This window comes from Gorilla gorilla, chromosome 20 (genome assembly GCF_029281585.2).
Source record: "Gorilla gorilla gorilla isolate KB3781 chromosome 20, NHGRI_mGorGor1-v2.1_pri, whole genome shotgun sequence".
Taxonomy (NCBI): domain Eukaryota; kingdom Metazoa; phylum Chordata; class Mammalia; order Primates; family Hominidae; genus Gorilla; species Gorilla gorilla.
Window position 1 is genome coordinate 59,368,391 of NC_073244.2, and position 70,336 is coordinate 59,438,726.

The 70,336-nt window shown below is 47.7% G+C and overlaps 3 protein-coding genes across 5 annotated transcripts; 2 read left to right on the forward strand and 1 right to left on the reverse strand.

Moving 5' to 3' along the window:
* The first annotated feature begins 6,735 nt into the window (after window positions 1-6,735).
* On the forward strand, window positions 6,736-12,048 carry CRX (cone-rod homeobox). The gene is made up of 3 exons (XM_004061068.5): window positions 6,736-6,835; window positions 8,538-8,689; window positions 11,401-12,048. The coding sequence occupies exons 1-3, from the start codon at window positions 6,736-6,738 to the stop codon at window positions 12,046-12,048; spliced, it is 900 nt and encodes a 299-aa protein (XP_004061116.1).
* A 19,338-nt stretch (window positions 12,049-31,386) lies between these two features.
* TPRX2 (tetrapeptide repeat homeobox 2) lies at window positions 31,387-33,860 on the forward strand. Of its 3 annotated transcripts, none has more exons than XM_019014910.3 (3): window positions 31,387-31,423; window positions 32,265-32,434; window positions 32,941-33,860. In XM_019014910.3, the coding sequence occupies exons 1-3, from the start codon at window positions 31,399-31,401 to the stop codon at window positions 33,649-33,651; spliced, it is 906 nt and encodes a 301-aa protein (XP_018870455.1). In that variant the 5' UTR covers window positions 31,387-31,398; the 3' UTR covers window positions 33,652-33,860. The 3 variants fall into 3 exon arrangements, with proteins under 3 accessions (XP_018870455.1, XP_063558055.1, XP_063558054.1); XM_063701985.1 differs by having other exon boundaries at window positions 33,545-33,860; XM_063701984.1 differs by having other exon boundaries at window positions 32,360-32,434.
* Window positions 33,861-42,733: 8,873 nt separating this feature from the next.
* SULT2A1 (sulfotransferase family 2A member 1) lies at window positions 42,734-58,141 on the reverse strand. Its single transcript, XM_019014383.3, has 6 exons — window positions 57,863-58,141; window positions 55,319-55,527; window positions 53,824-53,950; window positions 50,802-50,896; window positions 46,769-46,946; window positions 42,734-43,680 (listed from the first exon to the last, which is right to left on the reverse strand). The coding sequence occupies exons 1-6, from the start codon at window positions 57,996-57,998 to the stop codon at window positions 43,568-43,570; spliced, it is 858 nt and encodes a 285-aa protein (XP_018869928.1). The 5' UTR covers window positions 57,999-58,141; the 3' UTR covers window positions 42,734-43,567.
* Window positions 58,142-70,336: the final 12,195 nt, after the last annotated feature.

A 70,336-nucleotide genomic window follows, 5' to 3' on the forward strand; every position in this document is an offset into this window, starting at 1 on the left:
GCACCCATTATCATGTCTGGCTAATTTTTGTATTTTAGTAGAGATGGGGTTTCACCACGTTGGCCAGGCTGATCTCAAACTCCTGACCTCAAGTGATCCTCATAACTCAGCCTCCCAAAGTGTTGGGATTACAGGCAAGAGCCCCTGCTCCCGGCCATGGCATCTTTATTAAAAAAAAAAAAAAAAAAGGCAGGGCGTGGTGGCTCACGCCTGTAATCCTAGCACTTTGGGAGGCCGAGGCGGGTGGATCACATGAGGTCAGGAGTTCGAGACCAGCCTGGCCAACATGGTGAAACCCATCTCTACTAAAAATACAAAAATTAGCCAGGTATGGTGGCAGGCCCCTGTAGTCTCAGCTACTTGGGAGGCTGAGGCAGGAGAATCACTTGAACTCGGGAGGCAGAGGCTGCAGTGAGCCGAGATCACGCCATTGCACTCCAGCCTGGGGGACAAGAGTGAGACTTCATCTCAAAAAAAAAAAAATTTTTTTTCCTTGTTCGTTATTGGTTTCTCTAGGAACGGAACCAAGAAGTTCAATTCTATGAGAACAGAGAAGCTGCGGTCTTATTTCTTCCTATATTCCTAGTTCCTAGAGCAGAGAAGGCATTCAAAAAATATTTACTGAATGAACAGTAGAATCTCAACTTAAAATAAACAGAATCTGTCCCCCTCCTCATGTGAGGGATGAGAAGGAAAGGACAGTGAGAGGAACGGAAGAGTGGGAGCTCACAATAAACACCATCCATTTTTAATTCTTTTTCTTATGTTTCAAATATTTATTGGGGGTGCTGGGGACATGGCAGGAACCAAGATATTCCCGGTCCCTGAACTCAGGTAACTGATAGAATTTGAGGGAGAGAGATAGATAAACAAACATATAAATATGTCGTTTAATACAAGCTGTGTCTTGAAGAAAAGGAGGTAGGGTGTGTGTGTGTGTGTGTGTAAAATCCAGTTTAGGGGCGTAGGTTGCTTTCTCTGGGGAAAGTAGCTGAGCTGAGACGTGGAGGAGAAGGGGTTAGCTGGTGAGAGGGGCTTTGGGGTGGGGGAGAGGCGTTCCTAGCCCAGGAAACGGCTTATGCAAATAGCTGTGGAGGCTGAGAGGTTTTCTGAGGCCATCCTAATGAGGGCAATGAGGAACCCTCAGAGGGTTTTCATGTTCTGTTTGCTTTTTTGAAGATTTCATTGTTGTTTTTGCTTTTGACAAGAACACACACACCCACACACACACACAATTAAAAAGTAATCCAAACTATAGAGACAAGATATGGCTTTAGCATTCCTTCCCAGAGGCAGTCACTGGTGCCAGCAGCTTGCTTCCTTCCTGGGAATTTTCTACGCATATACAAGCGTATATTCTACACATGAGTAAAATCAATGCCTCATTTAATTTTTAATTCATAATTATAATACTTATTATTTTTGAGATGGAGTCTCATTCTGCCTCCCAGGCTGGAGTGCACTGGCATAATCTCGGCTCACTGCAACCTCCACCTCCCAGGTTCCAGAGGGTCTCCTGCCTCCGCTTCCCAAGTAGCTGGGATTACAGGCATGCACCACCATGCCTGGCTAATTTTTGTATTTTTATTTTATTGTATTTTTATTTTTAAATTTACTTTATTATTATGACTCTTTTTTTGAGATGGAGTTTCGCTCTTGTTGCCCAGGCTGGAGTGCAATGGCGTGATCTCGGCTCACTGCAACCTCTGCCTCCCGGGTTCAAGTGATTCTCCTGCCTCAGCCTCTGGAGTAGCTGGGATTACAGGCGCCCACCACCATGCCTGCCTAATTTTGTATTTTTAGTAGAGACAGGGTTTTGCCATGTTGGCCAGGCTGGTCTTGAACTCTTGACCTCAGTTGATCCATCTGCCTCGGCCTCCCAAAGTGCTGGCATTACAGGTGTGAGCAACTGCACCTGGCCTATTTATTGTTATTACTGAGACAAGGTCTTCCTCTATTGCCTAGGCTGGTGTGCAGTGGCATGCTCATAGCTCACTGCAGTCTCCAAATCCTGGGCTCTAGTGATCCTCCCACCTCAGCCTCCTGAGTAGCTGAGACTACAGGTGCGGACCACCATGCCTGACCAATTTTTGTATTTTTTTTTTTTTGGAGACAGCGTTTTGCCATGTTACCCAGGCTGGTCTTGAACTCCTGGGCTCAAGCAATCTGCCCACCTTGACCTCCCAAAGTGCTGAGATTATAGGTGTGAGACACAGCACCTGGCCATCTGCATTGTTTTAAAAATCACAAATGGTTGCGAGGTATACATACTGCCCAGCACCATACTTGTTTCCTTTGAATATATAAATATTATAATTTTATAATATTTATAATATATAATAACACAAATAATAATAAATATATATGGTTTGGTCATATACAATATATAAAATAACATTCACAAACACTTATTGTCAAAGTGCAATTAAATGGAAAATAAAAAAACCATTTGGCCAGGTGTGGTGGCTCATGTCTGTAGTCCTAGCACTTTGGGAGGCCGAGGTGGGAAGATCACTTGAGCCCAGGAGTTGGAGGCTGCAGTGAGCTATGGCAACGCCGCTGCACTCCAGCCTGGATGACAGAGGGAGACCTTGTCTCTTAAAAAATCCCAAAAAACAAATCTGATTCTCTGACGCATATATAGTAAGCACAGGTCAAAGATTTATTTAAGTCATGAATGAAGGAACCAGCTGTTTCAAAGGAGAATTTGGGCCGGGTGCAGTGGCTCACGCCTGTAATCCCAGCACTTTGGGAGGCCAAGGGGGGTGGATCATGAGGTCAAGAGATTGAGACCATCCTGGCCAACATGGTGAAACCCCAACTCTACTAAAAATACAAAAATTAGCTGGGCGTGGTGGCGGGTGCCTGAGGTCAGGAGTTCGAGACCAGCTTGGCCAACAATGGTGAAACCTTGTCTTTACTAAGAATACAAAAAATTAGCTGGGTGTGGTGGCTCATGCCTGTAATCCCAGCTACTTGGGAAGCTGAGGCAGGAGAATAACTTGAACCCAGGAGGTGGAGTTTGCAGCAAGCCGAGATTGTGCCACTGCACTCCAGCCTGGGCGACAGAACAAGACTCCATTAAAAAAAAAAAAGGAGAATTTGATGAACAGAAGTTAATAGGTTTAGTCAGGAAAGACGGGCTGGAGAAAGTTTGCCAGGTTAGATACAAAACTGGTTAAAGACCTACAGGACAATACAACTGTAACCTTTGAGGTTACCTTTTCTACCAGAGAGAAATCATTTGCAACCAAACTTCCTGGGGTTACCATTTACCTTGTCGAAGTCTAGACTCTAATCAATAATGAAAAATAGACCGGGTGTAGTGGCTGACGCCTGTAATCCCAGCACTTTGGGAAGCCGAGGCGGGCGGATCACAAGGTCAGGAGTTCGAGACCAGCCTGGCCAACATGGTGAAACCCCGTCTCTACTAAAAATACAAAAACTAGCCGGGCATGGTGGCGCATGCCTGTAATCCCAGCTCCTCAGGAGGCTGAGGCAGGAGAATCGCTTGAACCCAGGAGGCAGAAGTTGCAGTGAGCCGAGATCGCGCCACTGCACTTCAGCCTGGACAACACAGCAAGACTCTGTCTCAAAAAAAAAAAAAAAAAAAGAATAGTAAATCAAATACAGGTACAGTGCCTTAGAATAGGATCCCCAACCCCCGGTTTGTAGTCTGTTAGGCATGGGGTTGCACAGCTGGTGAGCAAGCATTACTGCCTGAGCCCCGCCTCCTGTCAGATCAGCGGTGGCTCTAGACTCTTACAGGAACGTGAACCCTATTGTGAACTGCACGTGCGAGAGATCTAGGTTGCACACTCCTTATGAAAATCTAAGGCACTGCCCACCCCCATCCATGGAAAAATTATCTTCTACGAAACCAGTTTTTGGTGCCAAAAAGGTTGAGGATTGCTGCCTTAGAATATGAAGCAAACTTTGGGTGGGGCTGTTAGACAGGACTCCCAAATGACTTGGAAATGGCATGCTGTCAGCCTTTTTTGTCTTATTGCCAAGCCTAGAACTTTTTTTAATTTTTATTTTTTTTGAGATGAAGTCTCGCTCTTGTCTCCCAGGCTGGAGTGCAGTGGCACGATCTGGGCTCACTGCAACCTCTGCCTCCCGGGCTCAAGCGATTCTCCTGCCTCAGCCTCCCGAGTAGCTGGGATTACAGGCGCCTGCCACCACGCCCGGATAATTTTTGTATTTTAGTTGAGACGTTTCACCATGTTGGCCAGGATGGTCTCGAACTCCCGACCTCAGGTGATCCGCCTGCTTTGGCCTCCCAAAGTGCTGGGATTGCAGATGTGAGCCACCACACCTGGCCCCTAGAACAATTTTTTAAAACTATATAATAGAGATCTTTTAAAATCAGTTCAGAGAGCAGCCTTATGTTTTTTTTTTTTTTTTTTTTTGAGACGGAGTCTCGCTCTGTCGCCCAAGCTGGAGTGCAGTGGCTTGATCTTGGCTCACTGCAACTTCTGCCTCCCGGGTTCAAGTGATTCTCCTGCCTCAGCCTCCCGAGTAGCTGGGATTACAGGCACGCGCCACCATGCCCGGCTAATTTTTGTATTTTCTGCACAGACAGGGTTTCACCATGTTGGCCAGGCTGGTCTCGAACTTCTGACCTCTGGTGATCTGCCCGCCTTGGCCTCCCAAAGTGCTGAAATTACAGGCATGAGCCACTGTGCCTACGCTTACTTTAAAAAAAAAAATAATTTTTTGTAGAGACAGGAGAGTTTCGCTATGTTGCCACCTGAACATAAATGCTATTTTCTTTCTCTTTTCTTTTCTTTTTTTTGAGACGGAGTCCGTAGCCCAGGCTGGGGTGTGGTGGCACCATTTTGGCTCACTACAGCCTCCGCCTCCCAGGTTCAAGCGATTCTCCTGCCTCAGCCTCCCAAGTAGCTGGGACTACAGGCGTGCACCCCTGTGCCCAGCTAATTTTTGTATTTTTAGTAGAGACGGGGTTTCACCATGTTGACCAGGCTAATCTCAAACTCCTGACCTCAAGTGATCTGCCCGCCTTGGTCTCCCAAAGTGCTGGGATTACAGGTGTGAGCCACTGCGCCTGGCCCATAAATGCGATTTTCATTCCCATTTTCCAACAAGGCGACTGAGGTATACATTGAAGGTGAATTACTAGGACAAAAGAAAGATGGCATTTTACTTCAATAACAGTTTGTTACAACCTGTATTGCTACCTATCTGCCATGGGAGTGCGCCTTTCCCCACACTGACACCAGTGCTGGAAGTTATCAATCTCCTTCATCTTTGCCAACCTGATAGGTCAAAAGTGATCATGGAAGATCCACACTCGCTTTTTTTTTTTTTTTTTTTTGAGACAGGGGTCTCACTATTTCTTTTTCTTTTTTCAGAGATGGGGGGTCTCACTATTTCTTTTTCTTTTTTTCAGAGATGGGGGTCTCACTATGTTGCCTAGGCTGGTTTTGAACTTCTGGGCTCAAGTGATTCTCCTGCCTTGACCTCCCAAAGTGCTGGGATTACAGGTGTGAGCCGCCTTGCTTAGCCCTTACTGTCTTTTTTTTGTTTGTTTTTGTTTTTGTTTTTTTGTTTTGTTTTGTTTTGTTTTTGAGACAGAGTCTCGCTCTGTCGCCCAGGCTGGAGTGCGGTGGTGCGATCTTGGCTCACTGCAACCTCTGCCTCCCGGGTTCCAGTGATTCTCCTGCCTCAGCCTCCCAAGTAGCTGGGATTACAGGCACCCGGCACCACACCCGGCTAATTTTTGTATTTTTAATAGAGATGGGGTTTCACCATGTTGGCCAGGCTGGTCTTGAGCTTCTGACCTTAGGTGATCCGTCCATCTCAGCCTCCCAAAGTGCTGGGATTACAGGCGTCAGCCACCTTGCCTGGCCCTTACTCTCGGTTTAATGCCACTCTCCCTTAGGGTGACCAACCAATCCAGTTTGCCTGGGACCATTCTGGCTCTAGCACTGAAAGTCCTATGTTCCAAGAAACACCCACCTCTCCTCCATCCTGGGCAAAGAGGGACGGTTGGTCAACCTGCAGTCCTTGGTTATAAGTGAGGCTGAGCGTGTTTGCCCATGGTCACAGAAAGAAGGGACCTTGGATGAGGATGTGTTATGGGATCAGATTTGTTTTGTTTTTTTCTTAGAGTCTTGCTGTGTCACCCAGGCTGGAGTGCAATGGCCTGAACACAGCTCACTGCAGCCTCAAACTCCTGGGCTCAAGTGATCCTCCCACCTCAGCCTCCTGGGTAGCTGGGATTACAGGCATGCATCACCACACCCAGTTAACTTTTTAAAGAACACTTTTTTTTTTTTTTTAGAGATAGGGTCTTGCTATATTGCCCAGGCTGGTCTCAAACTCCTGGGCTCAAGTGATCCTCCCGCCTTGGCCTCCCAAAGTGCTGGGATGACAGATGTGAGCCATTGTGTCCAGCCAGGACGAGATTTTTAGAGGGTACAGTAGGAATAAGAGCTTGCACTTATGAGGCACATGATGGCTTCAGCTGTCTGCTTTGCAGAGTCTCAAGAAAGCTCTGAGAACCTTAAGCAGAGGCCATTTTACACGTGAGGACACAGAGGTACAGAGAGGTGAGGTAAATGGCCAAGGTCACATACCTAAGAGGAGAAGGAGGCAGGATTTGAATCTCAGCCTGCATGTCACCCCATGGTGAGTAACTGGTAAGTAAGTGAGCATCCCTCCTCTTCTCTTGCAGGCCCCCTGACTTGGGCCTCAGTGTCCCCGAAGATCATGATGGCGTATATGAACCCGGGGCCCCACTATTCTGTCAACGCCTTGGCCCTAAGTGGCCCCAGTGTGGATCTGATGCACCAGGCTGTGCCCTACCCAAGTGAGTACGGTCGTTTCTGTTGGCACCCCAGGCTGGCCTCATCTCTTGGAGGACCTCTGGGGTCCCTTTGCCCCCAGGAAGAAGGCAATCACAGGGGCGACTTCAGGGCCATACACCATTCCTCTGGGTTCATCTGAAATGTATGTCACTTAGAAAAACATGAGCAGTCCTAGAAATTCAGGACAGAGGTTCCTTTTGGGGTGAGGAAGAGGGGATGTAATCTGGAAGGGGAATCAAGAGGAATTTTCATCTGTTACCAAAACTTTATTATTTATTTATTTTTCAGAGACAAGGTCTCACACTCTGTCACCCAGGCTGGAGTGCAGTGGTGGTGGTCACGGCTCACTGCAGCCTTGAACTCCTGGGCTCAAGCAATCCTCCCACCTCAGCCTCCTGAGTAGCTGGGACTGCAGGTGTGAGCCATTGTGCCTAGGCTGGGTGCACTTTTTTTTTTAAATTTTATTTTTGAGACAGGGTCTCACTCTGTTGCCCACTCTGAAGTGCAATGGTGCAATCACAGCTCACTGCAGCCTTGAACTCCTGGGCTCAAGCGATCCTTTTGCCTTGGCCTCCCAAATAGCTAGGATTACAGGTGCATGCCACCATGCCTGGCTAACTTTTTAAAGTTTTTGTAGATTTTGCAGGATCTGGATTATACAAAACATAGAAAAAAATTATTATTATTATTATTTTTGTAGAGATTGGGTCTCCCTATGTTGCCCAGGCTGGTCTCAAACTCTTGGGTTCAAATAATCCACCTGACTCAGCCTCCCAAAGTGCTGGGATTACAGGCATGAGCCACTGCACCTGGCCTGCAAAGCCTTATTTCTTTTTCTTTGTTTTTCTTTTGAGACACAGTTTAGACGGAGTTTCGCTCCTGCCCAGGCTGGAGTGCAATGGCGCAATCTTGGCTCACTGCAACTTTTGCCTCCCAGGTTCAAGTGATTCTCCTGCCTCAGCCTCCCAAGTAGCTGGGATTACAGGCGCACACCACCATGCCCGGCCAATTTTTGTAAAGCCTTATTTTTAAGAGAAGTGAGTACTCAGTTATTTGTAGCATTATTCTTTAGCTCTTGTTTCTTTTCTTTTTTTTTTTTTTTGAGACCGAGCCTCGTTCTGTCACCAGGCTGGAGTGCAGTGGCATAATCTCGGCTCACTGCAACCTCTGCCTTCTGTGTTCAAGCGATTCTCCTCCCTCAGCCTCCCGAGTAGCTGGGACTACAGGCATGCACCACCACACCTGGCTAATTTTTTGTATTTTTAGTAGAGACAGGGGTTCCCCATGTTGGCCAGGATGGTCTCAATTTCTTGACCTTGTGATCTGCCTGCCTCGGCCTCCCAAAGTGCTGGGATTATAGGCGTGAGCCACCGCACCCGGCCCAGACTTGCTACTTTTATAGGCTAGAAATGGTTGAATGTCAGCAATGTCACGCTTCAACTGATTATGTCTTAGTGCATAAGAAAGTTTAGAAGAGGGAAAAACGACTCACACACCTCCTCGTCGAGCTAAAGCCTTGGGGTCAGGCATGAGCCACGGAGTGCCAGGCACAGAGTGAGGTGTAGAAGGGCAGGGAATGTGTATTCCATCCTTAGTTTAGGCAGATGGCAACCAGGATGGAATTCTTGGCATCCCACCCAGCCTCAGGGCCTCACACCAGCCCATGTGGATGACCTGAGGGTCCTGTTTCCCGTCCCACCCCAGGCGCCCCCAGGAAGCAGCGGCGGGAGCGCACCACCTTCACCAGGAGCCAACTGGAGGAGCTGGAGGCACTGTTTGCCAAGACCCAGTACCCAGACGTCTATGCCCGCGAGGAGGTGGCTCTGAAGATCAATCTGCCTGAGTCCAGGGTTCAGGTGGGGTGGTGGGTCCCTGGACCCCTCCCGACACTTCCTGTGATCTCAGGGGCCCTGCCCGGAACAAAGAGTGATGGGAGGAGGGAGAGATCACAGAGTGACAGCCAAAGTTATAAAGGGGACAATAATTCCTCTCCCCATCATCACACTGACCGCCTCATGGCTCTCATTGCCCCTCGCTCCTCTCCAGCTGCGCTGGCCCCGACCTGCCTGCCAAGCACCCTCCTGCCTTGGGCCTTTGCACTCAGTTTCCTCTATCTGGAATGCTTATTTCCAGATAACCACACAGCAGGCCCCATCGCCTTGTTCGAGTCTTTGCTTATCCATCAGTGAGACCCACACTGAACACAGCATTTAAAATTGCATGTGATTTACATATGGTATCTCAGAGTCTGTTTATTTAGACTCTGTCTCTCCCAACTAGAATGTCAATTCCACTGATGGACCCTCAGAGTAGTAGAAAATGGTTAATACATGTTTATTAACTGACTGAATAGACGGATGGATGGATGGGTGGGTGGATGCATAGATGAATGTATGTATGTGTGACTGTAGGTGTGCGTGTGCATGTATGACTGGAAGCATGGATGAGTGTATGTACATGTATATATCAGTGTCTGTGTGTATGATGGGATGGATGCATGTATATATGTGTGTTTGCATGAACACACATAGGTATGATTAGATAGATGATGAATGTATGCATGCATGATATATGTATACGTGGTGTATGTGCACATGTATGTATACATGCTTGCATGATTGGATGGATGGGTGTATTTATTTATTTGAAATGGAGTCTCGCTCTGTCGCCCAGGCTGGAGTGCAGTGGCATGATCTTGGCTCACTGCAACCTCCGCCTCCTGGGTTCAAGTGATTCTCCTGCCTCAGCCTCCTGTGTAGCTGGGATTACAGGCGTGTGCCACCACACCGGGCTAATTTTTGTATTTTTAGTAGAGATGGGGTTTCACCATGTTGGCCAGGCTGGTCTCAAACTCCTGACCTCAGGCAATCCTACTGCCTTGGCCTTCCAGAGTGCTGGGATTACAGGCGTGAGCCACCGCGCCTGGCCGGATGGGTGTATTTATGTATATATGAGTGTATGCATGTATATATGATTGGACAGATAAATAAAATGTGTGTGTTTGTATGATTGTATATAGGTATGATTGGATGGATTAATGTGTATGTATGCATGATGTATGTGTGTATGATGTATGGGTGTATAATTGTATATTTGTATGCTTGTATAATCAGATGGATGGATGAACATGCATATGATGTATGTATGATTAGATAGATCCATTAATGCATGTATGATGTATGTGTGTATGACCTATGTTTATATAATTATATATATAAGATAGATGGATGAATCTATGTATGATGTATGTGTGTACAATTGTATGTATCATCAGATGGATAAGTCTATGTATGATGTATGTATGATCAGATGGACTGGTGAATGTGTGTATGACATATATATGTGTGAGGTGTGTATGTATGATTGGATGGATGTCTACATAATGTATGTGTGTATGGTGTATGTATGTATAATTGTATGCGTGTATGTTTGTATGCTGTAGGTATGATGTTACATATATGTGCGCACACACGTGTGTATGATTGGAAGGATAAATGAAATATGTATGTTTGTGTGATTGTATGTATGTATGATTAGATAGATTAGTGCGTAGCTATGTATGCTGTATGTGTGTACAATGTATGTGCCTATAATTGTATATTTGTATGTCTGTATGATCAGATGGATGAATATGTGTATGATGTATGTATGATCAGATAGCTGGATAAATGTATGCATGATGCATGTGTGTATGGTGTATGTATGTATAATTGTATGTTTGTATGATCAGATGGATGGATGAATGTGTATGATGTATATATGTATGATCAGATGGTTCCATTAATGCATGTATGATGTATGTGTGTATGATGCATGTACACTTGCATGTATGCTCAGATGAGCCAGTGAATGTATGTATGATGTATATGTGTATGATGTACGTATGTATGCATGTATGATCAGATAGATGGGTAAACGTATGCATGATGTATGTGCATATGGTGTATGTATGTATAATTGTATGTGTGCATGTTTGTATTAGATGGGTGGATGAATATGTGCATGATGTATGTATGATCATATAGATGGGTAAATGCAGGCATGATGTATGTGCGTATGGTGTATGTATGTATAATTGTATGTGTGCATGTTTGTATTAGATGGATGAAAATGTGTATGATGTACGTATGATCATATAGATGGGTAAATGTATGCATGATATATGTGCGTATGGTGTATATATGTATAATTGTACGTGTGCATGTTTGTATTAGATGGGTGGATGAATATGTATATGATGTATGTATGATCATATCGATGGGTAAATGCAGGCATGATGTATGTGCGTATGGTGTATGCATGTATAATTGTATGTGTGCATGTTTGTATTAGACGGATGGATGAATGCACATAGGTATGATGTATGCATGTGTTCATGCATACATGCAGGTATGATTGGATGGATAGATGGATGGATGGGTGAATAGACGCCCCACAGCTGGATGCAAAGTAGACAGATGTGAACCCAGCACCTCTCACCAATAAGTGTCCTCATCCCCGGGCACCCTGCGGCTCTCCTGGGCCTCTTCCCCACTTACCCACCCCCATCTCCGCTCTTATCCCCCAGGTTTGGTTCAAGAACCGGAGGGCTAAATGCAGGCAGCAGCGGCAGCAGCAGAAACAGCAGCAGCAGCCCCCAGGGGGCCAGGCCAAGGCCAGGCCTGCCAAGAGGAAGGCGGGCACGTCCCCAAGACCCTCCACAGATGTGTGTCCAGACCCTCTGGGCATCTCAGATTCCTACAGTCCCCCTCTGCCCGGCCCCTCAGGCTCCCCAACCACGGCAGTGGCCACTGTGTCCATCTGGAGCCCAGCCTCAGAGTCCCCTTTGCCTGAGGCGCAGCGGGCTGGGCTGGTGGCCTCAGGGCCGTCTCTGACCTCCGCCCCCTATGCCATGACCTATGCCCCGGCCTCCGCTTTCTGCTCTTCCCCCTCCGCCTATGGGTCTCCGAGCTCCTATTTCAGCGGCCTAGACCCCTACCTTTCTCCCATGGTGCCCCAGCTAGGGGGCCCGGCTCTTAGCCCCCTCTCTGGCCCCTCCGTGGGACCTTCCCTGGCCCAGTCCCCCACCTCCCTATCAGGCCAGAGCTATGGCGCCTACAGCCCCGTGGATAGCTTGGAATTCAAGGACCCCACGGGCACCTGGAAATTCACCTACAATCCCATGGACCCTCTGGACTACAAGGATCAGAGTGCCTGGAAGTTTCAGATCTTGTAGAGGACGCAGTCTCCATCTCTCTCCGTCGGGCCTCGGGACCCTTTCTCTTCTGAATCTGCTTTCCTGCAGTTTAGATCCCGGGATGGCATTCCTGAGAAAGCAACCTGAACCAGCTGTCCTTCCGACAGACAGCTGACAGCCGTGGTCTCTGCGGCTCGGTGTTCAGCTTACAGAGCCCACCCCTTTCCTCCACAGGGAGAGGCTCCTCCCTCTCCTGGGACAGCTCACAGGTCCTAGTGATTCTCTCAACCCCAACACCGTCTGGCACGATTGTGACTGCTGAAGTACACCACGAGCTCCAGGCTTCAGAAAGTGGTGCTGAGAACTTGCTCCAAGAAGAAGTCAAACTTGCAGTTGATTTGGGGTCATGTTTAGGTCAGAATCACCGTGCCCTTGAACAAGCAGGTAGGGGGGCTTGATTCCTTAACTTTCCACGTGGACAGAATTTTTTTTTGTTTTGTTTTGGAGACACAGTCTAGCTCTGTCGCCCAGGCTGGAGTGCAGTGGCACGATCTCAGCTCACTGCAAGCTCTACCTCCCGGGTTCACGCCATTCTCCTGCCTCAGCCTCCCGAGTAGCTGGGACTACAGGCGCCCACCACCACGCCCGGCTAATTTTTTTTGTATTTTTAGTAGAGACGGGGTTTCACCGTGTTAGCCAGGATGGTCTCGATCTCCTGACCTCGTGATCCGCCCGCCTCGGCCTCCCAAAGTGTTAGGATTACAGGCGTGAGACACTGCGCCCGGCCCTTTTTTTTTTTTTTTAATTGAGACGGAGTCTCACTCTTTTGCTTAGGCTGGAGTGCAGTGGTGTGATCTCAGCTCACTGACTGCAACCTCCACCTCCCGGGTTGAAGCGTTGCTCCTGCCTCAATCTCCCAATTAGCTGGGATTACAGGTGTGCTCCATCATGCCCGGATAATTTTTCTATTATTAGTAGAGACAGGGTTTTACCATGTTGGCCAGGCTGGTCTCGAACCCCTGACCTCAAGTGATCCGCCTGCCTCGGCCTCCCAAAGTGCTGGGATTACAGGCATGAGCCATTGTGCCTGGCCCTACACGTGGACACTTCTTTAGCATATGGTTAGGGACCTTTCTAGAAATTCCAAAGACAGACTTTAAGAAGCCCCATCAGGAAACCTTAGGCCAATGATGTGGTTACATTAAAAATAAATTATCTGGGAATTTCACAGACTTCACAAATGTCAGGCTTACATGGTAGGTTTAGGGGACTGTTTGAGAGACAAAGATCTATATTCATATATGTAGCTATACATATATGTACTTTTTCTTCTTAGTTTCTTTTTAAAGACATTTTATCACTCATTCGCTCATTAGCACATTGGGAATGTGTATATTTGGTAGGGAAATGAAAGGCACCTTGCCTGTTCCATCTCTACTCCTTTTTTCTTTTGTTTTAGGATTTTCTAAAGGTGAGACACTGGTGGAACTGGGGTAGCTGCATGGGACGTACCACCTATAGTTGTGGCTATTTCACAAAGAAGAAGCAGCTAGACAGCCTCCCATCTGTAAATAAACAAGAGATAGGAAGAGGGGGAAATAGATTTGGAGGAGGCAGCCCTACATTTCAAACATACATTCCCTTTTTTAGATTTTTTTGTTTTTTTTTGGTTTTCAGTTTTGATGGTGGGATTGGAAAATAGAGCTTGGCTTGAGGACATTTTCCTGGGGTGGCACCATTATTTCTTGAAATAGAATCTTACTTATGGTGACACTGGCAAGCACTTGTGAGAACCTGAAGACGGATTGAGGTCGTTTGATGCTCAGAAGTTGGGTGCTGGGTCCCTGCCTTCTCAGTCCGAGTTCTCCTTTCATTTTTGGGTGGGGAGGCGGGTTCCAAGAGCCCTTCATTGGTGCAGTTCACAAGGCAAGGTGTAAAAAAAAAAGTAGGGCAGGAAGACGGTGGTGTGCTGGCAGAGGTCTAACAATGGGCTCTCCAAGGAAGAGGAAAAGGTTGGTTGTGGAGCGTTTGTCAATTTCCGTGGTGTAAATACTCCCACCACGGCTGACTTCCACCACGGCTGACTTCAAGCTAGCAACCGGAGGTCACTGAACTAAGAGTTGGGAAGAGATAGGGCACAATATATGCTTACGAGTTGGTACACACTGTCAGCAGCAGCCAGGGTCAGGAGAAAGGCGAGATGTGAAGAGAGGCCGGGAGGTATCAGATGACGTTTCCAGCACCAGACCAGAAGAGGTGCACACAGCCTAGACTCCCTGAGGGGCACACCCTGATCTCTAGAGCCCACAAAGAGGTTTTTATTCAACATAAAACGTGTTCATCTCTCATAGGCCTGAGTCATGCTGGGTTCTGGGACATTAAGCCCAGGAGTGGGCTGGGTGCGGTGGCTCACGCCTGTAATCCCAGCACTTTGGGAGGCCGAGGCGGGTGGATCACCTGAGGTCAGGAGTTCGAGACCAGCCTGGCCAACATGGTGAAACCCTGTCTCTACTAATAATACAAAAATTAGCCGGGCATGGTGGCACGCGCCTGTAATCCCAGCTACTCGGGAGGCTGAGGCAGGAGAATTGCTGGAACCCGGGAGGCGGAGGTTGAAGAGAGCAGAGATTGTGCCACTGTGCTCTAGCCTGGGTCACAAGAGCGAAACTCCGTCTCAATAATAACAACAACAAAAATAACCCAGGAGTGGCTCAAGAGTCCAGTGTGGGACGAAAATATAAGCAGAGGAAGACAACATATGTCATTGGGGAGGCTGGGGGAGCTAGACAAAATTCACACGGGAGGGGCAGGGATGAGACAATATTGTGCCCTGGGTCTGTGCAAACGTTGGGACCAGAATCCACTATAAGTTTCATTCTTCGGAGACACGGAAGCTCTGCACTGGAGGCCGGGACTCGGGCGTGGAAGAGAATCTTCTCCTTATTCACCGGGGAGGCTGTGTCTTGTGCAAACAAGTCATAGAAACTTGATGGGAGTCGGGGAGGGACTGAAGGATGCATGCAAGGTTCTGGGAAGGAGTGAGAAGTAGTGAAGGCCAAGGGGCCCCCATCACAGGCCGATGGGGTAAGACTTCGAGAGAGCCTGATCCTGGGGTCTTCTGAGACTCCACCAGGAGCCGGAGAGGGCAGGGAGCCAAATCCAGCTGGGAGGTTACAGATTGCTTTTCCTGGGCTGGGCTCCTGAGTGTTGGTTCTTCCAGCTGCGCACAGGGGATTTCAAACGTTCTACGTCCTAAAGCCAGGAAGAGTGACAAGGCAGGTGGGGACAGAAGGAAGAAGCCAGGAGCCTCCCTGAGAAGGTGTCACCTTATCTGTCCTCCTCTTCCCCGCACACTGGCCTCCGGGTCCCCCTTCTCTGTCCACCCACAGAGTGAAACCAATTAAAATGTTGGATCTCATTTAAAGTCTGGGTGATTCTTTAGTTTCCGTGTTTTCTCCAGGAGGGGCAGGTAGAAACAGGAACTGCTCTGTTCCTTCTGTCTGTGGGGCCTGGGTCCCTCCCTGTGTTTCCTGTCTCATCACCCTCCTTTCCTTGACATCTCTCTAAAGCCAATTTATGAAGGATCAGGGGCTGGGTGCAGTGGCTCGCGCATGTAATCCAGTGCTCTGAGAAGCTGAGGAGGGAAGATTGATTAAGGCCAGGAGTTTGAGACCAGCCCAGGCAACATAGCGAGATCTCTGTCTCTACAAAAAATTTAAAAAATCAACCGGGTGTGGTGATGTGTGCCTGTGGTCCCAGCTACTCGGGAGGCTGAGATGAGAGGATCGGTTGAGCCCAGGAGTTTGAGGCTGCAGGGAGCTATGATTGCACCACTGCACTCCAGCCTGGGTGATGCAACAAGAGACGCTGTCTCCAAAAACAAAAAATTAAAAAAAAAAAAAAGAAGGAGGAGGAACAGGGGTCCCCAGGGCCAGCCCCTGCCCCACCCATCTGTAACCTTCCAATGCCCCTCCCGAGAAAACGGGGGTGACGAGAATGCTCCCTGCCTCAGTGGCAGGATGTGAAGCTTAACGCCAGCATTTAGAGCCACGCCCAGCCTCTGGCCCGCCTTCCCTCTCAGCATCCAGCCTTCTGCAGCTTCAGCTCTTCCACCCCTTTGCTTTCCATCTCTTCCCCCGGATGCTTTTCAGTTTCTCAGTCTCATCCTTGCTCTCTCATCTCTTCTCCTCTCTCTCTTTCCTTTCTTCCTCTTGCCTTTCAGACTCCCAGCTCCTCGTTTCATTTGGATGTATTTTCACCTTTTTCTTTCTTTCCTTCCCTCTCGTCTCTTTTTCTTTGCTGCTTACTTTTTTCTGACTTTCTTTCTTTCTTTTTTTTTTTTGAGACAGGGTCTCACTCTCTCACCCAGGCTCAAGTGCAGCAGCGTGATCTTGAATCCCTCCAGCCTCTGCCTCTTGGGTTCAAGCTATCCTGTTGTATCAGCCTCCCGAGTAGCTGGGACTACAGGTGCCTGCCACTACACCTGGCTAATTTTCGTAATTTTAGTAGAGACAAGGTTTTGCCATGCAGCCCAGGCTGGTGTCAAACTCCTGGGCTCAAGCAATCCACCTGTCTCGGCCTCTCAAAGTGCTGGGATTATAGGTGTGAACCACCATGACTGGCCCACCTCTGAGTTCTTGTTTTTCCAGCTCTAGGTCTTTTTTTTTTTTTTTTGGAGACAGTGTCTCGCTCTGTCACCTAGGCTAGAGTGCAGTGGCTCGATCTCAGTTCACTGCAACCTCTGCCTCCTGGGCTCAAGCGATTCTCCTGCCTCAGCTTCCCAAGTAGCTGAGACTTACAGGCGTCCACCACCACGCCTGGCTAATTTTTGTATTTTTTAGTAGAGACGAAGTTTCACCATGTTTGCCAGGCTGGTCTCAAACTCCTGACCTCAAGTGATCCACCCCCCTCAGCCTCTGAAAGTGCTGGGATTATAGGCGTGAGCCACTGCTCCTGGCTTCTAGGTCATCTCTCTCTGCCTGTATTCCTCTCACTTGCTGAATCCCAGGTTAAGATTTTTGTTGGGGGATGACTGGGAGTTATATACAGGAGGGAGGGTCAGGCAGACTTGCTGGCCGAGCTTGGCTTAGCCTCTTCTGGTCATCTGACCTCGGGTGATTCATTTCTCCCAGCCTCAATTTCCCCACCTGTAGCATGGAGCATCTAAGGAGACCCATCTCAAGAGAACGAAATGATGTTATTCTATTAATTACTTGGACCTGAAGCCGGGTCCAGGGTAAGAGCTCAATAAATATTTATCTATTTTGTGGTAAAACACACATACTATAAAGTGTACCACTTTTCCCATTGCATGATTCTTAATTCATTTTTTCCATTTTAAGTTACTTAATTCAGTGGCATTAAGTACATTCACAGAAGAAGCCAGACACAAAGACCATATATTGTATTATCCTAATTATATGAAATATTCAGAATAGGCAAATCCAGCCAGGCACAGTGGCTCATGCCTGTAATCCCAGCATTTTGGGAGGCTGAGGTGGGTGGATCACTTGAGGCCAGGAGTTTGAGACCAGCCTGGCCAACATGGTGAAACTCCATCTCTACTAAAATACAAAAATTAGCTGGGTGTGGTGGCGTGTGGCTGTAACCCAAGGTACTCGGGAGGCCGAGGCAGGAGAATCACTTGAACCTGAGAGGTGGAGGTTGCAGTGAGCTGAGATCGCAGCACTGCACTCCAGCCTGGCAGCCTGGGCAACAGAGTGAGACTCTGGCTCAAAAAAAAAAAAAAAAAGAAAAGGCAAATCCGTAGAGACAGAAAACGTAGTGGCTGCCGGGGGCTGGGGTGAGGGGTGCTGTGTGGTGGAATGGGGAGTGACTGCTTAATGAATATGGGGTTTCCTTTTGGGATGACGAAAATGTTCTGGAGCAATATAGTGACCTAACAATTCTGCTCTGAAGTATACGCCGCAAAGAACGGAAAGCAGGTGTTCAGACAAAAACTTGTACGCTCAAATTTATAGCAGGATGATTCACAATGGCCAAAAGATGAAGCAATTCAAATGTCTGTCCACAGAAACAAATGAGGTCTACCCATGCAAGGGAATATTACTCAGCCATGAAAAGGAAGAAGCACTAATAAACACGACTTGGATGACCTTGAAATCATCATGCTAAACATTTATCTTTCTTTTTTTTTTTTTTTGAGACAGAGTCTCACTCTGTCACCAGGCTAGAGTGCAGTGGCGCGATCTCGGCTCACTGCAACCTCCACCTCCCAGGTTCAAGCAATTCTCCTGCCTCAGCCTCCCGAGTAGCTGGGACTACAGGCATGCACCACCACGCCCAGCTAATTTTTGTGTTTTTTAGTGGAGATGGGGTTTCACCATGTTGGCCAGGATGGTCTCCATCTCTTGACCTCCTGATCCACCCGCCTCAACCTCCCAAAGTGCTGGGATTACAGGTGTGAGCAACCACGCCCGGCTGCTAAACGTTTATCTTAACCTATTATTATTATTATTATTTTGAGATGGAGTCTTGCTGTGTTGCCCAGGCTGGAGTGCAGTGGCGCGATCTCTGCTCACTGCAACCTCTGCCTCTCAGGTTCAAGTGATTCTCCTGCCTCAGCCTCCCGAGTAGTTGGGATTACAGACGCGTGCCACCATGCCCAGCTAATTTTTGTATTTTTAGTAGAGACGGGGTTTCACCATGTTGGCCAGGTACTTGGGTCTTTATTATTATTATTTTTACTCAACTTGTACTTATGCTATTCCTGGCAGCTTTAGTCATAATGGCCCCAAGCTGAAAACTATCCAGACGTCCATCAGCAGGTGAAGGCAGAAACAAACCCTGATGCATCCATACAAAAGGATACCCTGAGCCAGGCACAGTGGCTCACACCTGTAATCCCAGCACTTTGGGAGGCCTAGGTGGGCGGATGGCTTGAGGTCAGGAGTTCGAGACCAGCCTGGCCAGCATGGAGAAACCCTGTCTCTACTAAAAACACAAAAATTAGCTGAGCATGGTGGCACGTGCCTGTAATCCCAGCTACTTGGGAGGCTGAGGCATAAGAATCGCTTGAACCCAGGAGGCAGATATTGCAGTGAGCTGAGATTGCGCAACTACACTCCAGCCTGGGCGACAGACCAAGACTCTGTCTCAAAAAAAAAAAAAAAAAGATATTCCTCACTGATGAAAAGGAATGAACTCCCAGTAGTCAATACCCCAGGAAAAGAAACTAGGGCTGGGCACAGTGATTCACACCTGAAACTCCAGCACTTTGGAAGACTGAGGTGGAAGGATTGCTCGAGCTCAGGAGTTCAAGACCAGCCTGGGCAACAGAGTGAGACCCCATGTCTTTAAAAAAAAAAAAAAAGAAATGGAAGACAATTAAATCCAGGCTGGGCACGGTGGCTCACCCCTGTAACCCCAGCACTTTGGGAGGCCGAGGTGGGAGGAGGATCGCTTTAGCCTGGGAGTTCCAGACCAGCCTGGGCAACATAGTGAGACCCTGTCTCTACTAAAAAAATTCAAAAAATTAGCTGGGTATGGTGGCACATGCCTATAGACCCAGCTACTTGGGGTGCTAAGGTGGGAGGATCGCTTGAGCCCCTGAAGTTGGGACTGGAGTGAGCTGAGATTGCACCAATGTACTCCAGCCTGGGCAACAGAGTGAGACCCTGTCTAAAAAAAAAAAAAAAAAAAGAAACGAAACCAGAAACAAAGAAGCAAATACTGCTGAAATAAATAAATAAAAATAAAATTTTTTAAAAAAGAAGCAAATACTGTACAATTCCATGCCTATGAGATTCTAGAAAAGATAAAACTTATACAGGGCAGAGAGCAGATAGTGCTCGCCAGGACCTAGGGAGCAGCTGGTGAGATTTACTGCAAAGGAACAAATGAGCATCTTTTGCGGGTGCTAGAAACGTGCCTTATCTTGATTATGGTGATGGTTCTGGGACTGTATATAATTCCCCAAACTTATCACACCCTAGAAAACAAATGTATTTCAATAAGAGAGTGAACAGGGAGTCAGGTAGGCTGGGTGCGGTGGCTCACGCCTGTAATCCCAGCACATTGGGAGGCCGAGGAGGGCGGATCACCTGAGGTCAGAAGTTCGAGACCAGCCTGGACAACGTGGTGAAACCCTGTCTCTACTAAAAATATAAAAATTAGCTGGATGTGGTCACGGGTGTCTGTAATCCCAGCTACTTGGAGGGCAGAGGTGGGAGAATCACTTGAACCTGGGAGGCAGAGGTTGCAGTGAGCCGAGAATGTGCCACTGCACTCCAGCCTGGGCGACACTGAGACTCTTATCTCAAAAAAAAAAAAAAAAAAAAGAGAGAGTTGGGGAAAAAACAGAATGGATTTTATAGGACATAAATTATACCTTAGTAAATCAGAAGGAAAAGAAAATAAAATTATTGAGCAGGCAGTGGTGTAAGCCGGTTCTAACTCTTTTAATCCTCAGAATGATACTATTTTTATGATCCCTATTTCACAGATGAGGAAACTGAGGCAGAAGGCGGCTGGGTGACCTGCCCAAGGTCCCAAGCTAGGAGGGGATGGACCCAGTCTTGATATTCATCTTGTCAGGTGGCCAGCCTCCTTGCTGGTCTCTGTCCCCTCCATTTTCTGTCCTTCATTTTATTCCTGTTCTCGAATTTTTATTTATGCATTTGTAGAGATGGGGTCTTGCTATGTTGCCCAGTCTGGCTTTGAACTCCCGGGCTCTAAATGATCCTCCTGCCTCGGCCTCTCAAAGTGCTGGGATTACAGGGGCAAGCCACTGCGCCTGACCGCCACTCGTGTTCTCTTCTCTCTTGATTTCCCCTTCCTAGGTCTCAACGGTGAGTGATTCTCTCCCCTCGTTCCCTCTCTCCGTCTCTTCCCTCACCCCCGTATGTCTCTGTCCCTCCTGGTCTCCAAACACCCTCCCTTCCCCCAGCTGTTTCCTCTGCCCCTGACCAGGACTAATTTAGCAAATGCTCCAATCCTCTTATGTCAACAGCCCAGCCTCAGCAGAATGGCAGGGGAATTAGCGAGGATTAGGTTCAGACGCATGACCCGTGGGGGAGGGGACTTTGGGGAGTTTTAACGAAACGATGCCCCCTCCTCCTCCCCTCCTATCCCCTCCATGGAAAAGCACTCGTGCCTGGGGCACACAAGGATGATAAAATCACGGCTAAACCCTTCACGGTGCGCCTCCTATGTGCCAGGCACTGTTAAGCCCCTTCACTCATTGAAACGTCGGTGCAGCGAGGGAGGGGCCGTGCAGCTCCCTGAGGGAGGGGCCGTGCCCCTCCCTGGATTTAAGGATCAGGAGAGGTTAATTAACTTTCCTGAGGCAAACGCGATCCAATCTCAGCCTTCTTGGTGCTTCTCAGGTTAAAGATGAAAAAACACTGGAGGGAAGTAAACTGAATAGGCCTGGGGGTCACACCGCAAGGGGGCGCAGCTTCTGTTTGGGTAACTTCGGGACGATTTTTTTTTTTTTTTTTTTGAAACGGAGTCTTGCTCTGTAATGGCGAAATCCTGCAACTTCCGCCTCCTGGGTTCAAGCGATTCTCTTGCCTCAGCCTACCGAGTAGCTGGGATTACAGGTGTCTGCCACCACGCCCGGCTAATTTTTGTATTTTTTAGTAGAGACGGGGTTTTGCCATGTTGGCCACGCTGATCTCGAACTCTTGACCTCAGGTGATCCACCCGCCTCGGCCTCCCAAAGTTTCAGCCTCCGTAAAGTGTGGAAGAGAGAAGAGAGAGAGAGAGAGAGAGGAGAAAGAGAGAGAGAGAGAGAGAGAGAGAGAGAGAGAGAGAGAGAGAGAAAATGCATTTCAGAGGAGAAACGGAAAGCAGGGTGGAGGAAGAGATTAGGTGGGAACAGAACAGACAAAACAGACGCCAGGAGGAGCTGAAGGACGTTATCCACCGGCCACATTCATACCTCACTGTGCAATTTGCAAGTCAAAGGACACCATGGGAATCCAGCTCCTGACATGCACCTGGGGCGCTGGGAAAGACAATGACTGTGAGGGAGGGATAATTAAGGACAGAGTGAGGGGACGGGTGGGCACGGAGGCCGACACCTGTCATCTCAGCACTTTGGGAGGCCAGGCAGGAGGATCGCTTGAGGCCAGGAGTCTGAAGCTGCAGTGAGTCATGATCGCGCCACTGCCCTCCAGCCTGTGCGACAGAGCGAGATCCTGCAACTAAAAAAATAACAAAAAACCTCACTGTCAACAGAGTAAAGAGGCAAGTCACAGAATAGGAGAAAACATTTGGAAATCACACATTTTTTAAGGGATTGATAACTGGAATATACCCACTCCTAAAACTCAACAGTAAAAAAAACAAAAAAACAAAAAACCCTGATTTAAAAATGGGCAAAGGACTTGAATTGATAGTGCTACGAGAAGACATATAAATGGTGAATAAACACTCAACAGTCTGGCCAGGCACGGTGGCTCACGCCTGTAATCCCAGCACTCTGGGCGGCTGAGGCGGGCAGATCACTTGAGGCCAGGAGTTTGAGACCAGCTTGGCCAACATGGTGAAAACCCGTCTCTACTAAAAATACAAAAATTAGCCAGGCACGGTGGCGGGCACCTGTAATAATCCCAGCTACTTGGAGGGCTGAGGTGGGAGAATTGCTTGAACCTGGGAGGCGGAGGTTGCAGTGAGACGAGACTGCACCACTGCACTCCTGCCTAGGTGACAGAGCAAGACTCTGTCCCCCTCCCCGCCCCCAACCCCTGGCAAAAACAAACAAACAAACAACAACAACAACAACAAAAACACACACAAAAAAAGACAGACCATGCCAAGTTTTGGTGAGGATATGGAGTAACTGAAAATGTAAACTGGTAAAACCGATTTGGAAATCTGTTCAGTGTTATCTATAAAATTTGAACAAATGGCTTCTCTGTGACCCCAAAATTCTACTTCTAGTATTGTACTAACAGAAATGCATACATGGCTGGGTGCGGTGGCTCACGCCTGTAATCCCAACACTTTGGGAGGCTGAGGAGAGTGGATTGCTTGAGTCCAGGAGTTTGAGACCAACCTGAGTGACACAGGGAGACCTTATCTCAAAAAACAGAGAGAAAGAGAGAAAGGGAGGGAGGGAAGGAAGGAAGGAAGGAAGGAAGGAAGGAAGGAAGGAAGGAAGGAAGGAAGGACACATTTGTGTAATCACTACCCAGAGTGAGAAACAGAATATTCCCAGCAACACCAAGCTGTATGAGCCGTGACTGCACCACTACACTTGGTTTGCGAATTTTCCTCAACCAATGTTTTACTTCAGTGTCCCTATAGGTGGGCCAGAAAGGAGACATTTTCCAGAGAAAACCTGAGGCCCAGAGCAGCAGAGGAAAAAGCGGCTATTTTCTACGAATTTGGGAAAAAGAAACTCCATTCCCAAGACAAAGGGAATGTGGTCTAGAGAGACCAGAGAAAGGAACCAATTTTCTAAAAACAGAATAGACCTTATTTTATTTTATTACTTTTTTTTTTTTTAGATGGAGTCTCACTCTGTTACCAAGGCTGGAGTGCAGTGGCACGATCAGGACTCACTACAACTTCTGCCTCCTGGGTTCAAGTGATTCCCCTGCCTCAACCACCCAAGTAGCTGGGACTACAGGTGCACGTCACCACGTGTAGCTAATTTTTGTATTTTTAGCGCAGACAGGATTTCGCCTTGTTGGCCAGGCTGATCTCAAACTCCTGAACTCAAGCGATCCGCCCACCTTGGCCTCCCAAAGTGCTGGGATTACAGGCATGAGCCACTGCGCCTGGCCTATTTTACTTATATTTTGCATCGTTAAAAACCCTGCACCGTGGGGAATTCACAGTGCATGCCATGAAAATTGTCCCCAGCCCCATGGCGGCCCTTCCATGGGGCTACCATTCTCAGCAGCTTCCTGTGTGTCACCCTTCATGCCTGCTGTGCATATGGGAGCAAAACTGCCTATGTCTTGTTTTCCAATTTCTACACTTTCATATTATGTTTATTTTTATTTTTATTTTTTTGAGACAGAGTCTCGCTCTGTCACCCAGGCTGGAGGGCAATGGCGTGGTCTCGGCTCACTGCAACCTCTGCCTCTCGGGTTCAAGAGATCCTCCTGCCTCAGCCTCCTGAGTAGTTGGGATTACAGGCGTGTGCCACCACACCCGGCTAATTTTTGTATTTTTAGTAGAGACGGGGTTTCGCCATGTTGGCCAGGCTGGTCTCAAACTCCTGACCTCAGGTGATCTGCCCTCCTCGGCCTCCCAAAGTGCTGGTATCACAGGCATGAGCCACTGCACCCGGCTCAGTTTCTACACTTTCTTATCTCTTTACTTTGTTCCTCAAGCATGGTTCAAGAAACTTCTGTGCTTTTTATTTTTATTTTTTTAATTTTTTGAGACAGGTTCTTGCTGAATTGCCCTGGCTGGAGTGCAGTGATGCCACCACAGCTTACTACAGCCTTGACCTCCCACACTCAAATGGTCCTCCCACCTCAGCCTCCCGAGTAGCTGGGACTATAGGCGTGCACCACCACGCCCGGCTAATTTTTGTATTTCTGGTAGAGATGGGGGTCTCACTTTGTTGCCCAGGCTGGTCTCAAACTCCTGGGCTCAAGCGATCCCCACAACCCCCTGCCTCGGCCTCCCAAAGTGCTGGGATTACAGGTGTGAGGCATTGCGCTTGGCCTCCCTTTCTTTCCCTTCTTTTCTTTCTCTTCTCTTCTCTTTCTTTCTCTCTCTCTTTCTTTTACTTTCTTTCTCTCTCTCCCTTCCTTCCTTCCTTCCTTCCATCCTTCCTTTCTCTCTCTCTTTCTTTCTTTCTTTTTTTTAATAGAGTCTCATTCTGTCATTTAGGCTGGAATGCAATGGCACGATCTCAGCTCACTGCAACCTCCGCCTCCCACGTTCAAGTGATTCTCCTGCCTCAGCCTCCCGAGTAGCTGAGATTACAGGCACCTGCTACCCACGCCAGACTAATTTTTGTATTTTTAGTAGAGATGGGGTTTCACCATGTTGGCCGGGCTGGTCTCAAACTCCTGACCTTGTGATCTGCCTGCCTTGGCCTCCCAAAGTGTTGGGATTACAGGCGTTAGCTACCGTGACTGGCCTCTATTTCTTGTATCTGTCTTCCTATTTTTTTTTTCTTCTCCCCGCTGCGCCCCCCCGTGACGCCCGGCTTCCCAAGCTCGTGATGTCTTCCTACTTCTGCACCTCTCTCTTATTTTCTGTTTTCTGGGAATAACATTTGAGCTCCTCCAAGGTCTGATGCCATCCGGCCCTGGCTCAAGTCTCCATCCTTCCTGCTCTGGCTTGCCGGCCTTTTCCTGTCCCTAAACAAGGCAAGCTCTGAGACAGAGGCCAGGTGTGGGGCTGAGGTGGATAGCAAGGCTTGCCGCTGAGGTGACCATAGCCATTCTCAAAGTGTGGTTCCTGCTGCTTCTCAGTGGCGTCAGCATCACCTGCTAATCAGAAACTGAAACTCTAGGGGTGAGACCCAGGGATCTGGGTTTTAAGGAGCTCTTCAGGGGATTCTAATGCCAACTAGACCTTGAAAATTGCTGGCTTATGGCTGGGCGCGGTGGCTCATTCCTGTAACCCCAGCACTTTGGGAGGCTGAGGTGGGCAGATCACCTGAGGTCAGGAGTTTGAGACCAGCCTGGCCAATGTGGCGAAACCCTATCTCTACTAAAAATACAAAAATTTGCCAGGCATGGTGGTGGCCGCCTGTAATCCCAGGTACTTGGGAGGCTAAGGCAGGAGAATGGCTTGAACTCAGGAGGCGGAAGTTGCAGTGAGCTGAGATTGCGCCACTGCACTCCAGCCTGGGCAAGAGAGGGAGACTCTGTCTCAAAAAACCAAGAAGCAGAAAACAAAAAATTAAAAAAGAAGATTGCTGGCTTAAACTTGGTGCATTGGTGGGGGCTGGGGAGGAGGCTGGTTTTCAAGGTAATAACGTTTGATCAGTATCTCTTGCAGGGAGGAGGTGAGGTGAGGCAGGGCCACTAGTGACATTGCCCTGGGGACAAACTTGCAGGGACTGGGGAGGATTCTCCAAACCAGGGGAGCCAGGGGAGGGATTAGGGAGGGTTCTCTGTTCCAGGTCCCCTCCTGAGCAGATGTCATGATAAGAGATGCCTGAATCCACCCAGGCCCATTGTATAGGTGGGGAAACTGATCCTGGAGGGAGGAAGGCTTTTGCCCAAGGTCAGACAGCTGATAATGATGAGGACCTCCAGGGCTTCCCAGCTGCTCTGAGACACTGTGCCCAGAATGTTCAGTACAAGGGAGTTGGTGAAATATCAGAAAGAGAAAAGCAGCCCCCAATGGCCAGGGGCTGGCCTTGCACTCACAGCCAGGCCTCCATGCTCTCTCTTCGGATAGAAGGGACTTCAGGCCGGGTGTGGTGGCTCATGCCTGTAATCCCAGTACGTTGGGAGGCTGAGGCGTGCGGATCACCTGAGGCTGGGAGTTCGAGACCAGCCTGGCCAACATGGCGAAACCCCATCTCTACTAAAAATACAAAAATTAGCCGGGCGTGGTGGCGGGCGCGTGTAATCCCAGCTACTTGGGAGGCTGAGGCAGGAGAATCGCTTGAACCCAGGAGACAGAGGTTGCAGTGAGCCAAGATCGCACCATTGGACTCCAGCCTGGGTGACAAGAGTGAAACTCCATCTCAATAAATAAATAAATAAGTAAACAAATAAACATTATTAAAAAAAGAGAGGATTTCATAAAACACAATGATGGTGCAAGAACTGGATTTAAACAAAGAAACAAGGACAAACGGACAAGGTTATTCTTTGTGTTGCCCTGAGCTCTCTGTAATCATGTCTGAACCCAGAGAGTTCAAACCACAAAAACATGTTGTTCAAACCACAAAAGAGATCCGTGTCCTCCTATTCTGTCGAATACAAGTGATGCTGTTTCTAGACAAAAACCCTAGTTCTGGGCGCTCCTCATCCTCCTCACCTTCAAGGTAAGAGAATCAGAGTGACCCTCTTTCCCCGACAGCATCGAACCCAGAGCAAAACCACTTTTCTTATTTGTTAAAACTGCAGTAAAATAGGCATAACATACAATTTACCATCCTAACCTTTATTTATTTACTTTTATGTTTTTAGAGACAGGATCTCGCTCTGTCGCCCAGGCTGGAGTGCAGTGGTGCTACCTTGGCTCACTGCAACCTCTACCTCCCGGGCTCAAGTGATCCTTCTGCCTCAGCCTCCCGAGTAGCTGGGATTACGGGTGCCCGCCACCACGCCTGGCTAATTTTTGTATTTTTAGTAGAGACGGAGTTTCACCATGTTGCCCAGGTTGGTCTGGAACTCCTGGGCAAGCAATCCACTCGCCTCAGCTTCCCAAAGTGCTGGGATTACAGGCGTGAGCCAGGGCACCCGGCCCCAAACTGAAACTTTGTACCTATCAAATATTGAACTCCTCATTCTCCCCATCCCCAGCCCTTGGGAACTGCTAACTTATTTTCTGTCTCTATGAATTTGTCTATGTTAGATATGTCTTGGGAGTGGACTCATACAATATTTGTCCTGGCTTATTTCATTTAGCATAAATACTCTCTAGGTTCATGGAGGTTGTAGCCTGTACCAGAACTTCTTTCTTCAGGCTGAAGAATATTCCATTGCATGGATAGACCACATTTTGTTCATTCATTTGATAGACATTTGGGTTGTTTCAGCCTTTTGGCTATCGTAAAAGATGCTGCTATGAACATTAGTGCACAAATATTTGTTCACTTCCCTGATTTAAATTCTTTTTTTTTTCCTGTTTTTAAACATTTTTTTTGGTTTGCATTCTTTTAGGTATAAAAGTCACTCTGTTTTGAATCCTTTCCAAAATTATCAAACCAGCTCAAATCCTATAACATTTGCCATTAAAAGCAAGGGCAGCCGGGCGCGGTGGCTCATGCCTGTAATCCCAGCACCTTGGGAGGCCAAGGTGGGTGGATCACTTGAGGTCAGGAGTTTGAAACCAGCCTAGTCAATATGGCAAAACCCCATCTCTACTAAAAATACAAAAATTAGCTCGGTGTGGTGGTGGGCGCCTGTAATCCCAGCTACTCGGGAGGCTGAGGCAGGAGAATCGCTTGAATCCGGGAGGCAGAGTCTGCAATGAGCCAAGATCGCGCCGGCAACAGAGCCAGACACAGTCTCAAAAAAAAGCAAGGGCAAAAGCCACAATTCCTTTCACATCAATCTAAAACATCCTTTCAAACACCTTCTTACTGAGAGGCCCCAAAGGTTCCCTTTGTGTTCCTCCTTCTTGCAACACGACAATAAACCCAACTTTGCTTGACTACTGGTGTCCCTCTGATGGTCTTCAGCTGATCAACATTGACAGGTTTCACCAAGTCAGTCTTAAAAACCAACCACCTGGGCATGGTGGTTCACACTTACAATCCCAGCAATTTGGGAGGTTGAGGCAGGAGGATCGCCTGAGCCCGGGAGCTGGAGATCAGGCTGGGCAACAGAGCAAAACCCTGTCTCTACAAAAAATAAAAGAAATTAGCCAGGCATGGTGGTGGGTGCCTGTAGTCCCAGCAACTTGGGAGGCTGAGGTGGGAGGATTGCTTGAGCCCATGAGGTCAAGGCTGCAGGGACCTTGACCTGTTGCCACTGTACTCCAGTCTGGGCAACAGAGCAGGACCCTGTCTCAAAACCAAAAATACAAAACAAAAACAAAAACAAAAACAAACAACAACCTATGCTCCAAAACCATTTCTGGGGAAATAATCAGATTCCCTACCCCTTCACCTACGAAGCCCAGCTAGAGTCTCTCGTCTTAATCTTTGCCAATCGAATACACAAAGTTTTTTTTTTTTTTTCACAGAGTCTCGAATTGTCGCCTGGGCTGGAGTGCAATGCTGTGATCTCCACTCACTGCAAGCTCTGCCTCCTGGGTTCAAGCAACTCTCCTGCCTCTGCCTCCCAAGTAGCTGGGGTTACAGGCGCCCGCCACCACGCCCAGCTAATTTTTTGTATTTTTTTGTAGAGATGGGGTTTCACTATGTTGGCCAGGCTGGTCTCAAACTCCTGACCTCTTGATCCGCCCGCCTCAGTCTCCCAAAGTGCTGGGATTACAATCACGAGCCACCATGCCTGGCCTCGAATATGCAAAGTTTTACATTTAATTTATTTTAGAAATTATAGAGAGGGGGACCATCTACTCACATCTTATAGACCAAGAAAACTGTAAGATCATTCCTGTTGACAGCAGGGCCATCATCTGCTTTGGTGAATAATGTGTTCCCAGCCACCTAAAAGCCGAACAAAATGTGCAATTATGGTAAAATGTTTCCAGAAAGGAAGCAGAATATAGATACAATGATGGAAGAATGCCACAATGAGATACTAAGCAACCTTTTAAGAGAGTGCAGGGAACTTGTAAACATACCATCTATTTGTTTTATAATTTATTTATTTATCTATTTCCAAGACAGGGTCTCTACTCTGTCGCCCAGGCTGGAGTGCAGTGGTTTGATCATGGCTCACTGCAGCCTCGAATTCCTGGGCTCAAGCGATCCACCCCCCTCAGCAGCCCTAGTAGCTGGGACTACAGTTGCATACCACCACACCTGGCTAGTTTTTTTTTTCTTTTTTTTAATATATTTTGTAGCGATAAGGTCTCGCTATGTTGCCCAGGCTGGTCTCGAACTCCTGGCCTCAAGTGATCTTCCCCCCTTGACTCCCAAAGCCCTGGGATTACATGCATGAGCCACCATGCCCAGCCACTATTTGTTTTGTTTTAGTTTATATTTATTTATTTATTTATTTTGAGACAGAGTTTCACTATTGTTGCCCAGGCTGGGGTGCAATGGCACGATCTTGGCTCATCACAACCTCCACCTCCTGGCTTCAAGCAATTCTCCTGCCTCAGCCTCCCGAGTAGCTGGGATTACAGGCATGTGCCACCATGCCCAGCTAATTTTGTATATTTAGTAGAGATGGGGTTTGTCTATGTTGGTCAGGCTGGTCTCGAACTCCCGACCTCAGGTGATCCACCCACCTCGGCCTTCCAAAGTGCTGGGATTACAAGCGTGAGCCACTGCGCCCGGCAGAACTTTCTTGTATTTAAATGTCTATCTTCACAAAATAGTACCAGTGAGCTTGTTCATCTGCTTATGTCTTTATTGGCCAAATAAATAGCCACAGTGCAAAATCTCTGTGGTCACTACTGTGTTCCCAGCATGTCCTGTAGATGAAGCCGGACAATGTGTACGATGAGGAATCATTGCTGGGGATGCTGCTTTCTACAATAGAACTCTAAGTAGCAGGTGAAAACAATGAGCGAGGCCCGTGGTAACAATGTCTACGTTTTATTGAATTTTGAAATTGATTGCATGAGTCATTTCTTTTTCTTTTTTTTTTGGGAGGGGGCCGGAGTCTCCCTCTGTCACCTGGGCTGCACTGCAACCTCTGCCTCTCAGGTTCAAGTGATTCTCTTGTCTCAACCTCCCAAGTAGCTGGGATTACAGGTGCCTGCCACCAGGCCCAGCTATTCTTTTTGTAGTTTTAGTAGAGACGGGGTTCTGCCATGTTAGCCAGGCTGGTCTCGAACTCCTGACCTCAGGCGATCTGTCTGCCTCGGCCTCCCAAAGTGCTAGGATTACAGGCGTGAGTCACCGCGCCCGGCCTTGCATGAGTCATTTTTAGCTCCCTGGATCATGAGCCTTGTCAATCTCCTTGACCCCTGAACCCATGTGGGTCCTGCTATGAGATGAGGGCAGCCAGGGGTCTGACACAGCAGATGCATCTCTGAGGGACCTGACTTGTGTGAACCAAGGTAATGGGTCCCCTGCATACATCAGCAGCAGTCCATGGAAATGTCCATCAGACCTGTGTCCCCTCCTGGTTGGGGGAGCAGGAAACTTCAAGAATGAATAGTAGGGGCCAGAGTGGCCTCAAAGGACCAAAGAGGAGGCTGTGGGGTCATCCAGGAGAGAGGGATGGTGACTGGACAAGGCGGGCAGCCCAGGAGCTGGGAGGAGTGGGTAGACTCGCTGGCATTGATCATGTGGGGCCCCAGCCCTGGGAAGGAATAAGGATGACTCCTGGGGGCTGGCTGGCGGTGCCTCTCCTGAGATGGGGACCCCAACCACAGGTCATGATGTTGACTCCCCCGATCCCATGTGGAATACCACCTTGCCTGGGCTAGGGCCCATGAGGGTGAAACCAAGGCTGTGTTGTCCACTGAGGTTCCCCAGCTCCTAGCACAGCTTGGCAGGCAGTACCTGATCAGTGATGAAGGATTAATCCATCATTCAACTCCTCCAGGGGGCGGGACTGCAGGGCAGGGTGGGAAACGGAGGGTCCTGGCAGGGTGGGCCAGGGTGGGCACAGCAGAGAAGTGATTTAAGAGCCAAGCCATTGTCAGTACACACTTGTGTTTGGGAACAGATCAGGACTCAGGATGCAAGACCCTGGTCATCTCCAAGGTGAGCGGGGACAGAGGTGTGAGGGGTCTGGGCTGATCCTATGGCTGAGGCTGCAGAGTGCAAATCTGGGCAGCCAGAGAAGGGCTGGGCCTGTGCTGGCGGCTTCCTGTCCTGCAGACGGGGGAGAACTTAGTGGTGTCTGGGAAATGAAAAATCATGCAGCTGGGCGCAGAGTCTCACGCCTGTGATCCCAGCTCTTTGGGAAGCCAAGGTGGGAGGATCACTTGAGCCCGGGACTCTGAAACCAGCCGAGCCAACATAGTGGAGACCCGTCTTTAGCAAAAATACAAAAATTACCCAGGGGTGGTGGTGCACACCTGTGGTCCCAGCTACTCGGGAGACTAAGGCGGGGGGTTCCTTGAGCCCAGGAAGTGGAGGCTGCCTTGAGCCGTGATCACATCACTGCACTCCAGCCTGGGTGACAGAGCGAGATCCCCTCCAAGAAAAAGAAAGAAGGAAAGAAATTAAACCATGCAGTTGAGTGGAGCAGAGGACTGGGCAGGTGGCGGCTCCCCTGCAAGTGTCAGGGTCCCTATAACCCTTGGATGGGAGGGGACGGGGCAGCTGGGGAGGGCTGAGCAGGCCTGAGGCAGCCCCGTCTGCTCCGAGGTGAGGCGCCTACGCTGCCTGCCTTCCCAGGAGCTGTTATCGCGCCCATTTCCTAGATGTGGACCTTGAGGCCCAGAAAGGTGCAAGGTCTGGTCTGGATACCAGGCTGCTATCCGCGGTGCCGCCCCAGCTCACACTGCCTGGGCTCCTGGCCTGGCGCAGGGGACGGGGTCCCTAGGGGGGCTGGGGGCTGCCTGGGGGTTTCTGTGACCTGTTTCCCTCCCGCCCCCAGGCCCTCCCCTGGCCCTGGACCCTCCAAGGAGACAGCGGCAGGAGCGCACGGTCTACACTGAAAGCCAGCAGAAAGTGCTAGAATTTTACTTTCAGAAGGACCAGTACCCGAACTACGACCAGCGACTGAATCTGGCGGAGATGCTCAGCCTCAGGGAGCAACAGCTGCAGGTCTGACCCCCACCCCCACCCCGCCCGCCCCAGTCACCCCAAGGAGCCTCCCCACCTCTGTCACTCACCGGGGCCTGGCTCGCCCGACCACCTCCCGCCCTGCCACGCAAGGAGTCCCGCCAGTGTAGACCCGGGCTGCATCCTGAGTCCTGTTCCAACTCTGCTAGCCCAAACTCGCCCATATGATCGGCCCAGGCTGTCCCCCACGGGGTCTCCCGGTGCCCGGACCTCAGGCACCCGTGAGAACCCGCGGTCCCTCCCCTCGAACCCTCCCTGGCCCCCCGGGCACCTGGGCGGCAGACCCGGCTCCTCCCCTCCCTCCCCACCCTCCTCCTCCTACTTTCCCCTCCCTTCTCCAGGCCTGGGAGCCGGGGGCCCTCATATGGTGGGTGCGGGGTGGGGGTGAACACCGGGAGAGTTTTGAGGCCGGCGCCGCCCCCGAGCGGCTCACCCGGGCCGCGCGAGTCCCTCCTTCACACCTTCTCCCTGTCCCCTCTGCCCCCCAGGTGTGGTTCAAGAATCGCCGCGCCAAACTAGCTCGGGAGCGGCGGCTCCAGCAGCAGCCCCAGCGCGTCCCTGGGCGGAGAGGCCGAGGAGCCCGCGCTGCGCCCCTAGTCCCTGCAGCCGCTGCCTCCTTCCCTGGGGGTCCTGAGTTCCCGCAGGGCAGGGGTTCCTGGATCTCCCCTCAGCCGGGCCCCTGGGGAGTCCTCCCAGTAGCAGAACCGAAGATCTACAGCCTCCCCCGGACCTGGGGTGGCCCTGAGTGTGGAACACAGGAGGGCCTCAAGGCTGCCCCGCGTCCAGGCCCTGGCCCAATCCCAGCCCCTATCCCAGGCCCAGCCCAGATCCCAGGCCCAGTCCCAGGCCCAGCCCCGAATTTAGGCCCAATGTCAGGCCCACTCTCAGTCTCGATCCCAGGTCCAATACCAGCCCCCATCTCTGGCCCAGGCCCAATCCCAGACCCAGTCCTAGGCCGAACCCTGATGCCAGGCTCAGGATCACTCCCAACCCCAGCCCCAGGCGCCTTGTGGCCTCAGAGCCCCTATGCCTCCAACTTGTCGCCAGACACCCAGTTATACCCTGACTTCACCAAGCTGCTCCCGCTCCTAGACCCGTTCGAGGAATCCTCACTCTCCACCACGACGTCTCAGTACAAAGAGGAGGATGGCTTCGTGGACAAAAATCACTCAGTCCCCAGGTCATTACTGGATTTATAGGGGGCCTGTGCCTGCAAAGTTCTTCAGATCCCAGTGGGCCTGGAGTGGCTGATCTACACTGCTGGTGACTTTCTGCAGTGAATGCATCACCCTTTACCCACCCTGCTGCAGGTGGACATTTGCTGTCTTCACTGTGCAGCCATCACAGGTGGCTCTGCTGTGAATGTGCCTGCCTGTCATTTGAATTGAGCCTGAGCATTTCTCTGCTGAGACTGGAGTCGCTGCTCACTGGGATGTTTGGCATTAGTGGATGCCGCTTGAGAGCTTTGTAAAGGGCTTTTCCCAGCCCTCCTTCTGGTCAACGTCCTCCCCAACACTGAGGATTGTGAGACTTTTTAATGTTTGTCGATCCAGTGACTTGTGGTTTTGTTGTGGTTGTAATATCCATTTCCCTGATGATTGAGAGATTGAGAAATTCTCATATGGGTATTAGGCGTTTTCAAATAGTGACTATTTTTCGTTTTTTTTTGAATATTTTCTCATTTTTATTAAATAGTGACTATTCATGGTCTTTTTGGCCCATTTTTTGTAGTTGATTTCTTTACAAATGTTTATAATTTTTTTTTTTTGAGTCAAAGCCTTGCTCTGCCGCCCAGGCTATCGTGCAGTGGCATGATCTTGGCTCACTGCAGCCTCTGCTTCCTGGGTTCAAGTGATTCTCTAGAGTCTCAGCCTCCTGCGTAGCTGGGACTACAGGTGCCCACCACCGTGCCTGGCTAATTGTTGTATTTTTAGTAGAGATGGGGTTTCACCATGTTGGCCAGGCTGGTCTTGAACTCCTGACCTCAAAGTGTTCCGCCTGCCTCAGCCTCCCAAAGTGCTGGGATTACAGGTGTGAGCCACTGTACCCGGCCACGATGTTTTAAAATAAAACTCCATTGGGAGTTAATATTCTGTGAGGATCTCCTATTATGTGGCTCGTCTTCTTGCTTTTGTTAAGTAGATCACTGTGCATAGCATTCAAAACATTCATCAGCAGATTCATTCTTCAGTAGAAGAAAAAACCCAATTTAAAAATCAGACTTGATGGACAAAAACTGTTATAAAAGTTTTTTTTTTTTTTGAGACAGGGTCTCACTCTGTCATCCATGCTGGAGTGCAGTGGTGCCATCTTGGCTCACTGCAACCTCCGCCTCCCAGGTTCAAGTGATTCTCCTACTTCAGCCTCCTGACTTGCTGGAACTACAGGTGTGGGCCACCACACCTGGCTAATTTTTGTATTTTTTTGTAGAGACAAGGTTTCTGCATGTTGCCCAGACTTGAGCTTTCAAGTTTCTTCAAGAAAATTGTTGGAATTTTAACTGGAATGACATGAAATTTAGAAATGTTTTTGGGAGAAATTGAAATTTTTACAAAGTCTAGTCGACCTAGTACTTATTTATATTCATTCAATCGGTGTTTTACAAAGGTTCTTCATGAAATGTTGTTATTGTTATTATTATTATTATTTTTCTGACAGAGTCTCGCTCTGTCGCACAGGCTGGAGTGCAGTGGTGCAATCTTGGCTCACTGCAACCTCTACCTCCCGGGTTCAAGTGATTATCTTGCCCCGGCCTCCTGAGTAGCTGGGCTTACTGGGATTACAGTCGCACACCACCACGCCCGGCTAATTTTTGTATTTTTAGTAGAGATGGGGTTTCACCATGTTGGCCAGGCTGGTCTTGAACTCCTGACCTCAGGTGATCCACCCCCGTCGGCCTCCCAAAGTGCTGAGATTACAGGAGCGAGCCACCGCGCCTGGCTGAAATGTTATTATTTAATCACAGAGCTCTTGCATGCATCTTTCTGTAGATTTATTTCTTGTACTTCATTTTTATTATTGTCCGATATTTTACATGGTATTTTAAATTTCTTATTTTTAAAAAATATGTTTGTCTTGCACATAGGATTCAGTTGATCTGTTTATTTTGTTTCCGGGAACCTAGTTCAATTCTTTTGAATTCTCATAACTTAGCTGGACATTGTAAATTTAAAAATGAATAAAAGTTCATGGTTACTTTGTGGACATCGATTCCTGCTAAGCCGACGAGGGCCTCCTCCTCAGCACTCCACACGCCTCTCCGCGTCTCGCTTCCTCTGCCGCCCCCTAGTGGCCGTCCTGGCCCTGGGTCTCCCCACAGCGGGTTCTCTGACCCTGCCTGTCCTGGTCCGGTTTAGCAAATGCTCTAATCCTCTTAGGCAAGGCCAGCCTCAGCAAAGCAGAGAGAGAATTAGATCAGATGTTGGGGGAAGGGAGGACGGCTGTGCGTGTGTGCGGGGGACAGACTTCCAGGATGTAATGAAAGCTCCTCCTTATCTAGCCGACCCTGGTAGTAAAATACACACAAAAACACCGGAACTTCACACCAGTCAGACTCTGACAGTGTGGGAAGAGTAGGGAGGAATCTAATCCATCTATTGTAGGTGAGGGAGCCCCTGTGGACATTCTGGGGGCATGGGGGAGAGGTGGTCCAGTCTGACTGCAGATTCAGAATCACATCCTGGGCCTAGGGGAGGGACGGTGGTGCTCCAGGGCCCTGCAGGCATATCAGTGAATGGAAAATGGATTAGTTTATTAATGAAGGTGGAATTTGCATGTGCCCTGATTAGCTGAATAGAAAGTGAATGGATTAAGTAGAACAGAATTCCTCTCTTTTTCATCTCCTCAATTTTCTTTTTTTTTGGATACAGGATTTCACTCTGTCACCCAGGCTGGAGTTCAGTGACATGATGTCAGCTCACTGCAACCTCTGCCTCCCCGGTTCAAGCGATTCTCCTGCCCCAGCCTCCTGAGGAGCTGGGATTACAGGTGCCCGCCACCACGCCCGGCTAATTTTTATATTTTTAGTAGAGATGGGGTTTCACTATGTTTGCCAGGCTGGTCTGGAACTCCTGACCTCAGGTGATCCACCTGCCTCGGCCTCCCAAAGTGCTGGGATTACAGGCATGAGTCACCAGGCCGGGCCACGGATTAGTTTGTTAATGAATGAAGATGGAGTTTGCACGTGCCGTGATTAGCTGAACAGAAAGTGAATGGATTAAGTAGAACAGAATTCCTCTCTTTTTAATCTCCTCAATTCTTCTTGTTTTTGGAGACAGGGTCTCGCTCTGTTGCCCAGGCTGGACTGCAGTGATGCAATCTCGGCTCACTGCAACCTCCACCTCCCAGGTTCAGGCTATTTTCCTGCCTCACCCTCCCTAGTAGCTGGGATTATAGGGGCTAGCCACCACGCCCAGCTAATTTTTGTATTTTTAGTAGAGATGGGGTTTTACCATGTTGGCCAGGCTGGTCTTGAACTCCTGACCTCAGATGATCCACCCACCTCAGCCTCCCAAAGTGTTGGGATTACAGGCATGAGCCACTGCTCCTGGCCTCAATTCTTTTTTTTTTTTTTTGGAGACAGGGTTTTGCTCTGTCACCCAGGCTGGAGTGCAGTGGTGTGATCTCGGTTCACTGCAACCTCCGCCTCCCAGGTTCAAGCAACTTTCCCACCTCAGCCTCCTGAGTAGCTGGGACTACAGGTGCATGCCACTGTGCCTGGCTATTTTTTTTTTTTTTTTGATAAAGACAGGGTTTCTCCATGTTGCTGAAGCTGGTCTCGAACTCCTGAGCTCAGGCAATCCTCCAGCCCATGTCTCCCAAAGTGCTGGGACCACAGGCAGGAGCCACTGCCCCCGGCTATATCTTCTCCATTCAATTTCCCTCCTTTTTCACCCAAGCAAGCAGCCCCCTTCACTCCCTTTGGAAACTGAAAATTCCAAGGGAATTTTACCATCTCCTAGGAAGCTCTCCCGCCTCTCCTCATCATCCCAGGCTGTGTTCTGGGCATCTGCAAGGGAAGCATCTGGACTTCTCACTGGGCCAAGGAAGAGGGGACGAGGTGACGTTCAGAAGGCGGGCCTTCGAAATTCCCCATGTCTGTCTTGGCAAGAGCAAGAATTTCTCTTGTTTTCCTGCCCGTAGCCAAAAAGCATAACAAGAAAGGATTCAGGGTACGTATGAGAACAGTTCATTGTACCTTCGACAAATGGGTCAAGTTCAAGCTAATACTGCCCTGCATGCTCCGGGATGGAGATGGAGGCAGTGCAGGTAGAAATGTCATTGTCTTGTAAGGATCGGAGAGAGGGGGAAAAGGGCCAATTTTTTTTTTTTTTTTAGAGGGAGTCTCACTCTGTCTCCCAGGCTGGAGTGCAGTGGCGCGATCTTGGCTCACTGCAACCTCTGCCTCCCGGATTCAAGCGATTCCCCTGCTTCAGCCTCCTGAGTAGCTGGGACTACAGGCGCCTGCCACCACCAAACCCAGCTAATTTTTTTATTTTTATTTTTATTTTTTGAGATGGAGTCTCGCTCTGTCACCCAGGCTGGAGTGAAGTGGCACAATCTCGGCTCACTGCAACCTCCACCTCCCGGGTTCACGCCATTCTCCTGTCTCAGCCTCCCTAGTAGCTGGGACTACAGGCGCCCGCCACCACGCCCGCTAATTTTTTGTATTTTTAGTAGAGACGGCGTTTCACCGTGTTAGCCAGGATGGTCACGATCTCCTGACCTCATGGTCCACCTGCTTGGCCTCCCAAAGTGCTGGGATTACAGGCATAAGCCACCACGCCTGGCATTTTTGTATATTTTGTAGAGACAGGGTTTCACCATGTTTTCCAGGCTGGTTTTGAACTCCTGACCTCATGTGATCCTCCTGCCTCAGCCTCTCAAAGTGCTGGGATTACAAAGTGTGTGAGACACTGCGCCAGGCCAGAACCTCTTGCTTTAACACCCTGCTTCATCCTAGGTCTCTGGATCTAGTTTCTGATTTTCTTTTTTTTTTCGAGATGGAGTTTTGCTCTTTTTGCCCAGGCTGGAGTGCAATGGCACGGTCTAGGCTCACTGCAGCCTCCACCTCCTGGGTTGAAGTGATTCTCCTGCCTCAGCCTCCCGAGTAGCTTGGATTACAGGCCCCTGCCACCACACCCAGCTAATTTTTTTTTTGTAATTTTAGTAGAGCAGGGTTTCACCATGTTGGCCAGACTGGTCTCGAACTCCTGACCTCACCTGACCTCAGGTGATTTGCCTGCCTCGGCCTCCCAAAGTACTGGGATTACAGGCGTGAGCCACCGCACCTGGCCTGATTTCTTTTTTTCTTTTTTTGAGATGGGGTCTCACTCTGTCACCCAGGCTGGTGTACAGTGGTGTGATCATAGCTCACTGCAACCCTGAACTCTTAGGCTCAAGCAGTCTTCTCATCCCAGCCTCCCTAGTGGCTGTGCCTACAGCCATGTGCCACCAAGCCAGGCTAATTTTTAATTTGTTTCCTGTAGAGATGGGGTCTTGCTATGTTGCCTGGGTTGGTCTCGAACTCCTGGGCTCAAGCGATCCTCCCATCTAGCTTCCTAAAGCATTGGGATTACAGGTTTGAGCCACGGCACCTGGCCTGCCCCATCTCTTAAAAAAAAAAAAAAAAAAGTGGGGTTTGTGGGGTGGGGCACCAGTATGTTTTAAAGCTCTGAGGCAATTCCAGTGTGCAAAGCTTGAGTACTGCTGTTCTCAGTCAAATCCCTGCCGTGGAGTAGACAAACTCCTGGGAGTTGATGCCTAACTGTCATTATTAAGAAGACACCAAAGCCAGCTGTGGTGGCTCATGCCTGTCATCCCAGCACTTTGGGAGGCCAAGGTGGGCGGATCACCTAAGTTCAGGAGTTTGAGACCAGCCTGGCCAACATGATGAAACCCCCTCTCTACTAAAAATAAAAAAATTAGCAGGGCGTGATGGCGGGTGCCTGTAATCCCAGCTACTCAGGAGGCTGAGGCATGAGAATCACTTGAACTGGGGAGGTGGAGGCTGCAGTGAGCCAAGACTGCGCCACTGCGCTCCAGCCTGGGTGACAGAGCGAGACTGTCTCAAAAACAAACAAACAAACAAACAAACAAACAAACAAAACTATTTTAGTAAAAGAAAACTCAAAATTGCCTTATCTGATTGTCCCTTTCACAGAAATCCACCTAGATAAAATCAAATGCCATAAAGAGAAAGATGTGAATGGTCATTATTTTATTATTTATTTATTTATTTTTGAGATGGAGTTTTGCTCTTGTTGCCCAGGCTGGAGTGCAGTGGCTTGATCTTGGCTCACCGCAACCTCCGCCTCCCGATTCAAGTGATTCTCCTGCCTCAGCCTCTCGAGTAGCTGAGATTACAGGCATGAGCCACCATGCCCAGCTAATTTTTGTATTTTCAGTAGAGACGGGGTTTCTCCATGTTGGTCAGGCTGGTCTCCAACTCCCGACCTCAGGTTATCTGCCTGCTTCGGCTCCCAAAGTGCTGGGATTACAGGCATGAGCTACTGCGCCCAGCCTGTGAGTGGTCATTATTTTTATACCAAATAAATATAGTAGCCTCCAGTAAATTCATTAGTTAAAAAGGGTTTTCGGCTGGGCATGGTGGTTCACGCCTGTAATCCCAGCACTTTGGGAGGCCTAGGTGGGTGGATTACGAGGTCGGGAGATCGAGACCATCCTGGCTAACACGGTGAAACCCCATCTCTACTAAAAATGCAAAAAATTAGCCAGGCATGGTGGCGGGCGCCTGTAGTCCCAGCTACTTGGGAGGCTGAGGGAGGAGAATGGCGTGAACCCGGGAGGTGGAGGTTGCAGTGAGCCGAGATTGTGCCACTTCACTCCAGCCTGGGTGACAGAAATTCTGTCTAAAAAAAAAAAGAGGGTTTTCAAGGCCAGGTAAGGAGGTGACTCATGCTTTCTAATCTCGGGAAGCCGAGGTGGAAGGATGGACTGAACCCAGAAGTTCGAGACTGGCCTGGGCAACATAGTAAGACCCCGTCTCTACAAAAAATTAAAAATTTGGCCAGGTGTGGTGGCACTACCTGTGGTCTCAGCTACTTGGAAGGCTGAGGCAGGAGGATCACTTGAGCCTGGGAGGTGGAAGCTGCAGTGAGCCGTGGTGGTAGCACTGCACTCCAGACTGGATGACACAGCAAGACCCTGTCTCAAAAAAATTTTTTTTCCAAACTCCCATTTTAACAGACTGTTTCTGCCGGGTGCAGTGGCTCACGCCTGTATTCACAACACTTTCGGAGGCCGAGGAGGGCGGATCACTTAAGGTCAGGGGTTTGAGACCAGCCTGGCCAACATGGTGAAAACCCGTCTCTACTAAAAATACAAAAATTAGCCTGGCATGGTGGCTGGCGCCTGTAGTCCCAGTTACTCAGGAGGCTGAGGCAGGAGGATCGCTTGAATCTGGGAGGCGGAGGTTGCAATGAGCTGAGATCGTGCCACTACACTCCAGCTTGGACGACAGAGCAAGACTCCATCTCAAGAATATCCCCCCAAAACAACAAAAAACCTCAGACTGCTTCCCTGAAATTCTTCTAAAGAAAATGCCTGACAGGAAATAACTTAAGGATATTGTGGGTTTTTATTGTTGCTACTTCGAGATGCAGTTGTATCTCTAGAGACACAGTGGGGTCAGATCAGAGATGGGGTTCATTCAGGGGCACCCCCAGAACTGGGAGAGTCCTCGGCTTCCACATACCTGTTGTGGTGCTCCGTGGCCATCAGGGGGCAACAATACATCACTGTTCCAGCCCAGGGAGCGGCCAGCCAGAGCTTGGACCTGGGGTGTCCCAGGAGCCACCTAGACCAGCTGGTTCCTTCCATACAAGAGACCTCCAGGTGGGATGGGGGAGAGACATCCCACATTCGAGTGGGAGAAAAACATGGAAAAGACACAGAGGCAACATCATATTTCTTTCCACTTGTGTAATTTAAGCTAAAGCCAAACAGCTAGAAAATATACTTTTTTTTTTTTGGAGACAGTCTTGCTCTGTTGCTCAGGCTGGAGTGCAGTGATAGGATCATAACTCACTGCAAGCTCCGCCTCCCGGGTTCACGCCATTCTCCTGCCTCAGCCACCCGAGTAGCTGGGACTACAGGCACCCGCCACCACGCCCGGCTAATTTTTGTATTTTTAGTAGAGACAGGGTTTCACCATGTTGGCCAGGCTGGTCTCAAACTCCTGAGCTCAAGTGATCCACCTGCCTTGGCCTCTCAAAGTGCTGGGATCACAGGCGTGAGCCACCTTACCCGGCCTTCTTGTTGTGGTTTTAATTTATATTTCTCTAGAGGCAAATGATGCAAAACATCGTTTCATGTGCTGATTTGCCATCCCTGTGTCCTCTTTGGTGAAATGTTTGTTCAAATCTTTTATTCTTTTTTTCTTTTAAAAGATTATTTGTTTAATGCTGGGTTTTAGGAGTTCTTTATGTATTCTAGAAACAAGTCCACTGCCAGATATGAGATTTACAAGTACTTCCTCTCCATCTCTGGTTTGTCTTCTTGTTTTCTCATTTTGTTTTGAGATGGAGTCTCACTTTGTTGCCCAGGCTGGAATGTAGTGGCACAATCTCGGCTCACTGCAACCTCCGCCAACACATCTGGCTAATTTTTGTATTTTTAGTAGAGATGGGGTTTTACCATGTTGGCCAGACTGGTCTTGAACTCCTGAGCTCAAGTGATCCACCTGCCTTGGCCTCCCAAAGTGCTGGGGTTACAGGCATGAGCCACCGCACCTGGCCTATCTTTTCATTCTCTTTATAGGTTCTTTGGTTCTTTTGCGGAACAAGACTTTAGTTTTTTTATTTTTTATTTTTGAGATGGAGTCTCCCTCTGTTGCCCAGGCTGGAGTGCAATGGTATGATCTCAGCTCACTGCAACCTCCATCTCCCAGGTTCAAGCAATTCTCATGCCTCAGCCTCCCGAGTAGCTGGGATTACAGGCATGTGCCATCATGCCCAGCTAATTTTTGTATTTTTAGTAGAGACAGAGTTTCACTATGTTGGCCAGGCTGGTCTCAAACTCCTGACCTCAAGTGATCCGCCCTCCTTGGCCTCCCAAAGTGCTGGGATTACAGGTGTGAGCCACCGCACCTGGCCTTATGCAAGTTTCAAAAGCCTCCATAAACACCGTTTATTGTATATGGTTTAACAACACAGAGTAAGAGGATGAAATTAGATTGCAAATTACACTCCTTAAGATCAGAGCAATAATAAATTGTGGAGATACATGTGATGAAAAGAAATGGAACCTTAATTGCTCCTGTAATTTTATTTCTTATTTTTATTACTAATTTTTGCTCTAAAATCTGTCACTGTAGCTATTTCTTATTTTTATTAACAAACGTTTAGACATCCTTTTAGGTAGTACGTACATTATTCTTGTAGCATTCTGTAAACGGGAAATATTGCAAACATTTAAAAAAGTCTGGGATCCCATGACTCAGCTCACTGCAACCTTTGCATCCCTGGGCTTTGAACCCTGGTTCTCTGAACCCTAGTCACTTCTTTTTTTTTTGAGACGGTCTCGCTCTGTCGCCCAGGCTGGAGTGCAGTGGCGCGATCTTGGCTCATTGCAACCTCTGCCTCCTGAGTTCAAACGATTCTCCTGCCTCAGCCTCCCGAGTAGCTGGGACTATAGGCGTGCACCACCACGCCCGGCTAATTTTTGTGTTTTTAGTAGAGATAGGGTTTCATCATGTTGGCCAGGATGGTCTCGATCTCCTGACCCCGTGATCCTCCCCCACCCCCCCGACCTCCCAAAGTTCTGGGATTACAGACATGCGCCTGGCTAATTTTTTTGGTTTTTGTATTTTTAGTAGAGATGGGGTTTCACCGTGTTAGCCAGGATGGTCTCAATCTCCTGACCTCGTGATCCGCCCGTCTCGGCCTCCCACAGTGCTGGGATTACAGGCATGAACCACCGCGCCTGGCCAACCCTGGTAACTTTTAACAAGGAAGGGATCAAAGATGCAGAGGTTTGATATTTAAGGTTTCAGGATAAAATAATAAGTCTTACGCAATGACCCCAGTCAGGTACATGTACAAGGACAGGAGAATCAATGTCATTCTCCATATAAGACCCAGAGTGTTCTGGACGTTATTCCCATGGGAACAGCTCTCGAGGAAGATCTGCCATCTTCTCTTGGAACAATTTATCAAAGGCTTCAGCTTGGGCCACTGTGAGGTGATTTTTCCAGTCCCCAGATACACCTGGAAACATGAAGCAGAAACTCAGGTCAGACCACACATCTCCTTGGCCTGTCTCCACCAGGCACCTGACATGGACATCGTAGCTAACATAGCAGAATGGCCGATGGTTCGTGGTGGGCCTTTATCCTGCCTGGTCACATAGTTATTCACCTAGCTGGAAACAATTTCCTATCTTCTCCTTTCTCCCATCCATCCTGTGTACAATTCCTCAGCAATAACACCAGTATATCATCTGATATGTCCAGAATTGAGTCACGTCTCACCACCTCTGTTTCTACCACGTTGACTCAAGCCAACATCATTTTTCACCTGGATTATTAGAGTACACTTGTAACTGGTCTCTGCTTTTTTTTCTTTTTTTTTTTGTGGAGACGGAGTCTTGCTCTATCCCCCAGGCTGGAGTGCAGTAGCGTGATCTTGGCTCACTGCAACCTCCGCCTCCCGAGTTCAAGTGGTTCTCATGCCTCAGCCTCCCGAATAGCTGGGATTACAGGCGCCTGCCACCACGCCTGGCTAATTTTTGTATTTTTAGTAGAGATGGGGTTTTGCCATGTTGGCCAGGCTGGTCTCAAACTTCTGACCTCAGGTGATCCGCCCGCCTTGGCCTCCCAAAGTGCTGGGATTACAGGCGTGAGCCACCACACCTGGCCTGGCCTCTGCTTTCATAAGTTCTCTTTCATAAGTTAGGCTCAGCATGGCAGCCCTCATGATCCCAGATCATGCCACTTCTCTGCTCAGATTTTCCGAGGACTCCCGGTTTCACTCAAGTACAAGTGCTGGAGGCACTTACAGGGCTCCAGGTGATCCAGCCCCTTTGGCTTCTCTGAGCTCATCCCCTAAAACTACCCTCTCCGTCACTCTACTCACACGGGGACTTCTGATTCTGCCTCAAACGTGGCAGGCATCCCCACTCCTCAGACTATTGGCGTCCCACGCTCCTTCTCCTTGGAGTGCTGCTCTCTCAGATTGGCCCATGACTTGCCTATTTGCCTCTTTCAAGTCTTTGTTCCAATTCAAGTTTCTCAGCGAGGTTCTCTCTCACCACCCAATGTAGAGGTCACTCCCCATCCTTGCTGTATTTCGCCTCATAACACATATCATGTAGGACAGGTTCTGTGTATTTTCTTTCTGTGGTGTATGTATATGGTATGTATCCCTAATATAGATAAGTTATACAAAGTCTCAGCATTTATCTTTTTTTTTTTTTTTTGAGATGGAGTCTTGCTCTGTCTCCCAGGCAGGAGTACAGTGTTGTAATCTCGGCTCACTGCAACCTCTGCCTCCTGGGTTCAAGCGATTCTCATGTCTCAGCCCCACCCCAAGTAGCTGGGACTACAGGTGGGTGCCACCACACATGGCTAATTTTTGCATTTTTAGTAGAAACAGAGTTTCACCATGTTGCCCAGGCTGGTCTCGAACTCCTGAGCTCAAGTGATCCACTTGCCTTGGTCTCTCAAAGTGCTGGGATTACAGGCGTGAGCCACCGTACCCGGCCAACGTTTACTTTTACGATTGCCCAAGACTCTGGGTCTTTTGAAGGATTTAATTCTTTTCTTCCACGGAGGACTGTCCCAGATGTATTAGAACTGTAGGATTTTGGAAAAATGGATTTTTGTTTTGAGCCGGAGTTTCACTCTTGTTGCCCAGGCTGGAGTGCAAATGGCAGGATCTTGGCTCACTGCAACCTCCTCCTCCCAGGTTCAAGTGATTCTCCTGCCTCAGCCTCCCGAGTAGCTGGGATTACAGGTGCCCACCATCACACTCGGCTAATTTTTTGTATTTTTAGTAGAGACGGGCTTTCTCCGTGTTAGCCAGGCTGGTCTCGAACTCCTGACCTCAGGTGATCCACCCGCCTTGGCCTCCCAAAGTGCTGGGATTACAAGCGTGAGCCACCACGCCTGGCCCTGGAAAAATGGATTCTTTCACCCCATGCAACAGACATTTCCATTCATCTTGGCACCTTACAGCATGTGATAGCAAAGTCTCTCTTCTCTCCCTTTTCCAGGTGAGGCATTCCTTCACACATTTCTTCATCCAGGACAGATCTCTTTTTTTTTTTTTTTTTTTTTGAGACGGAGTCTTGCTCTGTCGCCCAGGCTGGAGTGCAGTGGCACGATCTTGGCTCACTGCAAGCTCCGCCTCCTGGGTTCACACCATTCTCCTGCCTCAGCCTCCCGAGTAGCTGGGACCACAGGCGCCCGCCACCACGCCCGGCTAATTTTTTGTATTTTTAGTGGAGACGGGGTTTCACCATGTTAGCCAGGATGGTCTCGATCTCCTGACCTTGTGATCCGCCCACCTCGGCTTCCCAAAGTGCTGGGATTACAGGCATGAGCCACCGCACCCGGCCCATCCAGGACAGATCTCTATGCTAACTCACCAGTGGGGCAGCTGCACTGTGGCCATCCCCAACCCCGTCCTTGTCCTCGTTTCTCAGGTGAATCACAGCTTGTAGGTCTAGCAAGGGTTGCTAGTTAACCTGCTCACTGTCTGTAGAATGGATAATGCTCATGTCACATTCTGAGGAAAGAGAATCTGAATGACCTCACGTAAGTCAAATAACCTTCCCAGGCGGAACCAATTTTCCCCACGCACCTACAGCCCACATCAGTACCACAAGAAGAGGCTCCCTGCTGAGGCCACGGGAGAAGTGTTCTGGGCGATGAGCAATTAAAGCTGATAAATTGGCCAGGCGCTGTGGCTCATGCCTGTAATCCCAGCACTTTGGGAGGCCGAGGTGGGCGGATCACAAGGTCAGGAGATCGAGACCAGCCTAGCTAAGATGGTGAAACCACATCTTTACTAAAGATACAAAAATTAGCTGGGTGTGGTGGCGTGTGCCTGTAATTTCCAGCTACTCGGGAGGCTGAGGCAGAAGAATCACTTGAATCCTGGAGGCGGACGTTGCAGTGAGCTGAGATCGCACCACTGCACTCCAGCCTGGGTGATAGAGCGAGACTTCATCTCGGAAAAAAAAAAAAAAAAAAAAAGAGCACTCTTTCATCTCAACTGTTAGCGCCCAATTGTGACCATAGGCATGCATGCCGTGTATTCTGGTATATTTGGAAACCAAAGGATTTTCTTTTACCTTTTCTCAGAAGTTGTGCTTTGTCCACCACATAATCAACACTCAGGAGGGAATAATTGGACATCTTGTTTTCTTTCATGCTCTGAAAGGAGCTGTTCTTGAGAATTAAGTTCAGTTCTTCGGGTTCTAACGTCTTTCCCAGGAATTGACAGATCTTCTCTACAGTTCTTCCTGTGTCCTAAAAAAGAAAAATCAAGAGAGAGGATATGAAAGAGAAAGACAAGGCTGGGCGTGGTGGCTCACGCCTGTAATCCCAGCACTCTGGGAGGCTGAGGCGGTTGGATCACTTGAGATCAGGAGTTTGAGACTAGCCTGGCCAACATGGTGAAACCCCATCTCTACTAAAAATACAAAAATTGGCAGGGTGTGGTGGTGGGCGCCGGTAATCCCGGCTACTCGGGAGGTTGGGGGAGGAGAGTTGCTTGAACCCAGGAGGTGGAGGGTGCAGTGAGCTGAGATCACGCCACTGCACTCCAGCCTGGTGACAGAGTGAGACCTTGTCAAAAAAAAAAAAAAAAAGACAATAGAAAAAAGTAAGATGAGAAGGAGGGAACCGCAGAATGAGGAGGAGGAGGAAGAAGAGAGGAACAACATGCAGATGTGAGAAGGGATTGAGTTGAATGCAATTAGGAGAAAGAAAGAAAAAAGGTAAAGAAGAGAGGGCATGAAGTATGTAAAAGATGCAAGGATGGGTTGGGCGCCGTGGCTCCTGCCTGTAATTCCAGCACTTTGGGAGGCTGAGGCAGGCGGATCACTTGAGTCCGGGAGTTTTAGACCAGCCTGGGCGATATAGTGAGACCCTGTCTCTACAAAAAATACAAAAATTAGCCAGGCATGGTGGCGCAAAGCTGTGGTACCAGCTACTTGGGAGGCTGAGGTGGGAGGATCACCTGAACCCAGGAAGTTGAGGCTGCAGTGAGCTGTGATTGCACCACTGTACTCCAGCCTGGGCGTTGGAGTGAGACCGTGTCTCAAAAACAAAACAAAGCAAAACAAAACAAAACCAACCAGAAAACCACAAAAGATGCAAGGATCATCGTGGATTTTCCCGTATGGTAGAGTTTAGGACAACTTAACAGTAAAACACAGAGCCTCGGGTTTCCTAACAGACGTTTAGAGAGGCTTCTAGACAGTAATTAGGGTTAGCAAGGAGAGGTTCAGGGAGAATCTGATGGAGATTGAAGGTTTGATTTCAAATCCTGGCTGTACTGTCAGATAGTACTGTTTCCCATAACCAGCTTTTGAATAACACACAGAGTTTTACAATATCTTCTTATATTTCATCTCAATAATTAGGACTAGGTACATGATCCTGGGAGATTAATAGATTTTTATTTTCAAAATTTTATTTATGTATTTATTTAGAGACAAGATCTCACTCTGTCGCCCAGGCTGGAGTGCAGTGGCGTGATCTCAGCTCACTGCAACCTCCGCCTCCCAGGCTCAAGCAATTCTCCTGTCTCAACCTCCCGAGTAGCTGGGGTTACAGGCGTGCGCCACCACTCCCGGCTAATTTACGTATTTTTAGTAGAGAGGGAGTATCACCATGTTGGCCAAGCTGGGCTCCAACTCCTGAGCTCAGGTGATCTGCCCGCCTCAGCCTCCCAAAGTGCTGGGATTATGGATGTGAACCACCGCACCTGGCCAACAAAATGGATTATTGTAACCAGAAGGACTTTGCTTTGAATCATAGGCCTTACTCTTAGATCTATAATGCTTTAATTTTTTTCTCTATTTCATAGACCTTGGTTATCTAATAAGAAGATGTACAACTATGGAAATAACTAAAATAAGTTCATTGTGTGATCCGAAAGGAAGATCCCAGGAAGGTATGGGATCGTGTATCTGAGGTAGCCAACCAAACTTGTTACAAAGAGCTTCTTAACAGAAGTGAAATTCATTCCAGCTTGGTCAACGTGGTGAAACCCCATCTGTACCAAAGATACAAAAATTAGCCGGGTGTTGTGGTGCATGCCTGTAATCCCAGCTACTTGGGAGGCTGAGACACGAGAATCACTTGAACCGGAGAGGTGGAGATTGCAATGAACTGAGATTGTGCCACTGCACTCCAGCCTGGGTGACAGAGCAAGACTCTGTCTAAAAAAAAAAAAAAAAAAAGATGGCCAGGCGCGGTGGCTCATGCCTGTAATCCTAGCACTTTGGGAGGCCTGTGGGCGGATTGCCTGAGCTCAGGAGTTCGAGACCAGCCTGGGCAACATGGTGAAACCCTGTCTCTACTAAAAATACAAAAAAAATTAGCTGGGCATGGCGGCGTGCATCTGTAGTCCCAGCTACTCAGGAGGCTGAGGCAGAAGAATCGCTTGAACCCGAGAGGCGGAGGTTGCAGTGAGCCGAGATCATGCCACTGCACTCCAGCCTGGGCGACAGAGCAAGACTCCACCTCATAAAAAAAAAAAAAAGAAATTCATGCCCAGACCATAGGCCATAGAGGATTGGAGAGGATGAGCCAGATGAAGGTGTTGGGACGTGATGTTTCCCAGGTGGTACAAAATCCAGTGTTGGTGTTATTTTCTCTTTTATGTGAGATATCACTAATAGGTCAAGTTCTTGTTTTTTTTTTGAGATGGAGTCTTGCTCTGTCGCCCAGGCTGGAGTGCAACGGCATGATCTCGGCTCACTGCAACCTCCGCCTCCTGGGTTCAAGCGATTCTCCTGAGTAGCTGGGTCCTGAGTAGCTGGGACTACAGGTGCACAACACCACGCCTGGCTAATTTTTTATATTTTTGGTAGAGATGGGATTTCGCCATGTTGCCCAGGCTGGTATCGAACTCCTGACCTCAAGTGATCCCCCTACTTTGGCCTCCCAAAGTGCTGGGATTACAGGCGTGAGACACCGTGTCCAGCCTTCTTTTTCTTTTTTTTTTTTTTTTTGAGACAGGGTCTCATTCTGTCGCCCAGCCTAGAGTGCAGTGGTGTGATCTCGGCTCACTGAAACCTCTTCCTCCTGGGTTCAAGTGATTCTCCTACCTCAGCCTCCCAAGTAGCTGGGACTACAGGTGCCTGCCACCATGCCCGGCTAATTTTTTGTATTTTTAGTAGAGACGGGGTCTTGCTATGTTGGCCAGGCTGGTCTCGAACTCCTGGACTCAAGCAATCCACCTGCCTTCACCTCCCCAGTGCTGGGATTATAGGCGTGAGCCACTGAGCTTGGCCTCAAGTTGTTCTTTCAATACTCACTGGTTCTGAGTATCATCTGACAGCTTTTCCTCCCCGTCACTATTCACTCCAGTACTTGGATCTCAGAATAGTGAGATAAATTGATTACATGCCTTCATTTCTGTTCATACCAGCCAAGCTGAGATGTCAGACACTCGGAACCATCTCAGGAACTAAATCACTTCTACCCATTCCCATCCTCTCTTCCAGCGCCCTCTCAACGCTTGGTTATCAGCAGCACCATAGGTCTCACCCAGAGAAATTTTTACATACACCAGTGCTAGCAGGAGACATCACACTCTGCCTCAATGCATGGAATATGCTCCTTATTTTTATTTTTAGAGCCGGAGTCTTGCTCTGCTGCCCCAGGCTGGAGTGCAGTGGTGTGATCATAGCTCACTGCAGCCTTGAATTCATGGGCTGAAGTAATTCCCCTGGCCTCGGCTTCCCGAGTAGCTGGAATTAGAGGTGTGCACCCCCCACATCTGGCTAATTTTGTTTTTCCTTTGTAGACTGGAGTCTTGCTGTTTCGTAGACTGGAGTCTTGCTGGTTTCAAACTCCTGGCCTCAAGTGATTCTCCCACCTCGGCCTCCCAAAGTGCTGGGATTACAGGCGCGAGCCAACGTGCCTGGCTTAGATGTTTTAAGATAAAATAAGGAGCGTGAAGCTTGGGCAAGGGTCAACCAGAAACAGGGCAATGAAGACCAGGGAGTTAATCCCGCTCTTTGTGACTCTTCACCAGGCTCCACTTTAACTGAGAGGGTGGAATGAAGACACAGCGGGATGGAGGGAATTTAAGGAAAGTAAGGATGGTGGTGAGAGGGTGTGCACTGACTCTAAAAATGATGCGATTACCTGTTTCAGCTCCTCATAACTCAGTAACAGGAAGTTTTTCTCCTCTCTCATGGGCATCCAGCCATGAATGTGGTCAAACCATGACCCATATAGCACTGCATGGGGTGGCAGAAAAAGTGATAGGTTACAAATTTTATGAGAGCAGGCATCCAGTCTATTATGTTCATCCCCCCACCGGCTTGTTAACGTATGATTGACAAATAAAACTTGAATGAAACTTGGTCGAAGGGGACCTACAAATGGTATATATTTACAGTATATAACAGATGTTTTGATATATGCATACACTATGGAATGACAGTGTATTAGTCAGTTTTCACACTGCTATGAAGAACTGCCCAAGACTGGGTAATTCACAAAGGAAAGTGGTCTAATTGACTCACAGTTCAGTGTGGCTGGGGGAGCCTCAGGAAACTCACAATCGTGGAGGAAGGGGAAGCAAGGCAACTTCCTCACAAGGCGGCAGGAGGGAGGAGTGAGTGCCAGCAGGGGAAATGCCAGACACTTATAATACCATCAGATCTCAAATGTGGCATGGAATACAATGCAGCCATGAAAAAGGATGAGTTCATATCCTTTGTAGGGACATGGATGAAGCGGGAAACCATCATTCTGAGCAAACTATCACAAGGACCGAAAACCAAACACCACCTATTCTCACTCATAGGTGGGAATTGAACAATGAGAACACTTGGACACAGGGCGGGGAACATCACACACCGGGGCCTGTCATGGGGCGGGGGGAGGGGGAGGGATAGCATTAGGAGATATACCTAATGTAAATGACGAGTTAATGGGTGCAGCACACCAACATAGCACATGTATACATATGTAACAAACCTGCATGTTGTGCACATGTACCCTAGAACTTAAAGTATAATAATAAAAAAAATTAAAAAAAAAACCTAGGCCAGGTGCGGTGGCTCACACCTGTAATCCCAGCACTTTGGGAGGCCGAGGCGGGCGGATCACGAGGTCAGGAGATCGAGACCATCCTGGCTAACACAGTGAAACCCTGTCTCTACTAAAAACACAAAAAAATTAGCCGGGTGTGATGGCGGGCGCCTGTAGTCCCAGCTACTCGGGAGGCTGAGGCAGGAGAATGGTGTGAACCTGGGAGGTGGAGCTTTTAGTGAGCTGAGATCGCGCCACTGCACTCCAGACTAGGTGACAGAGCAAGACTCTGTCTCAAAAAAAAAAAAAAAAAAAAAAACCTGAAGCTGTAATAAATAAATAAATAAAACCATCAGATCTCGTGAAAACTCACTCACTGTCATGAGAACAGCATGGGGGAAACCACTACTATGATCCAATCACTTCCCACCAGGTCCCTCCTACAACACGTGGGGATTATGGGGATTACAATTCGAGATGAGATTTGGGTGGGGACACAAAGCCTAACCATATCAGACAGAATCAAGCTAATTAACATATTCATTTCCTCATATACTTATCATTTTTTGTCGGGGCGGTGAGAACATTTAAGATGGTCTCTCTTAGCAATTGTCAAGTATGGAATACATTATTATTATTATTATTATTGACACAGAGTCTCACTCTGTCACCCAGGCTGTAGTGCCATGGAGCGATCTCGGCTCACTGCAACCTCTGCCTCCTAGATTCAAGCGATTCTCCTGCCTTAGCCTTCCAAGTAGCTGAGACTACAGGCACATGCCACCACACTCGGCTAATTTTTTGTATTTTTAGTAGAGATAGGGCTTTGCCATGTTGGCCAGGCTGGTCTTGAACTCCTGACCTCAGGTGATCCGCCTGCCTCAGCCTCCCAAAGTGCTGAGACCAGAATGAAGATATTAATCAAGATGGTAGGACTTAATTAATAATTAGAGATAGGAAAGTGGTGAGGGGCCTAGGGGAGTGGGATGGGAAAAGAGAATGCTTATGAAGTATTAGACTCATGCTAGTCTTTGCGTGAGGGGTGGAGTAAGATAAACCCCACGCAGTTAAGAAAGGTGTTCAAATGTTTTTATTTGAGATGGAGTTTTGATTTTGTTGCCCAGGCTGGGGTGCAGTGGCGTGATCTTGGCTCACTGCCACCTCTACCTCCCGGGTTCAAGCAATTCTTGTGCCTCAGCCTCCTGAGTAGCTGGGATTACAGGCACCCACCACCACAGCCAGCTAATTTTTTTGTATTTTTAGTAGAGACAGTTTCATTATGTTGGCCAGGCTGGTCTCGAACTCCTGACCCCAGATGATCCACCTGCCTTGGCCTCCCAAAGTGTTGGGATTACAGGTGTGAGCCACCATGGCCGGCTAATTTTTTGTATTTTTAGTAGAGACGGGGTTTCATTATGTTGGCCAGGTTGGTCTCGAACTCCTGACCTCAGGTGATCCACCCGCCTCGGCCTCCCATAGTGTTGGGATTACATGTGTGAGCCACCGCGCCCAGCCAGAAAGGTGTTCAAATTTGAGTGTACTGAATTAGGGGCATTGGTGGCTCTCTCTAATGGAGGTATCTGTAGCTGGTGTATTGCAGAGAGACACATCACAGCTGAGATAGAGGCTCATAGAGTTTTGAGATCAATTGCAAAATGGAAAGTACTGAAAAAGCCCAGAAATTCTGCATAACTAAATATATAGCGATCCTAGAGTCATGCAAACAGTTCTGAGACAGATAGAAACAGAATATTAAGAGGGTTTTGGAAAGAGGCATCAGAAAAAAATGGCGGAAGGTCAGGATTGTGTTGTCCCGGAAGCCAGTGAAAAGCTAACTTCCAGAAATCTACGCATTAGGAGACCAGAGGAGAATATAAGTTTCCTGTGCTAGTATTGGAGGCTCTAGAGACTTAGAAAATAGCTAGGATGGTTTATCATGGGGCAAGCTGAGGGGCCGGCTAGAGTTCTGCTGCTATGCGGGAGAGTAAGCGAACTTAGCAGGTTTGGCCTCCAGGGGTGGTGGAGCCTTTCAACCCATGGGTTGGTGAGATGTAGAGATGTGAGGCTGGGTGTCAAAAGAGGTCGGCTAGAAGACTCCAAGCACCCCCATATTTTGCAAAACACTCACCAGTTCCTTGACAAAACCATTCAAAATATTCTTCCCATGACTTTGGTTTCTTAGTAAACTTCATGTTTTTCCAGAAAAAATAACCAGACACCAAAACATCTCTGGGATTTCTCATGAGATAAATCACCTTAAATGGAAAAATGGGAGAATGAAAAATCAATACAGTCAATCCTCACTCTTTTTGATCTTCACAAAAATGGAGAAAAAGCCAATTCCTGGATAATGCCTAATAATATCAATGGATTCTTTTAACAAATTACTTACTGCACTCACTAATCAAATTTGACATGCCTATGAAGTAGTCACTGCACTAGGAATATATCAACGGAAGAAGGAAGCATCGTTCCTTCCCTCTGGGATATTACAGTCTGCTCACAATGGGAAGAACATGGAAGGTTTCCAAAGGTGAGTGATGTATATTTGTGTACTATGGTTTAAAGATCATTAACAGGAGAATGAATTCATAAATTAAGCTACATTCATAGATATATAGCAATATTATCCATATACAACACCCAAGATCATGGATACATTTCAGAGACATTACTTTGTCCTTTGGGCCAGGCATGGTGGCTCATGCCTGTAATCCCAGCACTTTGGGAGGCTGAATCACTCCAGGTCAGGAGTTCGAGACCAGCCTGGCCAACATAGTGAAACCCTGTGTCTACTAAAAATACAAAAATTAGCCAGGCATGGTGGCTCACACCTCTAGTCCTAGCTACTCAGGAGGCTGGAGCAGGAGAATCACTTGAACCTGGGGAGGCGGAGGTTGCAGTGAGCCAAGATCGCACCAATGCACTCCAGCCTGGGTGACAGAATGAGACTGTGTCTCAAAATAATAATAATAATAATAATAATTCACACACCTATAAACACCTTCCAGGAAAGTACAATTCTAGAAGCAGTCTGAGCCATGCAAGGTCCTGGATATGCCTTGTCCCTCTTGTGATCACCCCTCCGCCCCATGGGAGATGCATGTGGCTGCCGATATCAACACATATTTACACACAGTAAGACGAAGTGTGTACAGAGCCCAGTCCTGGCCCCGGGGCAGTCACCCTGGATACAGGCATTGATTGATGAACATGCTGCTTCCCATGGGAACACCTCTGTGTCTTTTCTGTGGCAGGAGGCATTTGTTGAATTCAGATTGGCTAATTATTTTTTAGGGCAACCAAAGACGGTTATCTAGTATATAATATGGCTATACATTCTGATTGCACTTAGAACCTAGTTTTCTAAGATTCTGGGTTAGTGTTTCACCCTATCCCTGGTTTAAATCTGGCTGGGGTAATCTGTGGAATGGTCTATATCCTTGAACTCAAGGACAGTTCTGGGAGCAGCCACATAGGTGTCACCTAATACGGAATCTCAGGTCTCAACAACACAGACCTGTTGAAGGAGAATGCATTTCAGCAAGATCTCCAGATGACTTATAGGCATATCAGTGTTTGAAAGGCACTGATCAAACACGTCTTAACCATTATGCACTGACCTTGGCCTTGGAACTGAAGAAAGACTTGGGGAATAACTGGATGGGGAGGTGGGAGGAGAATAAACGTGGACCCTCCGTTTCACTGAGTGCTGTATACCCAATCTCACTCTCTACCCAGGGTGATCGCTCCCAGATGGGCACAGATTGGATCCACTTGGGATCCCCCTTGGAGTGCATCAGGCAGAGAATCTCAGCCAACCAGTTTGTTCCTGGAAAAAGAAGGAAAAAAATATATAAAATGTACCATCTCAGCCGGACATGGTGGCTCACGCCTGTAATCCCAGCACTTTGGGAGGCTGAGGCAAGTGATCATGAGGTCAGGGGTTCAAGAATAGCCTGGCCAAGATGGTGAAACCCCGTCTCTACTAAAAATACAAAAATTAGCCAGGTATGGTGGCGGGCGCCTAAAATCCCAGCTACTTGGGAGGCTGAGGCAGAGAATTGCTTGAACCTGGGAGGCGGAGGTTGCGGTGAGCCGAGATCGTGCCATGGCACTCCAGCCTGGGCAACAGAGTGAGACTCAGTCTCAAAACAAAAACAAAAACAAAAAAAAGTACCATCTCAACCTTAATTTTTTTATTATTTATTTATTTATTTATTTATTTTGAGACAGAGTCTTGCTCTGTCACCCAGGCTGGAGTGCAATGGCACGATTTCAGTTCACTGCAAGCTGTGCATCCCGGGTTCATGCCATTCTCCTGCCTCAGCCTCCCAAGTAGCTGGGACTACAGGCGCCCACCACCACGTCCGGCTAATTTTTTTTTTAAATATATTTTTAGTAGAGATGGGGTTTCACCATGTTAGCCAGGATGGTCTCGATCTCCTGACCTCATGATCTGCCTGCCTCGGCCTCCCAAAGTGCTCGGATTACAGGCGTGAGCCACCGCGCCCGGCCTTTTTTTTTTTTTTTTTTTTTTTTTAGTGATGAGGTCTCCCTCTGTAGCCCAGGCTAGAGTGCAGTGGTGCAATTATAGCCCACTGCAGCCTTGAACTCAGGCTCAAGTGATCCTTGTACTTCGGCCTCCTGCTTCAGCCTCGCAAGTATCTGAGACCTCAGGCATGTGCCATCGCACTGGGCTAATTTTTTGAAAAAATTTTATTGTAGAGATCGGGCCTTGCTATGTTGCCCAGGCTGGTCTTGAACACTTGACCTCAAGCAATCTGCCTATCTTGCCCTCCCAAAGCACTGGGATTGTAGGCGTGAGCCACTGCAGCCAGCTCTCAACCACTTTTTTTTTTTTTTTTTTTTTTTGAGACAGAGTCTTGCTCTGTCACCCAGGCTGGAGTGCAGTGGCATGATCTTGGCTCACTGCCACCTCCATCTCCTGGGTTCAAGTGATTCTCTTGGTCAGCCTCCCGAGTAGCTGGAACTACAGACATGCGCCACAGCGCCTGGCTAATTTTTGTATTTTTAGTAGAGACGGGGTTTTGCCATGTTGGCCAGGCTGGTCTCGAAGTCCTGACCTCAGGCAGTCCACCTGCCTTGACCTCCCAAAGTGCTGGGATTACAGGTATGAGCCACCATGCCCAGCCTGTCAACCACTTTTAAGCCTACGGTTTCGTAGTGTTACGTGTTAAGTATATTCCTAGTGCTGCTCAACCAATCTCCAGAGGATTTTTGTGTTGCAAAACCGAAACTCTATGCAGAGCCAGCACCAACTCCCCATTTACCCTTCTCTTCAGCCCCTGGCAGCCACCACTGTACTTTCTGTTTCTATGGACTTGATGACTCCAGGTACCTTATGTAAGTGGAATCACACAGTATTTGTATTTTTGTGACTGGCTTATTTCATTTAGCATAATGTCCTTGATGTTTATCTCTGTTGTATCATGCATCAGAGTTTTCTTCCTTCTCAAGGATGAATAACATTCCATTATAGCTATATACCACATTTTGTTTATTCACTCACCTGTCAGTGGATATCTGGGTTGCTTCCATCTTTTGGCTATTTGCTGAAATCCCTCTTATTATGTTCCCATTGCTCTTGGCCTTTCAGGGCCATGCCACTTCCAATGTCTTCAGCCTCAACCCTCACCGCATCCGCAGTGCTCTTACCACCCTCCACCCACAGCCCCACTCCCAGAGACATATGATCCTCATCTTTCAGCCCCTTGAGATTGCCTGGCTCTTCTGTGGTTCCTGGCCATTGCCCTGATGATTCTCCTATCTGAAAATAGCCCTCCCCCCAAGTAATTTCATACTCATTCTTTGCATGTCCATGTAAATGCTATTTCTTCTTTCAGGACATCATTGGTCATCCTCAGCCATCCTCCCTCCCACTGCCACCAAACAAACACCTGAATTTGCCTTGGGATTCACTCCTGTGGATTCTCCTAATACCTCAGATTACCCCTCTGAACACTCATCCTACTGTGTAATTTCCTAACTAAATCCATTTCTCTGATTGTCAATGGTATTAGGCATTCCTCTCTTCCCCTTAAAGCATTGTACACTGTCTGACATAAAGGAAGAACTCCAATCATGCACTGAATGGACAGGAACACAACCACAGCCTTTCTCAGTTCACGATTCTGCCTCCTTACCTGATTTGGGGTAAGTCAATATTATTACATCTTCATCCCTTATCACGAACTCATCACGTACTTTTCTTAAGGTTTCGGATCTGAAACCCATAGTAGGGAAAGCTATGCCTTCAAACCATAAGAAATCGTCCGACATGATGATGACCTCTTCCTGCGTGGTGTGAGGGTTTCAACTGTAGCCACCGCTGGAGGCTGTGGCAGCTACAGGCAGATCAGCTTTTACAGCAAGGATAAAACGATCTTTAACCTTGTCCCAGCATGTCACATGTTTGTTGTAAGGTTTACTTGCTGATAAAGAGAGGTATAATGTGACCCATACTCAAAAGACTGAAGATGTTGAGCAATCATGAACTTATCTAGAGACCATTTTAGGGGTCATCTGAGCTTGCGTTCATGAGAGTGAACTGCAAGATTGAATAACAAACACGAGGACAATTTTTTTTTTGATAATATGGGTGAATTTATTTCTTAAGGTTTGAGTGCAAACTTAAAAACAAGAACAAAGCTTTTCATCAAGAATAAACACAAAATCTAAATAATCCTGCAATCGTGCATTTTAACAGAAAGTACAAATATGAATACATTATAATTTGTAACTGCATTTAAAAATTAAAATATTTCTCTCCAAATCCAAAAGACCACACAGTCTTTATCTGTTCTCATGTTGTTACCTTAGAAACATTTGTCATATGCTCTCAGGAAAATATAGGCAAGAATTACTAATCAGTTATTCATGATCAAAGAAACATTATTCTCCCTGAGACTTTTTGAATCATTTATCTGTATTTCTGAAGTATCACACAATTATACGTCCACTCTAGGGAAAAAAAGAGTAAGTACAAATATTAGCAGTGTATATATTGTAGTAAATTTTTAAAGTACAACTTTAGTTGATGGCTGACGTGTATGTAATAATTGTGAACAATTTAAACGGTATAAAAATGTGAGATGAAAATCTTTAGACTCAAATACTTGAAAAGTCACTATGAATATGGAAAGATTTGTTTACATAAACATGTATGTTTTTAGACGGAAAATCAAGAGGTAGTGGCATCTCCCTGTTTCCTTAATAATATTTGGATTTTCACAAAGAATTGGCAGCACCCAACCTTAAGTGTTAATTATGTGTTTTGTTTTGTTTTTTTTTTTTTTTGAGACGGAGTCTCACTCTGTCGTCCAGGCTGGAGTGTAGTGGCGCGATCTCGGCTCGCTGCAAGCTCCGCCTCCCGGGCTCACGCCATTCTCCTGCCTCAGCCTCCAGAGTAGCTGGGACTACAGGCGCCCGCCACCACGCCCAGCTAATTTTTTGTATTTTTAGTAGAGACGGGGTTTCACCGTGTTAGCCAGGATGGTCTCAATCTCCTGACCTCGTGATCCGCCACGCCCAGCCTAATTATGTGTTTCTAAAGGACCTATACAACAGATCAGTTGGCAGTGTTCTAGCTTTAGGGAGATGGGGGTGGAATGGGGGTGCAAATATCTGAGATAAGATAATGCATGCACTCACACATTTAAAATCACCATTCTAAATGGGAAAAAAAATCACATATTGGGAAAGTCCAAGAAACTCATTCTTAAGGGATAAACAGCAGGGCAGGAGCAAAAGCTGAATAGAAGTCTACTTGATAATAATGTTTTTTCACTCTTCAAAGGCAAGTTGGGAAGAATGAGAATACTCACATACACATAACTTCAGGGAAACGTGCCTAGAATTTTACCTTGCAAAACACTGAACAGAAATCTTTACAAAAACCTTCATTCTTGGTCTGGGCACGGTGTGGTGGCTCACGCCTGTAATCCCAGCACTTTGGGAGGCCGACGCGGGCGGATCACGAGGTAAGGAGATCGAGACCATCCTGGCTAACACGGTGAAACCCCGTCTCTACTAAAAATACAAAAAATTAGCTGGGCGTGGTGGCGGGCGCCTGTAGTCCCAGCTACTCTGGAGGCTGAGGCAGGAGAATGGCATGAACCCGGGAGGCAGAGCTTGCAGTGAGCCGAGATCCGCGCCACTGCACTCCAGCCTGGACGACAGAGCGAGACTCCGTCTCAAAAAAAAAAAAAAGGAAAGAAAAAAAGCCTTCATTCTTGTTTATAATACTTGATTTTTCCCTTATTACCACCCTGTACATCACATTTAAGTATTTTCTTTATAAATATTTTAGAGCAAAAAGAATTTATTTTGTTGCAATGGTGGCCCACATCTGTACAAAACAACCTAAACAAGATATATATGTGTTATATATATGCATATATATGCATATATATAAAATGATTAAGAAAAAGTGCAAAGAATAACAGTATTAAGAATTTTTGCATTTTATAGTAACTGTGGTTCAAGCGTGAATATCTATCAGCAATATATAATCCCAGGTTTTACTTTTTAATTTTATTTATTTATTTATTTATTTATTGTTTTGAGATGGACTCTTGCTCTTGTCACCCAGGTTAGAGTGCAATGGCATGATCTCGGGCTCACTGCAACCTCTGCCTGCTGGGTCCAAGTGATTCTCTTGCCTCAGCCTCCTGAGTAGCTGGGATTACAGGCACCCACCACCACACCTGGCTAATTTTTGTACTTTTAGTAGACACGGGGTTTCACCATGTTGGCCAGGCTGGTCTCAAACTCCTGACCTTGTGATCCACCCGCCTCGGCCTCCAAAAGTGCCGGGATTACAGGTGTGAGCTACTGCGCCCGGCCAATCCCAGAATTTAATTAAAGATTCAAAAACAAACCACACTCCAAATTACTGCACAAACATCGGTCCCTTATCAAGCAAGTCTGCCCTTCTCCTGAATCTAGTATTTCCAGTTTCTAAACTCTTCTCAAACAGGAAAAAAATATTTTTAATACGCCTCATTTTTTAGGGCACTTTTAGACTTACAGAAAAATTGCAAAGAGAGTACAGAGAGTTCCCATAGTCCATACTTAATTTGGATTTCCTTAGTTTTTATCTCATGCTCGTGTTTTTTTTTTTTTTTTTGACAGAGTTCTCTCTTTGTTGCCCAGGCTGAAGTGCAGTGGCATGATCTTGGCTCACTGTCTCATGCCCTTTTTTTGCCCCAAAATCCCATCCTGTATAGTACATGACATACACTCATCCTGTCTCCTTGGGCTCCTCTTGGCTGTGACAGTTGTTGCTCAGACTTTCCTCATTTTTTTTTTTTTTTGAGATGGAGTCTTGCTCTGCTGCCCAGGCTGGAGTGCAGTGGCACAATCTTAGCTCACTGCAGCCTCTGCCTCCCCAGTTCAAGTGATTCTCCTGCCTCGGCCTCACGAGTAGCTGGGATTACAGGCACGCGCCACTACACCCGGCTAATTTTTGCATTTTTAGTAGAAACGGGGTTTCACCATATTGGCCAGGCTGGTCTCGAACTCCTGACCTCAGGTGATCCGCCCACTTTGGCCTCCCAAAGTACTGGGATTACAGGTGCGAGGCACTGCGCCCGGCCGACTTTCCTCATTTTTGATTACCTTCATGGTTTTGAAGAACACTGGTCAGGCATTTTGTACAATGTTCCTCCTTTGGGATTTATTGCAGGTTTTCTCGTCCAACAAATGAGAGTTCATGGGTTTTGGAGAGGAAGGTCACAGAGGTAAAATACCATGATCATAACACCATATCAAGGGGACTTATTAGCAACATGACCTGGCACTAATGATGTTGACCTTGGTCACCAGAGGTCACTTGACTTTTCTCCCTCTTCCCTTTCTATGTGGCCATATTTTAAACATAAACTCTAGGCCTGAATATATTAGTGAGATAACATTATATGAACCCCAAATGAGGGACAGTCTGCAAAATGACGGGCCTGTACTTTTTAAATTGTGAAAAAATTTTTTTTTTTTGAAACGGAGTCTCGTGCTCAGTTGCCCAGGCTGGAGTGCAGTGGCACGATCTCAGCTCGCTGCAAGCTCTACCTCCTGGGTTCATGCCATTCTCCTGCCTCAGCCTCCCGAGTACCTGGGACTACAGGTGCCAGCCACCATGCCCGGCTAATTTTGTGTATTTTTTTAGTAGAGACGGGGTTTCACCGTGTTAGCCAGGATGGTCTCGATCTCCTGACCTCGTGATCTGCCCACCTCGGCCTCCCGAAGTACTGGGATTACAGGCGTGCGCCACTGCGCCTGGCCTATTATTTATTTTATTTTATTTTGAGATGGAGTCTCACTCTGTTGCCCAGGCTGGAGTGCAGTGGTGCAATCTCAGCTCACTGCAACTTCCGCCTCTCCAGTTCAAGTGAACCTCTTGCCTCAGCCTCCTGAGCAGCTGGGATTACAAAGGTGTGCCACCATGCCCAGCTAAGTTTTGTACTTTTAGTAGAGATGGGGTTTCACCATGTTGGCCAGGCAGGTCTTGAACTCCTGATCTCAGGTGATCCACCTGCCTTGACCTCCCAAAGAGTTACAGGCATGAGCCACCACGCCTGGCCATACTTATATCTTTTTTAAAAAGACAAAGGATATTATTATTTGACAGAAAAGGGAAATAAAAGGGCCATTAAACCATACAATTGATTATTAATCATACCTGTAATCAGGGAAATACAAATCAAAATCACAGTAATGCATGTAGGTTGTCACTTCTTATACGTTGGAAGAAAAAAATGGGATGATACTACCTGTTGGTCAGGCCGTTCGAATTTGGTGGATCTGTTCATTTGCATGGTGGTATTGGAGGAGAGTTTCAGAAAGTAACTGGAGTTGAAACTTGCAGAGATATATGTCCTTGGAGACATTTTCACACATGGACAAGGAAACTCGAAAAAAATGTGTATTTCAACATTGCAACTGTGAAAAATGGGAAACCAGTTGAATTTGGGGATGAATGATTAATTTAAAACACAGGATAAGTTATAGAATATGTGGAAGATGACACTATAGTTGAATGAATGAATGAATGAATGAATGAATGAATGGGACTTACATCTGTCAGCCTGCACACACTCAGCACAGAATGTTAGAGGAACAGGCAGATTCCTAATTATGAAGAGATGGTGCTCAGGCCACGTTCACAGGCACAGAGCAGTGGGGAGAGGTGCCATGATCGTAAACACCACGGGCAGGAAGTTGCAGAACAATTTCACCTCTGGAAAGGGGAGCAGAGCAGCAGACTCAGGAAAGACTTTAGAAGAAGCCTCAATTGTGTTGTGACTTTCTCACTGGAGTCTTTATCTGAAGCCATAGGGCAAAATGATAGCCTTAAAGAGTTTTGTTGACATGCTTTTCTTTTCTTTTTTTTTTTTGAGACAGAGTCTTACTCTGTTTTTCAGGCTGGAGTGCAATGGCGTGATCTCGGCTCACTGCAACCTCCGCCTTCTGGGTTCAAGTGATTCTCCTGCCTCAGCCTCCTGAGTAGCTGGGATTACAGGTAGGCACCACCATACCTGGCTAATTTTTGTATCTTTAGTAGAGATGGGGTTTTGCCATATTGGCCAAGCTGGTCTCAAACCCCTGACCTCAAGTGATCTGCTTGCCTCAGCCTCCCAAAGTGCTGGGATTACAGGCCTGAGCCACCGTGCCCAGGCTGTTTACATGCTTTTCTATATGTGTGAGACATTTCATTATAAAATGAATAGATAAAACCTAAACATGGCTCCAAGTGGGCACTGGCAGATTGGCTGGGATGAGCTCCTGAGATCTTATCTCCAGCATCTGGTTTGGGTTCTTTCCATGTCTGGCAGTAATCTCTGGAGCTGGAAGAATCACTTCAACTGTGGCCCAGAGTGAGGCCTCTGAGGAGCTGATCTGGGAGAAGATGTCAATGTCCCCCCAGGGCTGAGATCAGGGCTGTGGATAGTGAGAGAGGAGGTAGGAAGAAAGTGGTCAGACAGGCAGTTAGGGTGAGTCCTTGGTAAAACTCCTTCAAACGAAGAACAGCCTGAAAATCCAGCTGCAGGCCCCAGATAAGAAAGAGCTCACATCAGCAAAATTTCTTCAAATCAAGAACAGCCTGAATATCAAGCTACAGGCCCTAGATAAGAAACAGCCCACGTCCTTGAATGGAAATGCCTACTCTGTGAACCTAGATGAACAAATTCCACTCCTTTTTTGGACACATTTTCCTCCCTTTGATGCATGTTTGTCTCATTTCACATGCTTCCTCTGGATTGATCCTTACCTTTCACCTATTTTACATATACTTATCTTTCTGTGATTGGCCGTGGGCAAAATCCTCATTTGCATAAAGTGTAACATCACTCCAGCCCCTAATTGGTTGCAGGCAAAGTCTTCACCTCAGCCTCTAATTGGCTCTTTTCACTGTTGTGTGTCTTTCTGAGTGGCCCACAGACCAGTCAAGCACACTCCTCCCACTTCCCAGTCCATAAAACCACTGAACTTAGCCCTGCAGCCAGCAACTCTTTGTCGGGTCCCCTCTCTTTGTTGAGAGATTTTCTGTCACTTTCGCTTGATAAATCCCACTCTGTCCTACTCAGTCTCCAGTGTTGACATTTCTTATTCTTCTTGGTTGTGGGACAAGAACCTGGAGCTTGCTGGTGGTGGGAGTAAAAGAGCTACAACACTCCCTCCCATTCACTGAACATCAGTAGTGAAAAAGCTGCAACAGGGCTGGGTGTAGTGGCTCACACCTGTAATCCCAGCACTTTGGGAGGCCAAGGTGGGTCAGGAGTTTGAGACCAGTCTGGCCAACATGGTGAAACTCCGTCTCTACTAAAAATACAAAAAATTAGCTAGGTGTGGTGGCGGGTGCCTGTAATCTCAGCTACTTGGGAGGCTGAGGCAGGAGAAACACTTGAACCCGGAAGGCAGAGGTTGCGGTGAACCGAGATCATGCCACTGCACTCCAGCCTGGGCGACAGAGTGATACCCTGTCTCAAAAAAAAAAAAAAAAATTGCCCCTAGTTGAGAACCACTGTCTTAGATGCAAAAGCTGTTATTCAGACAAAGAGGACAGTGAATGCTGGTGTCATCAGCAGAGAGAAGGGTAGAGTTCATCTCCTGGAGGCACATTTAGAATAGATGCCATCTTTCACATGGGCACATACTTTCATTTCACATTTATTCTTTCTAAAAGAACTAGATTATAGGCCGGGCGCGGTGGCTCACACCTGTAATCCCAGAACTTTGGGAGGCCGAGGCAGGCGGATCATGAGGTCAGGAGATTGAGACCATCCTGGCTAACATGGTGAAACCCTGTCTCTACTAAAAATACAAAAAATTAGCCGGGCGTGGTGGCGGGCGCCTGTAGTCCCAGCTACTCGGGGGGCTGAGGCGGGAGAATGGCATAAACCCGGGAGGCGGGGCTTGCAGTTAGCTGAGATCGCGCCACTGCACTCCAGCCTGGGTGACAGAGCAAGACTACGTCTCAAAACAAACAAACAAAAAACTAGATTATAAAATTCTAAAAGCAATCATATAAGCAATCATGTATTTTAAAGACAATTATAATAATACTGCCAACAACAAGATTATGTTATTTAGTTTTCACAGTGACCATGGGAAGGGTAAGAAATTATTTTACTTTATTTTACAGATGATGAAACTGAGACACACAGATCTTAAAGGATACTTTTGAACTTTTAAAGTCAGTATTTCTTTTGTTTTCTTTTTTTGTTTTTTGTTTTTTTGAGACAGAGTTTCACTCTGTCTCCAAGGCTGGGGTACAGCGATGCGATCTTGGCTCACTGCAACCTCCACTTCCTGGTTCAAACCATTCTTGTGCTTCAGCCTCCCAAGCAACTGGGATTACAGCCCCCTACCATCATGCCTGGCTAATTTTTGTATTTTTGGTAGACATGGGGTTTCAACCATGTTGGCCAGGCTGGTCTCGAACTCCTTACCTCAGGTGATCTGCCTGCCTTGGCCATCCAAAGTGCTGGGACTACAAGGGTGAGCCACCACACCCGGTCTAAAGTCAGTATTTTTTCTTTTCTTTTTTGTTTTTTTTTTGAGATGGAGTCTCGCTCTGTCACCCAGACTGGAGTGCAGTGGCGTGAACTCGGCTCACTGCAAGCTCTGCCTCCTGGGTTCACGCCATTCTCCTGCCTCAGCCTCCTGAGTAGCTGGGACTACAGGCGCCCGCCACCACGCCTGGCTAATTTTTTTGTATTTTTAGTAGAGACAGGGTTTCACCATGTTGGTCAGGATGGTCTCGAACTCCTGACCTTGTGATCTGCCCACCTCGGCCTCCCAAAGTGCTGGGATTACAGGCTTGAGCCACCGCGCCCGGCCATAAAGTCAGTATTTTTTCATCCATAAACATTTAGATGAAGATTATTTTGTGCCAGACATTCTAAGTACTTTACAAAACATTAAATGATTTGAATGTTTCTAAGAACTCTATGAAGCAGTTAATTTTTTTTTTTTGAGACAGAGTCTCGCTCTGTCTCTCAGGCTGGAGTGCAGTGGCGTGATCTCAGCTCACTGCAAGCTTCACCTCCTGGATTTTACGCCATTCTCCTGCCTCAGCCTCCCGAGTAGCTGAGACTACAGGCGTGCACCACCTATGCCCGGCTAATTTTTTTTTTTTTTGTATTTTTAGTAGAGACGGGGTTTCACCGTGTTAGCCAGGATGGTCTCAAACTCCTGACCTCGTGATCCTCCCACCTCGGCTTCCCAAAGTGCTGGGATTACAGGTGTGAGCCACCGTGCCCGGCAGCAGTTAATATTATTTTCCTCATTTTACAGATGCAGGATCTGAACCACAGAGAGGTTAGGTTGTGGGCTCAAGAACACACAGCAAACAAGTTCCCACCTCAAATTGAAACCTAGAACATGTGATCTTAATCACAACACTGTTAGGCTCCCTTTTCTCCCGCAGGAAAAAAATGATTAATTAACTCATCTTTAGCTACAGAATTAGTGACCCAGCTGTGGCTGGGCATGTTGGCTCACGCTTGTAATCCCAGCACTTTCGGAGGCCAAGGTGGGCGGATCACCTGAGTTCGAGACCAGCATGGTGAAACCCTGTCTCTGCTCAAAATACAAAAATTAGCCGGGCATGGTGGTGCACGCCTGCAGTCTCAGCTATTCGGGAGGCTGAGGCAGGAGAATCGCTTGAACCTGGGAGGCGGAGGTTGCAGTGAGCCGAGATCGTGCCATTGCACTCCAGCCTGGGCACAGAGTGAGACTCTGTCTCAAAAAAAAGAAAGTGACCTAGTTGTGATTCAAACTCAGGTTTAGTCCTTTGAATTTGTGCTGAGTCATCATTCTGCTAATGGAATTGGAAAACTTAGAACATTTGTTCCAGGAAGGAATGTTAGGAAAGGAACAAGTGGTCCTGGCAACATTTTATAGTACTTAGTTTAGAAATCAATTTTTCAGTATCCTTCAGTTGCAAAATACAGATTGTGAAATTATTAATGTTCTGTTTTCTTTACTGGTACCTAACAAACCACCCCCAAACTTAGTGGCTTAAAATAGAGATTTGGCAAACTTTTTTTTGTTTGTTTGTTTTTGGTGGAGGGAGGGAGTGAGGTGGCTCCCTGACCCAAGGTCTTCCATGGTCCAACCTCCCTCACCGCCATCCCACCTGCAAAGGGAGGGCACAGAACTGTTTTCTGTTCTGTGACTCCATAGGGCAGACTTTTTTTTTTTTTTTTTTTTGAGAAGGGCTAGAGAATGAATATTTTCAGCTTTGAAGGCCATGTTTCTACTACTCTGCCATTACAGCATGAAAACATTATGGACAATACATCGATGAATGAGTGTGGCCGTGTGCCAATAAAACTTTGCTTACCAAACAAGGTAGTGGGCCCGATTTGGTTTGTATATGGTAGTTTGCTGACTCCTGGCTTAAAACACAATTCTGTGGTTCTAGGGCTTTACTGGGCTCAGCTGAGTGGTTCTAATTTGGAGTCTGTCATGACACTGCAGCCAGATAATATCTAGGGCTGGGATTGTTTGAAGACTTCTTCACTCACACGGCTTGCACCTGGGCTCTGAAGGTTGGAACAGCTTGGGGCTGGTTGGACATCTGTATCTTAAAGATGCCTCTCATACTCCTATTCCAATTTCTTTTATTCCCCCCATTCTGATTTCTAAAAATAAAAGAAAAAAATTAAAAGATGCCTCTCCATGTGACTAGCTTGGGCTTCCTTACAGCATGGCCGTCTCCCAGTGAGGATGCTCCAAGAGACTTAAGGTGATACTTTCAATGTTTCTTAGGATCTGACTTTAGGAGTCACAGGCATCACTTCTGCTTTATTCTATTGGTTAAAACCTAGTCATATGTCCAGTCCTGATTCAAGGGGAGGGAATGACACAGGGAATAAATACTGGCTAGATCGCTCTTTGGGTACCATCTTTGGGAACAAGCCACCGGTTTGATTTTTCAGAGAACTTGCTGACTTCCAGATGCTAATATTCTTGTGGCCCAATAAAGATCACACAAACCCAAATAACACAGCCAGGATGGAAATACATACCTTTATGTGATAACTGTTCATAGCAGAAGGTTTTATACCCTCCCTTTGGTAGACAGTTTACTGGAGAAATCTGAAAAGAATGCTATTGATAAAAATTCACTTTGACTGTAAGAATTATGGTTATTTGATAGGTTTTTGGATGCTGACTGTTGAAACAGAGTGGAGAGTTGATATGTAGGTTGAGAAATAAACATTTAGTCTGGACAATGTGTGTGCATTATGGGAGGATGTGTTAAGCCCTGGCCAGGCCTGCTAGCTTCAGAGAGCTAGCTCATGGGTCAACTTCAGACTCTGGAAGAAGGACTTTCACCCCACTTTCCATCTGCACGCTATGTCAAGTCAGGGGTCCCTGATATCTGTGGTCCAAGCTCTACAAATGCGTGTGTTCACTGTACAGCAGGGGAAGTGTGCCTTTGAGTTTCTGCTAAATAGGCTTAATTCCACCTGCCACAAGCTGACAAAGACCTGAGATCAGGGCTTCATGCTATCTAGTTATCTCCCTGTGTACCTTTGCCCTTTCTGTTTACATATAAACGGCATGCCTGGGCAACGCACCAGGATCTACTTCCATCAGGTTGGTGGAAAAGTAATTGCGGTTTTTGCCATTACATTTACGACATTGCAATTACTTTTTTTTTTTTTTTTTTTGAGACGGAGTCTCACTCTGTTGACCGGGCTGGAGTGCAGTGGCATGATATCGGCTCACTGCAACCTCTGCCTCCCAGGTTCAAGCAATTCTCTGCCTCAGCCTCCCGAGTAGCTGGGATTACAGGCACCCGCCACCATGCCCAGCTGATGTTTGTATATTTAGTAGAGATGGGGGTTTCACCATGTTGCCCAGGCTGGTCTTGAACTCCTGACCTCGTGATTCACCCGTCTCGGCCTCCCAAGGTGTTGGGATTACAGGCGTGAGCCACCATACCCGGCCTTTTTATTTTTATTGATTTTTTTTTTTAGGTGGGGTCTCACTTTGTCATCCAGGCTGGAGTGCAGTGGCACGATCTTAGCTCACTGCAACCTCCGCTTCCCAGGTTCAAGCGATTCTTCTGCCTCAGCCTCCTGAGTAGCTGGGATTACAGGCATGTGCCACCATGCCTGGCTAATTTTTGTATTTTTAGTAGAGATGGGATTTCACCATGCAACCCCAGCTCACTGTAACCTCTGCCTCCCAGGTTCAAGCAATTCTCTGCCTCAGCCTCCCGAGTACCTGGGATTACAGGCACCCGCTGCCATGCCCAGCTAATTTTTATATTTTTAGTAGAGACGGGGTTTCACCATTTTGGCCAGGCTGGTCTGGAACTCCTGACCTCAGGTGATCCACCCATCTCAGCCTCCCAAAGTGGTGGGATTACAGACATGAGGCTCTGCACCCAGCCAAGAAACCGCAGTTACTTTTGCACCAACCTAATAGGAGCCACTCCTGGACATTGGTCCCGTTTTTATTTTATGATCCAGGGGCTCCATCTGGATTTGCAGGAAGAGAGAACAGAAGTTTCACATTGATTCCAGGCCAAAGCCTTGAGCGCTGGCACCAGTTGGCAGAGGACTCCTGCATTTGCAGGATATTTAGGAACGCCCTGGCAACAATAGAAGTGGAACATTCCTCATTTTTCACTGCCCTTCTGACGCTGTGCACGTAATTTTTTTGTAGAAGGAAATAGATCAAATTGTAGGAGTTAGGAAGCAAATGCCTGAGGTTGAATGCGCTCTGTATTTGGTATCTGCTGGATGATAGGAAATGGGTTTTTTTGTTTTGTTTTGTTTTTGTTTTTGTTTTTTTTTTGAGACAGAGTTTCGCTCTTGCTGCCCAGGCTGGAGTGCAAAGACGTGATCTCAACTCACTGCGACCTCCGCTTCCCGGGTTCAAGCGATTCTCCTGCCTCAGCCTCCTGCGTAGCTGGGATTACAGGCATGCGCGACCATGCGTGGCTAATTTGGTATTTTTAGTAGAGACGGGGTTTCTGCATGTCGGTCGGGCTGGTCTCAAACTCCCGACCTCAGGTGATCCACCTGCCTCAGGCCTCCCAAAGTGCTGGGATTACAGGCACGAGCCACCTCGCCCAGCCAGGAAATGGTTTTATTGTG

Excerpts from the sequence above, each read along its gene's own strand:
- CRX (XM_004061068.5), top strand. The coding sequence starts at position 6,736 with ATGATGGCGTATATGAACCCGGGGCCCCACTATTCTGTCAACGCCTTG. Across the intron at positions 6,836-8,537 it reads CCAGGCTGTGCCCTACCCAA|GCGCCCCCAGGAAGCAGCGG; the intron begins GTGAGTACGGTC and ends GTCCCACCCCAG. Across the intron at positions 8,690-11,400 it reads TGCCTGAGTCCAGGGTTCAG|GTTTGGTTCAAGAACCGGAG; the intron begins GTGGGGTGGTGG and ends CTTATCCCCCAG.
- TPRX2 (XM_019014910.3), top strand. The coding sequence starts at position 31,399 with ATGCAAGACCCTGGTCATCTCCAAG. Across the intron at positions 31,424-32,264 it reads AGACCCTGGTCATCTCCAAG|GCCCTCCCCTGGCCCTGGAC; the intron begins GTGAGCGGGGAC and ends TCCCGCCCCCAG. Across the intron at positions 32,435-32,940 it reads TCAGGGAGCAACAGCTGCAG|GTGTGGTTCAAGAATCGCCG; the intron begins GTCTGACCCCCA and ends TCTGCCCCCCAG.
- SULT2A1 (XM_019014383.3), bottom strand. The coding sequence starts at position 57,998 with ATGTCGGACGATTTCTTATGGTTTGAAGGCATAGCTTTCCCTACTATG. Across the intron at positions 46,947-50,801 it reads GTTATGAGGAGCTGAAACAG|GACACAGGAAGAACTGTAGA; the intron begins GTAATCGCATCA and ends TTTCTTTTTTAG. Across the intron at positions 43,681-46,768 it reads AGCACAACTTCTGAGAAAAG|GTGTATCTGGGGACTGGAAA; the intron begins GTAAAAGAAAAT and ends TCATGTTTCCAG.